We start from the raw sequence: 60,948 nt of genomic DNA on the forward strand, positions 1-60,948 counted from the left end.
TACTCCTTGAGGTATATGGATGAATGAATATCTCAAAAAAAAAAATAAAAAATAGTATATGAATGAATGACATTTCGCTCTTAAGGCTCGTATAAGAATATTTTTTTTAAAATGTAATATTCTATTGCATTTAGACACACCCCAAGGTAAATTGTCACTTTGTCAAATCTCAAGTGAGGTTTGTGTAGTTTACCCTATTATTAAGTAACTAGACTTATCACATGTGCTATGCACGTGTAATTAGGCTCTTTTTTATTTTAAATTTTTTTTAGGTTTAGTGAAATAATATTTAAAAATGAAATAGAGATAGTGTCTTAATTTTTAAGATTTTGATAAAAGTTTGAAAGCCTAAAAGTTAGGAACTCTTTTAAAAATAGTAAATTACTCTTTTAACTAGTTTGTGTTTTTAAATTTAAAATTAGTATTTAATTAAAAGATATGGGTATTTTAGGGAATTTAAGAATTTGGGTGAGAACATTGTAGTACGCAAAATGATGAAACCCAATCAGGAAATCTTGTTTTTCTTAATATTAGACTCATCACCTATGCTTTGCATGTGCAATAATGCTCTTTTTTATATATTTATTTTTTGGTTTAGTGTTATAATGTTTAAAAGTGATATATAAAATATAAATAACCTTTTTTTTATATTAAAGGGAGAGGTAAAGATAAGGATAGTGTTCTAAGTTTTAGACTGAAATGAGAAGATAAAGGAAAAAAGCCTAATGTTTAGTGTTATAATATTAAAAAGTGTTATATAAATAACTATGTATATATATTTTTTAAGAAAGAGATAAGGTAACGTGAAATAATGTTTAAAAATGAGATAGAGATAATGTCCTAAATTTTAGGTTAAATGGAGAAGATAAAGAAAAAAAAAAACTTAGGAATAGTAAATTTCTTTTTTAACCAAATTTTGTTTTTTAATTTAAAATTAGTTAACTAAAAGATGTACTAAATGGTTCTCTTCTCATGCCAGGTGAGTATTTTTCTCTCTAGGGAGAGACTTTTCTTCTCACACTCTGGGTAAAGACTAGTTAACTCTCAGTGTTTGTCTACAACAATTCGCTCAAGTTCCATGGGGTCTATTCAGTGTTTTCCTATTTATATGATGGATTCGGATTTTATAAACAAGTTACAAAGTATAACGTTGACGGAGGAGGAGGGAGACGTCATTAAGGTTGGGGTCTCACAGAGGGAAAGGATGTTGGAAGAATGTTCCCTTAGTTTGTTAGGGAGATGTCTCACTACACGAGCTTTCAACCAGCGTGCAGACAAGGATTTGCTAAGGTTTATGTGGAGGTTGGGCTCAAACTTATGCATTGTTGACGTGGGGGATGATCTTTTTCAATTCAAATTTACAATTGAGAGTCAATTGAAGTGGGTGCTAGCAAATGGTACGTGGAGTTTTGAGGACCACCCTCTGGCATTACGAAGATGGGAGAGAGGTATGACAGACTTTTCGGTTAGATTCACTTCAATGCCGATGTGGGTTCAGGTATAGGGTTTACCTTTTGATTTGTTATTGGAAGAGATGGGTAGGGAAATTGGCAGTGGTTTGGGAGAAGTACTGGATAAACCATTACGTGGAGGAAGAGTTGTCGCCAATCCTGAAGGAGATAAGGTTTGTATTGGTTTCAAGTATAAACATTTAGTTGGGCTTTGTTATCAGTGTGGTCAGATTGGTCATGAAGTTAAGGATTGCTCTGTTCAAAGGGATCGAAAATAGGGGTGTCTACCTTAAGGGGAGTGGTTGAAGGCAGGGTATCATAGAAATTATGGTAATACAAACAAAGCAAGACGTAGCCCAGGGCAGCAGGATGATGATGTCTAAACTAATCAGGGGTATAAATGAGCAGGTTTATCCAACAATTGGAAGTGGAAATGGAAGGATATCTTCAATGCAGGTGGGCAGTTTACCTGAAGATGATAGTTTCAATGGTGCTCCGACAGATGTTGGTATTTCAGTTGAGAAGGATGCAATCTTGCCTGTGAAGAATCACGTTCCGGTTCCTGAGGAGTTGATTACGGAAATTGATTGTGCCATCCAAACCGATTCAAAGTTTTCAAATTTAAAAACGACTCCAATTGACTGCGTGCCAGATAATAGCGTGATTTCCTCTGAATTGATTGAGGTGGTAGTCATGGATGAGGATACTGTCATCCTCAATTGTGACTTAATGGGGAAACAAGGCACATCAATTTTTAAGGGATCAGATATAGGTTTCAAGGTTGGTTGCAGTGAAGTGAGAGGAAACAAGACCACTGGTAAGGGCCAGCCCAAAAGAAGTGGTAATATAGATAAATGTGTGAGTCAATCCTTGCATAGCCCAAAAAGAGTTGAGTCAGTGGAGAAGTCTACAATTGGAAGCCTAAAAGAAATGATGAATTGGAAGAGGCTTGTCACAAGACCTCAGACTCTTATCAATTCTCCAATTGTTGACGTGGAACCTAGGCATAAAAGGAATCAAGCAAAAAATATGAATAAGGAGGCTACGAGTGTTAAGGGAGAAAAGAAACATAGAATTGTGGAGAATGAGCAAGGTGTTGTGTCAACTATGGGATCGATGGAGGTTGCAGGGCAACCATGCCAGGCATGAAGCCATTCCTAAAAAAAAAAAAAAAAAAAATAAATAAATAAATAAAAACCATAACGTTGATGTCCATGTAAATCAAGAAGGTGTCGTTTGACATTTCTTTTTTCAGGTTTTCTGGGCATCTAATTGAAGATTCGTTTTTCTTACTATTATTTGGATTTTGAAGTTTTTTTTTTTTTTTTTTTTTTCTTTTCTTTTCTTTCTTTGTTCTTTACAATGTAATCGAGCTTCTCTAGCGTATGCTAGTGATGCAAAAGAGAAAAATGGGGTCATATGTCCCTATTTCTCTTTCCCATTGTATATCTAGTTTCTTAATTAATAAAGTCTACTATCATTTCCTCTTCAAAAAAAAAAAAAAAAAAAAAAAAAACTAAAAGATAGGGGTATTTTGAAGAATTTAAGAATTTGTGTGAGGATATTTTAGTACACAAAATGTTGAAAACCAAATAGAGAATCCTCTTATTAATAGTATAAATAGATAGATAAAATAACATGTAACAAGATAGGAATGAGGCTAAAATATATTAAGGAAAAGGAAAACGACGGAAAAAAGTAGAAAAAAAAAAAAAAAAAGGAGAGTAGAGGGGAGAAGAAAGAGATAATCAATTATATATATATATATATATATATGTATATGAAAGCTTGAAATTGTGTGAAAACACAAGAGCTGTTTAGACCCCCAAATTAAAACTTACAACTCAGTTGATTTTACTCTAACTTAAACTAAGTGTGGAATAGAGTAAATGCAAGCGAACAAACAATAAAACTACTCTAAGCCTTATTCATCAAGTCACAATAGTAAAATGAAAACTAAAAGAGTAGGGAAGAAGAATGCAAATACAAAACAACACTCCAATGTGTTATTGAAGAGGAAACCAAAGTGCTCGGTGAAAAACCTCTCTACTGCCCTCCAAGCGGTAAATCGATTCACTAGAGAATAAGTTGGAGTATACGAATAACAAAAGACCCTCCAAGCCTAGTCTACCTCATGTACTCGAGTCCTCCAAGTCTCTGCTACCAACTGACTTTCCCAAGCCTTGTCTTCTCTAGCTCTTCGGATCACGCAATTTAGCCTGATTGTATCCACCAAACAAATGGCTTCTTTCAATACTTCCCAGTAGTACCAAAACCTCACTTTACACTCAGATTAGGTGTGGTAAGTGTCTGGGCTATTAACCTCTCAAGATTTGGAAATGGAGAGGTAGGAGTTGAGGAAAACTACAATGAATTGTGTGGAGGATTATGGGTATGACAATTTCTAACTCTCAAAAGTTTTGTGATTAGGGTTTTCTCTCTGAAAGCACTCCTCAACATATGTGGGTAATGATGGTATATATAGTGTGGGTGAGGATGTAGTGGAGCAAATATGACAAAATAGCAAAACAAAACATTTTGCGGTATCTCACAGGAAGGCCTTACTTGCGAGACACTCACAAAAACTAGTTGTCACCATCTGTCATGACTCTTCACATTCTAGTTATGTGCTAAGCACATGCTTCACTTCGCGAGAAGGCTACTCGCGAGCTACCCGCAAAAACATCTTTGGTCTTCAATTTTCCTTGAGTCTTCACACTCTCTCTCACACAGACAACCCTTACAAAGAAATTATGCATAAAATACAGGGTATATAAGATTGAACATAATTACAATTAAATTTGGCACGGAATTAAAGCCAACACAAAAATAGTTGTAAATCACAACTTTACAATATATATATATATATATATATATATATTAAGATGGGTTCAAGACTTCAAGTTACACCTAATATAATTTTTTTTTTTTTTATACAAGGTAAAAATTCTTGCAGACTTAAACCCTAATCCTTACCCCCCCACACTTAATATAACTTTTAAAGTTGTTGGTTTTCACATCCAAAAAAAGAAAGTGTGTATATATGTGAGTGTATAATAAAAAAAGTGCATGTGTGTGTATATATATGTGTGTGTGTGTGAGAGGTTGTCTTGATAAATATATTAGTATTGCAACTTAGCCCTCCCAAACAAAAATTTATGGCTTCCCCCCTGTTGGGCCCACCATTAACATCATTTTTTTCATTTACCAATAACCACATGTCACATTAGTAGTTTGTAATTTTTTTTTTTTTTTTTGGGGTAGAAAAGTATGTATCTCTAGCATTTTCCTTGTTGAAAAGGGTTTGGTGGTTTTCGCCAACGGTTCCTCCCAAATGGGAAGAGGAGAAAGTTCCTAGAAGAATATGAATTAGGTTTCTTCAAATAATAGTTGGTCAATTATTTGGGATTGAAAGATTACCCGTTGTTATGTATTGAGAATTTGTTATTTTGTGGGTGTGAGTTATTAGGTGTACTAGGGCTTTAGGATTATGAGTTTGTGTTTGTGAGAGGTTTTGTTTATGTTGGTGAGGCTTTGTGAGTATTTTTGTGTGAGTTGTGAGTATTAATTAATGTCGTTCTAATTCATATCATTGATAGTGAATATTTTAATTAGTGTTGCCTGTGAATGTAGGTATCACAATAATTGATATTAGAGATTTTGTTGTTGAACAACATGTGTGCTATTTGAAAAATATTTAATTATGAAAAAAAATGTAATTAATATAAGTTTTTTTTTTTTGAGAAAGTAATTAATATAAGATTTAGTTATTATAAGAAAGAAGAATTGTAACTAATGTTATATACTCTTAAAATATAAGGTTTTTTTTAAAAAAAAAAAAAAAAAAACTCTCTTTTATTATGATACATTTTATATCATTCATAGCTGATATTTTGGTTGGTGTTGCTTGTGGATGTATGCGTGAAATCGACCAACCACATTAAATATTGTTGTCTCTTGGGAATGTTTTATTTTTCTTGTTCAAGTGAATGTGCTTCCACTAACCCCAAATTACAGTAATCTATATCTAAATCTAAATCTATATAATAAGAAAGGTGCTACGTTCACAACATTTTTACAACAAATCGTAGGTGATTGGTTGTTATTTGTTCTAATTTGAACTTACTACTAAAATTACTTTTTTACCCCACTAATAACAACTTACCACATTGAATTTGTTGTAAAAATATTATGAAAATGTTATGAAGTTAACATTTCTCATATATAATAATATAAAAGCGAAATGTCAAGCTTTTCATCTACCTATTCACATAACTATACAAATTTATCTTGTGATTACTTTTAAAAACACCGAAAACACGTGCCTTTTCATTTTGTGGATTAAGGCTTTGTTTGGTTTGATGAAAGAGAAAGGAAACAAGAAGAAGAAGAAAGGAATGACTTTCCTTTGTTTGGTTAGAAAAGAAAACAAAAAGAAGGAAGAATGGGAGGGAAAAAGGATTTTGTAGATTCCATTTTTTTCCCCTTAAAATTACCCTTATACCCTTAAAAGGTCTTGTTTATTTTTGTGAAATGACATTTATACCTCACATCTTTCCTTTCTGTTTCTCTTCGTATCCAAACACACTAAAGGAAATACTTTCTTTCCCCCACTCTTTTTTCTTTTCCTTACTTTTTTTTTTCTCTTCTCTTCCTTTCCCTTCCCTTCTACTGAACCAAGTAGTCTAAGAGCATCTCTAACAACTTCTTTAAATTTTTATACTGTTTGGAGAGTGAACAGTTGCATTTACTTTTTACCTACTTACTTTTTTAAATATACATTCCAACAAACTCTCTATCCCATTTAAATATTATTTTTTAATTCTTTCTTTAATTTTCTTTTATTCTTTTTTTAGTATTTCTTTATGCATTCCCAATTATTATATTTTTCTAATTGCCAATAACTATATTTTTAAATCCCCCAATGGTAACATTTTAAAATTTTTCAACAATCATACTTTCCAATGGTTTTTTTTAGTGATCATATTTTTCATGCTTGCATTATTTTTCATTTATCAAATCTATATAAGTCTTGAAATTTATCAAATCTGTGTAATTTGGAATGAATTTATGCATTAACTTTTTTACAACTTATTTTTTAGATTATTATTATTATTATTATTATTATTATTATTTAATTATTAAATAACTTGCAATTAATTAATTAATTAATTATCTCTTTCTATTTTTTCTCAAAAAAAGAAACCTATCTAATATTAAATACCATATCACATGGTTACATACACAAAAAAAAAAAAAAAAAAAAAAAAAAAAAATCCAAAATTTTAAAGAACACACATTTTCACACCCAATTGATTACTCAACTCCAACCGTTCTTTTTATCAAAAAAAAGAAGAAAAAATTGAGACACGTTATTCTATTTACTTCACAGTTAGAGTTTGGTTGAGCTTTTTGATATTGTGCTTTTTGAAAAAGTGCGTTATGAAATTGGACTTTTTGAAAAAACTAAGTGTTTGGTAAAAGATGTTAAAAAGTGTTTTTTGAAAACGCTGAGTGTTTGGCTAACACTTATAAAAGTGATGGTTTGAGTAATAAATTACCAAAAAGAACAATATATATAAAGGAGTTTATTTTATACTTAAATCAACTATTTCATAATACTTACTAAAAAAAAACTTAATAATAATAACAATAATAATAATATAAAATATATTATTGATATTATTTTATAATATTATTTTGCAAGGAAGCTTCCTTTTTCACTCTTTAACAACCCCCCCCCCCCCCCCCACCACATATATCTGACCACATCTTGAAGCTTCCTTTCTTACTCTTTAAATACCCCACATCTTGAAGCTTCCTTTCCCTCATCGTTGTCTTTTCTCTTCATCTTCATCTTCATCTTCTTCTTTTTTAATCTTTTCCCTTGCCATGCTACTAGAGCTCTCAAGTTCTTGTTTCTCCCTTGTCATCTTCAAATCTTCTTAATCGTTTGTTTCATTCACCTCCTCAGTTTATCAATTTTCACAGAGGAGAGGAACCTGGGGTTGCACCCTTGTTTTGTGAATTTGTGATCTGCTCTGGTTCTCTGGGGCTGCTATTGCAATCTTTGATTTGTGTTGCTCACTTTCACCATGTAAAATTGTGTTATAAGCAAAGGGATAAAATTGGGTTTTTAAGAATATATAGTGGGCAATTTTGGGAAATTTGCGCAACCTCCAATGATAACCTGAAAAGCACTTTAGTACAATGATGCTATTTGCTGCTTTCTCGATTTGTGTTTTTCTTCCCAAATGAAAATGCAGCTTTTAACAAAAAAAAAGTTTTTTTTTTTTTCAAGAGGAAAAAGGAAAAAAGAAAAAAAAGAAAAGGAAGCAACTTTGAAATCCTTGCCAAACGCACGTGATATATTTTTTTTTTGTTTCAAAACGTGCGTTTCAGCTTCTAAAATGAAACAAACGGCACTTACACGTTTATCACATCAGAGAAAATAGAAGAGAGAGCGAGAAAGAACGCAGCACAAAGAGAGAGGGAGAAGGCCGGTGAAGATCAAAGTGTCGCCGGAAGGACAAAGCCGGCGGAGATCGGCGTTCACCAAGCGGCAGCGCCTCGTCCGCCTCCCCACTGCCAGAATGGGTTAGATCGGCTTAACCTTTTTTTTTTTCCTGTTTTGATTCAACCTTGCTGTTATAATAAGAAATAGATTTTGTTTTGTGTTTTGTGTTTTGATTATGTGAGACGTTTGAGTCTATGAGGGAGAAAGAATTGTTTTTTATTGAGTTGTTTGATTTTTTAAAGGAGAAAAATTCATTTGGAGTTGCTACAGTGCTCTCCAAGTCAAGAGAGCTACTGTAGCAACTCCAAAAAAAAAAAATTTTGGAAAAATATGAGGGCCTATACCACCGTCAGACCAGGTTTCCTCCGAAAACATGACCGGTAAATTTTTAATTTTGTTTTATAAATTTTCCCGTTAAATATGATTTAGGGTTATGTTTGGGAACGTTTTTCTTTTGAACGATCGGCATAGTCTGATGGGTTTGGAGCCTGTGGTGGGTTTTGTCAATTTCAATCAAAATTGTGTCTCCTAAGATAGTTTTAAATTTGTGGTTGAAATTTGGTGGTGGGTTTTTCTTTTTATTTATTTATTTATTTTTAATGTTAAGATAGTTTTCAATTTGTGGTTGAAATTTGGTTTTTATTTATTTATTTTTATCTTGGGTCTCATACTATTTTTCTCATTGTTCAATCAAAATGCAGAATTTCAGTTTCAGGGTCATCAAAGCTGTTGGCCAATATTCTGTACTCATGGGCTTATCTGTTGGGAACTTGATTGCTAGATGGGATGAAATGGTAAGTGCTTTTTCTGAATCATCATCTTTTTGGATTGCTTTGAATTAACTTATTCTATAGGTGTTCGTTTGGTGTTGCATGACATATGCTTGATGAAATTACTATTAAATTTGATGTGAGATCTTTTCACTCAACCTTTTTTCCCTCCTTATGTTGTGCTAAATCTGAGTAGCTATACTATGGTTGTAAAAAATTAATTTTTTAATGGAAATTATTAATTTGGTTATAACAGAAAATTTTCTGATTATATTTATTTAAATCTGAAATTACATGTTCTTTTGGTGTTGCATGATATATGTTCGATGAAATTCCTTTTAAATTTGATATATGATCATAAATCTGAGTAGTTATACTATGGCTATTTGAAATCAAATTTTTATGGAAATGAATAATTTGGTTATAAATATGGAGATTAACCCAAATACTCAAAAGAAAACCAATTCTAAACAGAATAGAAGAAGAAGACTAAGCCAAAACTACTCTACACTCCTCTATTCCCCCTCCATCCAAACTTAAGAAAGAAAATCTCAACCACAAATGAAAAACTACCTTAACTTAATAAAATAAAATAAGAGAGAGAGAGAGAGAGAGAGAGAGAGAGAACACTAATTTATGAGTTATTCTGGTTATATTCTTGCAAAAAAATACGGTTAGGAGATGTAGTTTTGATTGAATTATTGAAATACGAAAGAGAGAGCAATGCCCCCAATAATTAAAATTATCAAATTTTGGTGATACTTGCAAAATTAGTCTTCAATATGAATGAACTGATTGACATATTCTTGATGACTTAAATTAGTATATAATTTCATAATTATAGTCTATAGAGCATGATTCTTCCTTTACATATGGCATAATTAATTTATTCTGTGATTGTAGACAACTTAACTACTTGTATGACTCCATGAACTGACTAATATGTCATTTTCTTTGATATACAACAAATTTTGTGTGCATGTATTGTTTATAGGTTTAATTTCTTTCTTGCTTTCTTTGCACTTCCTACTCATGTTTTAATTTTTTTTTTTCCTTACTTGTTGTGTCTAATTTTGCTTATTGTTGACTTCTTCAAAGAGTAGTATTTACCAAGAAAATAAAGAAAAAAAGAGAAAGGGAGAATGAGGCTGTGGGTCATAAGCTTCTGCCACATCCATTAGAATTTGAAGTTGAATTATGCTTAAATGTTTTTTAGATCAAATAGCACTAAGTTATGTTTGAATTATTTGTAGGGACTTCCACTCTATCCAATTTTGGGGATGTTTGGAGTAGACAGATTTGATGCTATTCTTCTTCCAGGCTAGCTGAGTGATCAATAATAATAGGTAGGCTTTTTATTTGCATTCATGCCCATCATGGCTTTGAAATGATTGAAATATTTTGTTGGCAAAAGACCATGGAATTCATTGTGTGAGAGGTCTATGATTCGCAAATTAGGGAAAGAGAATTTGGTTTTGGGACTGGCTATGGCACCATGAAACTTGTTTGATCGCAAAACAAGAACCCGTAAATCTAGAAGACTCTCGAACCAATGAGGGAAGGTGCCACTTATCTTGTTGTTACCAAGATCTAGTACTTCCAACCTTCGGCAATTGATCAACGATCTTGGCAATGACCCTTCCAATTGATTGTCATTGAGGTTAAGACTTCTCAAGTAGTTTCCCTTTGCAGAAGTTGCTGGAATGGTGCCATTAAGTTTGTTACTTCTCAAATCTAAGACTGTGAGAACTTTAGTCATTCCCTCACAGTCTTAGATTTGAGAAGTAACAAACTTAATGGCACCATTCCAGCAACTTCTGCAAAGGGAAACTACTTGAGAAGTCTTAACCTCAATGACAATCAATTGGAAGGGTCATTGCCAAGATCGTTGATCAATTGCCGAAGGTTGGAAGTTCTAGATCTTGGTAACAACAAGATAAGTGGCACTCTCCCAGAGTTACGGGTTCTTGTTTTGCGATCAAACAAGTTTCGTGGTGCCATAGCCAGTCCCAAAACCAAATTATCTTTCCCTAATTTGCGAATCATAGACCTCTCACACAATGAATTCCATGGTCTTTTGCCAACAAAATATTTCAATCATTTCAAAGCCATGATGGGCATGAATGCAAATAATGGTAAATTGAAATATATGGGTGAAAGCTATTATCACGATTCTGTGATGGTCACCATGAAAGGATTTTATATTGAAATGGTGAAAATCCAAAATCTCTTTACAACCATTGATTTCTCAAACAATAGTTTCAAGGGGGAGATTCCAAAGTCAATTGGAATGCTTAAGTCACTCAAGGGGCTTAACTTTTCACACAATAACCTTATAGGTCATATGCCTCCAACATTGGGAAATTTGAGCAATCATGAATGGTTAGATCTCTCCTCAAACATGGTCATAGGAGAAATTCCAAGACAGCAGATATTACATATCTTGAAGTTTTAAATCTATCATAAAATCGTCTTGTGGGGCCAATACCTGTAGGTAATCAGTTCAATACATTTGCAAATGTTTCTTACTTTGGAAACTTGGGGTTGGGGTTACGTGGATTTCCATTAACAAGACTTTGTGACAATGTTGAGGGACAACAACCATGCCATCATTAACCATTCAAGACGATGATTTCAAGTTTGGGAATTGGTTTCATTGGAAAGTTGTATTGTTGTGGTACAGATGAGGGTTCATGTTCGGATTGACTATAGGTTACCTTCAATTCTCAAGTAAACATCCAAAATGGCTGGTAAATGTGGTTGGCAAAGAACAACACAAGGTACGAAGATCCAAGAAGAATGCTCACAAAGGAATTAGTCCAAGAAGAGTTTGGTGGAAACAAATAGTGATTTAAGGTATATTCTTTAGGACTTCAACACTAATATATTAGAAAATACTCTATTTCATAATATTGTTTCCTTAAAAAAATTTCTTTTTATATTGTCAAACAGATTGTTCATTTTTAATTTACTTTCCATTGGCCAAAAATGTTTGTACTTGTGTTAATGATGAAAAACCTTTGCTTACAGGTGGATAAGCTTTTATGCTAGCAATAGCTACACAACAAAGTAAACTCGCTCACTATTGCAGAACTGCACGTTTTGGTCTAGCCCTAGTTTATGCTATAGTATAAGAACACATTTCTCTACCCCAATACTGTCATGGTTGAACATTTTAAATGGGGTGGCTCTATTGTTTGCATGAAGTAGTAAATACTTTGGGCATATTGTAAGTTTACAATATTGTCATTTGTATTTGTATTTGTATTGTTGTTGTTGCTGTGATCCTTATGATTAGTAGTTAAACAATGTGAAATAAAGAATATACGAGATAGTGTTTGTTGGATTCATCGAATATCTGGAGTTAACATTCCTAAAGTTATTTTAGATGCTTCTAATAGTAGTCTAGTTAATAGCCCCATTGTTGTCTAACAATATCATTTTTTTTTTTGGCTAGTTAATAGCCCTAGAATTATACTTTTGTACTTTCATACTGGTTTAAAATGAAATTCTATTATTCATCCGCAAAAAATTTATTAAAGTAAACATGGTATTTTCAGCAGTAAATTTTCCAGAAATATTAATTTCAGACAAAAGTTAGAAATTAATATCCAAAGCCTTATGGAAGTTATCTGCTCTAGTGTATCACCTGGTTCTCCTCTTGTATAGTTTTTAAAAACTTACATTTATAGCTACAACTGTACGTTTTGAACATTTTCAACAATCAGCAAATAAGCGAAAAGTTAATCCAAACACAATTAATAGTAGAGCAATATAATCTAGGTATTTCCAAATCTCCAACAAGCCACTGGACCGTTAACCAAATTTGGTATGACTGGATACACTTTTGAAACAGTTCAGATTATGCACCTATTGCTTTACAGATGGTGTGACACTAATCTCTCATGTCAAGAGGAAAGGTGGTCATATGGTCAAAACACATACTGTTTACCTTCATCATTACATGGGTGGATGGAGCATCTATACTACAAATGTGGCATATATAATTGGAAAACCTTACCAAAAGTGGGCACGTTACTTATTTCTTGGACTCAATCAAATTACTATAAGGGGCTCTTCAAGGAGGACTATGTGAATTTGTCATTGATATTATTAATATTATTATTTTTTCGTTTTTCATGTGATTATGTATTAGACCCTGGGTAATAAACCTTGCCCATGATTAAATTTAAGTGATAGTATCAATATTCCTAAAATTAGGATAAATCAGAAAACTCTATGACAAAAATAAGGATCCCGTGGATAAATTATAAAAGAACGTTAGCACTCTTGACCAATATTGACGTGCTAGTGTATTTACTATTTACCAAAAAAGGACATGCTTGTGTGAAATAAATAAAATAAGTAAATAGTGTAATATTAAGAAATTCATTGTGCCTAAAAAATAATATACAGGTCTATCATAGTAAGAAAATTTGGTACATTTTTTTTGTTAAGACTACCATTACTTCTCTTTTACTCCAATGAAAATTTTGGATTCTAATGGCATGGGTTTCTTGTGTTCACAACTCTCTCTCTCTCTCTCTCTCATGCACATACATACACACAATTTTAGTAAAAAATAATTGGAGAGTATTTGATGGAGTTGTAGCTTGAAACTAAAATCTTTAACACCACTGTTAGTTTTATTTAAGACCTTCTCCTAAGTATTTGAGGTAGTGGAATACTAAGTATTTGAGGTAGGAGGATGTAATTTGGAGTTTAAACTTAAATAGATATGTTTTATATAAATAAAAAAAATTTCTAATCACTACATAGGATGTGGATGAGTAGATAACCAGATATGTAATTATAGTCCATTTTTATTTTTATTTTATTTTAGGAAAAAGTAAAGAATGGCGTAGAATTGATCCAGATATCATGATTGCAACATGTTTGATAATTGCCACAAACTTAGTCTGCAATTATGCAATCTGCATCAAACAATTATTATATAGTTCAAAATTTAAAGATTATAACTTTCCAAGTCTTTGAAGTTTCAAACAATGACCAAAAAACTTTGGAAGTTTTGAACAATGACCAAAGACGTAGAATTGACCCAGATATCATGATTGTAACATGTTTGATAATTGCCACAAACTTAGTCTGCAATTATGCAATCTGCATCAAACAATTATTATATAGTTCATAATTTAAAGATTATAACTTTCCAAGTCTTTGAAGTTTCAAACAATGACCAAAAAACTTTGGAAGTTTTGAACAATGACTAAAGACTCAGTGACAGTGAGACATTAACAAGAATAAAGACTTCTAATGGTGTCACTCGTTTTCATGATTAAAAGTATCTGGCATATCAATGACTTAAAAAAAGTCATGATTATTTTCTCCCACACAAATCTTAGGAGATAAAGCTACTAATTAAACTTTTCTTAACTGCTATTTTGGAAGACTTTGTTTTCCCCATAAGTACACTACCCCCCCCCCCCCCCCCCCAAAAATATTATAAAATGTATGTACACATATTTTGGAAGGCTCATACAGGCTTACAGCTGCTTAACTCTAGTAACAAAGTTCAAGTAGAGATAGGCTATATGTTAGATAAGTTTTCAATGGACGCTGCATTCAGATTTATCTTTCTTTTATTCTGAGAACTCATGAAGGCTTTAGGTGTGACTAACAGTCGATTTTGGTTCTTCCATTAGCTACGGAGATGATAGGCAAATTAAATAAAAAGAACATAAGGAGGAAGCTGTAAAGAAAATCTAACCAACGAGTTCCTTTTGCTCCAAAATGCTAAAATTAAATCTGAAGAGTTTTTTCTTTTGCTGAAATTTTAAACCTTAAATATGTTTGTGTTTTAATTCTCGTAAAGTTATAGGTTTTTTGGTAATATTTTTCAAAAAATTCCATGTGGCAACTTTTTTGACATAAAAATAACATTTTAATATTATCGTTAAATAAAATAACTGATTTTTACTTAAGCACATGCCAATAAGTAAATTAAAACAATACTGGTTTTGGAATACACAAGTCTCACCAATAATTCCTTAGCACAATGGATGAAAAATAACATCAAAATTGAATTTGACGCTGTGTTTTTTGTATACTCTCAACACAATATAAGTTCACAACTATGCAAAACCAAATCATTTTGCATTTTTTCCATAACAAAAGGAACGAGGAAAAAGAAAACAGGGAATTTTTTTTATTTTATTCTAGTTTATATTTCTTTTCTTTTTTTAATTCTTTTTTAATTGTATTTCATTGAATCATATTGAAAATAGTCAGTCATAAGTAATCCCCCCTCCCCTTTTTTTCTACCAAAAAGAAATTGAGTATGATGTTGGCTCCGCCATTGTATACATGAAATTGAAAATGCAACACCAAATTGGACCTTCCAGATTTTTTTTGATGAACAGAAAGACTACTAAAATTTAAAACACAAACAGCAAGATTACAAGGCATTAGACAGAATCGTTATCTTGACTGTCCAGCAAGATAGTATCAGAGATGGTGTTTTGATCCTCCAATGGGTTTGTTTCTCAAAAAAAAAAAAAAAAAAAAAAAAGATTCTCCAATGGGTGTTTTCCGAAGTGCTTATATTTCAGCCAACTTATACCTCAAATTCATACCTTAAGAGGATGTCTTATTTCTTATTTGTTGGGTGGATCCCTAACAATGTGCTAAATGTCTAGCATTTTTTGCCCAAAAAAAAAAAAAAAAAAGTCTAGCGTAAATGTCATAGGTTAATTATTTTTATAAGCTGATGGTCCTAAATAGACAATGACAAATATATCTACTATAGGTACCAATATGAGTGAATCTAGATCTAAGGGATATGGGATTATTATGATACTTGTTTATAAGGAGTTTTTAGTTTTTAAAACCTAAGCCGGATAATCTGATTTTTTTCACTTTCAAAACTAGTTCTTATAAATAAATAAAAATAGAGTAACCCATTTAGTAAAAAAAAGAAAAATAATAGTACTGTAACCCACAGGAGATTAAATTTTCCATGCCTTTAACAAGTGACAACAGTTCCACAAACCACAATTCACGATAGTTAATAGAGTGATCCACAACAAGACCTTAATTTTGTCTTTTTGAAGTGACATGAGACCTTAATTTTCCATGTCATGGGCCAAAGACTTTTTGAAACATTTTATTGGCTTAAAGTCTTTTCTAAAAGATAATGAGAGCTGAGAAAGTAAAGAAAAGCCCAACCAATAAAATACGCTAACTTTAGGGATTAGAATTGTGTGGCTGATAATCGTGGTTTTGGACCTTATGGTCTCCCGCTGGGTGCCTGTAGGCCACAAACCTCTAAAGCTTAGGTTACCAACCCATAGCCACAAAATTCACTTTCCTTTTTTATATATTTTCATCACCCTTTCACAGGGTACATAAACCGCTTAAGTCTGTATATATAGGAATCATTCATAGACACCAACCCAAGTAATTTTAGGATTTATTACATCCATCAACACCATCATTAGTGCGAAAATTAGTGATACTTTCCTCTCTTCTAAGAAAGTATAGGGTCTGACATGACTTGGTGAAAGAACAAAAGATATATTAAAAATTATAGGATGCCTTAACCAATCATATATATATATATATAGATATATAGAAAGATAGATATATATATATATATATAGAGAGAGAGAGAGAGAGAGAGAGAGAGAGAGAGAGAGAATTTAATTGTAAATTTAATATTAAATAATATCGTTATAAATGAATAATTTTGTTGAACTTTCTCGATCATTTTAAGCATACCAATTTTTTTTAATAATAAAATATTTGAGGAAGAAGAAACAAATGACATAAAAGTAAAATTAACCCAAAAACTTGATTGCTACACTCTCAATCTAGCATGAATAATAGAGCGACCCGGATAACATAATATCTACGCATTATCTCCGCAACTTCGCAATCATTATCAAACAATTCTTATACAGTCCAAAATTCCACAACTACAGCTTTCCAAAGTCTTTGCGAGTTCCAAATAATGACCAAAAACTTGAGAAGAATTAACTGGAAATCTAACCTATACCACATGTTTTCAATGGCTTTTAGTAAAAATAATTGTATTTTATTTTCTCCCACACAAATTGATGACAAATATCTTTCATTATGCCTTATAGTAAGAATAGTTGTATTTTGTTTTCTGGCATACAAATTGACAGATACCTTTCATTTAACCAGCGTGCATTTTACCTAGTCTTTGTCTAACCAGCACGAGCTCGTCCAATTCAACATCCCCTCTCAAACGAATGGCGAAAAGGAGATTCTAATGGCTATGTTTCTAACGGTCATATTCCAATGCAACCACAAAACAGTAATGTTTTGGTTCAATGAGGATTCATTTAAGTTGAGTGACATTGTTTGATAAGTCTGTTAACCTTATTTTGATCTTGCTTGTCTTCCTCCCAAAGCTTTAGCTTCCAAGTACCATTTGTAATTAAATGTACTATGTTAAAATGAATTTTCTTGATTATTACACAGGAAAAATGAGTATATCTAATCATAAATTTTCATTTTTAATTAATTTGAGCAAAAAGAAAAGGATGACATAAAACTTATTCGGATAACATGATTGCAACATGTTTAACTGGTTGTCACACGTTTTGTCTATAACTTTGCAAGTTGCATCAAACAATTCTAATATAGTCCAAAATTTCAAAACTATAGCAATCAAAGTAAAATATTCCAAGACTTGAATTTTCAAAGTCTTTCGAAGTTCCAAAGAATGATCAAAGACTTGTTAAAACGCTAATAGGATTTAAGTTTTCTAATGGTATTTCCCTAAAATAAAAAAATAAAAAAATAAAACTTTTGATGGTGTCAAACATTTTCAAAGTTGAAGGAATTTGGGGTATCAATCACTTAAAAAATGAATGATATCATTTTGTTTCAAAAAACTTTTAAGAGATAAAGCAACTAATTAAACTTCTCTTAGTTGTTACCCCTAAGCCAACTCCCCCCAATTAGTTGTTATTAAAATATTACATACGGATGTATACATATTTAGAAGAAGGCTGTCCATTATATAACAAATAGTAATAACTTAAGGGTCTTTATGAAAGAAAATTATTTGCACTTTAACCAAAATTATCAAAAGATGGTCAAAAAGATTATAATAATACTAATTTATCTCTTCATAGTATTTATCAAATAACAAGAAATATGAGTTTTACATAATGAAAAAAAATAAATTAAAAAAAAAAAAACAAAAGATTTTGAGCACGGTAGAGGTCCCCTCCTTGCTTTCTTCCCCACATCAGAGATGTACAGAGTAGGCAATGGGCATATGCCTCATGGTTTGATGCATTGAACAATTTTGTTACAGTCTAAAAAAAGATTATATGTTGACCAAGGGCTTTATAGTTGAATTGGCATTTCTCCATGTACAATGTGCTTAGTAGCATATTATAATTTTCTCTAGAGTGTGTATATATATAAAGATGAAGTACTAAGTATAAAGTATAAAAGGAAACAAAACATATTTATCAATATAAATGCCATCCTATTTGAAAGTAGCTCTTGTAATTTAGCATGAAACAAAATAAAAGTGACAACAATTAAATTTTTGTCAATAGCTGATCTAGATTTGACTTACTAAAAAAGCTTTAGAAATGTTTCATTGACCAAGGATGAGAATGCAACTGGAATACACAAGAATTGTATTGGCGTATATATAATTTCCTTAGTAAAAGGAATGGAAAATATCTTCAAAATTGAATCTGACGTTATGTTTTTTGAATACTCTCAAAAGAATGTAAGTTTATAGCTATAATAAATCAAACGCCAATTATGAAAATTTTTTTCCATAACAAAAGGAAAGAAAGAAAAAAAGAAATGTTCATCTATTATTATTCTATTTTAGTTTTTATTAATCTATGAATCCGCATCAAAGAATTCTGCCATATAGTCCATAGTATTTGCTAGTTCCTTCCATCCAATTCTTCCTTAAGTTCACTAAAATAATGTCATTTAGGAATATGAAAAAAAATTAAACTAGTGGCAAGATTGGACGCTATTGGGAAGACTAAATTGAAAACATATTTAAAGTTAAAGACTGAAATCAAAGAAATAAAAAACTTAAACGACTAATTTGAAAATAAGCTTAAGTTGGAGGATGTAATTTGTAGCTTAAACTTGAATAAATATGTGTTATATAAAAATATTTTTTTCTTGAATTTTATTGATCATTGCATGGGATACTAAAGATTATATAACCAGATATGAAATTATAGTCAATTTTATTTTTATTTTTTAATTTATTTGAGGAAAAAGTAATGGATGACATAAAACTAATCATGATAACATGATTGCTACAAGTTTGATTATTGTCTTTACATCAAACAATTTTTATATAGTCCAAAATTTCAAGACTATAGCTTTCCAAGTCTTTGAAAGCTTCAACAATGACCAAAGACTTGGTGAGACGTTAACAAGATTAAAGTCTTCTAATGGTGTTACTCGTTTTCACGGTTGAAGGGATTTGGTATATTAATGACTTAAAAAAGTTGTGATTATTTTTTTCCAAACATACAAATTTTAAGAGATAAAACTACTGATTAAACGTTTCTTAAATGTTAATTTGGAAGATTCCTAAATCCCACCACCCCCACAACAAAAAACAAGTATTTATAAATAATTAGAAATGAGAAGTGAGCAATGATTAGAAATTCCAAAACCCTCTGATCTTGAGTTCTTGACTGCCTTTATTTACTTTTTCTTTTGGCAAGTGCCCAAATTACAATGATTTAATTAATTAAATATAATTTTGCCAAGAGGATGTCTTTGTTTTATTTGCTGCTGGGTCCTTGAGAATGTGCTAAATGTCTAGCATTATTGTCATAAGTTAATTATTTCCGTACACTGACGGTCCTAAAGAGGCAGAGACAAAACTTAAAAGTTTGAGCGAATTGAAATCAATAGTTGATATAATTATAATTATTATTAATAAACAGTAGAGAGTCTTCTCAAAAAAATAAATAAATAATGAACAGTAGGTAGGATTATTATCATAAACAGCAGGTAGATATAATTATTATTTTTATAACAATTCTATAGTCCAAAAACTCCAGTGTACTGTACGCTACTGAATAGAGTGACCCACAACCACAAGACCATAATTTTAGCCCACAATACCTTAAAGATATAAATGTAATAGTGACCCACAATACCTTTAATTTTCCAAGTCATTGGTCCAACCCATAAAATAAGCTAACGCGACACGAGGGTTTAATTGTCTTGCCATCTCAATTCCTATCTCTTCCTAAAACACCTATATATATTTCTTATTTGCTGGGTGGGTCCCTTAAAATGTGCTAAATGTCTAGCATTTTTTACCAAAAAATATATATATCTAGTGGAAATGTCATAGGTTAATTATTTTTATAAGTCGATGGTCCTAAATAGACAGTGACATATATACACTCCAAATTTCATTTTTCTTCCACTGCCTCAAAATATATATATAAGTAGGAGAATGTAATTTGGAGTTTAAACTTAAATAGATATGTTTTATTTAAATAAAAAAATTTCTGATCACTACATAGGATGTGGATGAGTAGATAACTAGATATGTAATTATAGTCCATTTTTATTTTTGTTTTATTTCAGGAAAAAGTAATGAATGATGTAAAATTGACCAAGATATCATGATTGCTACACGTTTGATAATTGCCATACACTTAGTCTGCAATTATGTAATCTGCATCAAACAATTATTATATAGTTCAAAATTTAAAGATTATAACTTTCCAAGTCTTTGAAGTTTCAAACAATGAACAAAAGACTTTGGAAGTTTTGAACAATGACCAAAGACTTAGTGAGACGTTAACAAGATTAAAGACTTCTAATAGTGTCACTTGTTTTCATGATTAAAGGTATCTGGCATATTAATGACTTAAAAAGAGTCGCGATTATTTTCTCCCACACAAATTTTAGGAGATAAAGCTACTAACTAAACTTTTCTTAACTGCTATTTTGGAAGACTCGGTTTTCCTCATAAGTCAACTCCTCCCCTCCACCCCCCCCCCCCCACCCGGTTCCATTAACCTTATTAAAATATTACAAAATGTATGTACACATATTTTGGAAGGCTCATACAGGCGTAAAGCTGCTTAACTCTAGTAACAAAGTTCAAGTAGAGATAGGCTATATGTTAGATGAGTTTTCAATGGACGTTGCATTCAAATTTATCTTTCTTTTATTCTGTGAACTCATGAAGGCTTTAGGTGTGACTACCAGTTCATTTTGATTCTTCCATTAGCTACGGAGATGATAGGCGAATTAGATAAAAAGAACTTAAGGAGGAAGCTGCAAAGAAAATCTAACCAAAGATTTCCTTTAGCTCCAAAATGCTAAAATTAAATCTGAAGAGTTTTTTCTTTTGCTGAAATTTTAAACCTTAAATATGTTTGTGTTTTAATTCTCGTAAAGTTATAGGTTTTTTGGTAATATTTTTCAAAAAATTCCATGTGGCAACTTATTTGACATAAAAATAACATTTTAATATTATCGTTAAATAAAATAACTGATTTTTACTAAGCACATGCCAATATAAGTAAATTCAAACAATACTGGTTTCGGAATACACAAGTCTCACCAATTTCCTTAGCACAATGGATGAAAAATAACATCAAAATTGAATTTGACGCTGTGTTTTTTGTATACTCTCAACACAATATAAGTTCACAACTATGCAAAACCAAATCATTTTGCATTTTTTCCATAACAAAAGGAAAGAGGAAAAAGAAAACAGTGAAATTATTATTTTTTATTCTAGTTTATCTTTTTTTTTTTTTTTTTTAATTCTTTTTTAAGTGTATTTCATTGAATCATATTGAAAATCGTCAGTCATAAGTAATCCCCCCTCCCCTTTTTTTCTACCAAAAAGAAATTGAGTATGATGTTGGCTCCGCCATTGTATACATGAAATTGAAAATGCAACACCAAATTGGACCTTCCAGATTTTTTTTGATGAACAGAAAGACTACTAAAATTTAAAACACAAACAGCAAGATTACAAGGCATTAGACAGAATCGTTATCTTGACTGTCCAGCAGGATAGTATCAGAGATGGTGTTTTGATCCTCCAATGGGTGTGCTTCTCAAAAAAAAAAAAAAAGATTCTCCAATGGGTGTTTTCCGAAGTGCTTATATTTCAGCCAATTTATACCTCAAATTCATACCTTAAGAGATAAGAGGACATCTTATTTCTTATTTGCTGGGTGGGTCCCTTACAATGTGCTAAATGTCTAGCATTTTTTACCCAAAAAAAAAAAAAAGAGTCTAGCGTAAATGTCATAGCCTAAATAGGCAATGACAAATATATCTACTATAGGTACCAATATGAGTGAATCTTGGTCTAAGGGATATGGGATTATTATGATACTTGTTTATAAGGAGTTTTTAGTTTTTAAAATCTAAGCCGGATAATCTGATTTTTTTCACTTTCAAAACTAGTTCTTATAAATAAATAAAAAATAGAGTAACCCATCCAGTAAAAAAAAGAAAAATAATATTACTTTAACCCACAAGAGATTAAATTTTTCATGCCTTTGACAAGTGACAACAGTTCTACAGACCACAATTCACGGTAGTTAATAGAGTGACCCACAACAAGACCTTAATTTTGTCTTTTTGAGGTGACACAAGACCTTAATTTTCCATGTCATGGGTCAAAGACTTTTTGAAACATTTTATTGGCTTAAAGTCTTTTCTAAAAGATAATGAGAGTTGAGAGGGTAAAGAAAAGCCCAACCCATAAAATACGCTAACACTAGGGATTAGAATTGTGTTGTGGCTGATAATCGTGGTTTTGGACCTTATGGTCTCCCGCTGGGTGCCTATAGGCCACAAACCTCTAAAATTTAGGTTACCAACCCATAGCCACAAAATTCACTTTTTTTTTTAATATATTTTCATCACCCTTTCACAAAGTACACAAACTGCTTAAGTCTGTATATATAGGAATCATTCATAGACTCCAACCCAAGTAGTTTTATGATTTATTACATCCATCAACACCATCATTAGTGCAAAGATTAGTGATACTTTCCTCTTGTAGGGTTAAGGGCCTAAAGTGTATATTGGGCCTTGGGCCTGGTCCGAGGACACGAACGGTCCAAGAAGGAATAAATAGCTATGGGTAATTTCAGTCTAAAGCCTCATAAGTAGGGAATGAGTGGAAGGTGGTTCGAGGAGGAACATCTCCTCGGATAAACTGGGAACAGCTCTAGTATGTATCTTGATAATTAAGGTGACCTTCCAAGAAACTCCAGTGACAGGGCATGCATCATAAACGTACCAGGGTGATGGAAACTCAAAAATATCTAAGGGAAGTTGTTACCACCGCATTAAATGCATTACAACTACTCTTCTGGCCGCATTTATATGGAGAAAACCCCTGAATAGTACTGTCTTGGCAATTACAACTCATAGAAAGCTAAAGAGGATGTCTGATGGGAAAAGTACTTAAATAAGGGCTCAAATGATCAACAAGTGTAGGATTAAGATGGTCCAGAGGGGGCTATATAATGTAAGAGACCTCCCATGAGGAAAGGATCTGAAAAGTAGAGAATGAATACTGTAGCAATCAAAATTATACTTGTACCCAACTGTTATTAATTTGTATGACAATATACCTCCTCGAACAGTGAATTCATTCAGCTTTATTTTCTTTGTTCTTACTTGATCATCTTTTAAATCTATACTAGTCATTGTCAAATTCATTAGGGCCTAGTTCTTTGACCCATTCTCTACAAATTTATTGTACTAGGCTCATTGGGTCAAGATCCCATACATCTTGGGCTTAGGCTGCAAATCGTGTCCCTACAATTGGTGCCGTCTGTGGGAAGAACTTGTGTAATAGTGAGTACGACATTTAATTTTGGTAGGATCAAGTCCCCATCAAGAAGAATCCATGGGTTCCAGGCGACAAGATAACTTCCTTAACCTTGAACGCAAGTGAGATCGAGAAGGTAGCATACACACCACACATACTGGTAAAAGTCATTCTCGAGTTGGGAGTCACATCTCTCAGGAGCAGAACAATAGAGCCATGCAAAGGGAGATTGACAATTTAAAGAAGAAGCTGGGCCATACACAAAGGAAACAAACTCCTTCTAGTTCTGACATCTCCTCCAATGATGAAGAGGATGCTAGTTATAAGCAAAGGTCAAGAACTCCACCAAGCGAGTCTTTCTCCTACGATGAAGAGCACCACCACAAGAGAAGATACAAGAGCCCGCCTTGTAAAGGCTTGAGAAACGAAACTATGAGCAAGGCATTAAATCAAATCTCCAAATCACCTTTCATGCGCAAGATAGAGGGGGCAAAACTTCCTCGGCAATTCCATCAGCCCACGTTCACCATTTACAATGGTCGAACAGACCTTGTAGAACATGTGAGCCAGTTCAACCAGAGAATGACTGTCCACTCTAAGGACGAGGCTTTGATGTGTAGAGTATTTCCCTCCAGTTTGGTACTTGTGGTGATGAGATAGTTCGATGGTCTAAGGGCCAATTCCATAGATTCCTTTAAGGAGCTTACCCAGGCCTTTGGCTCTCGTTTTATCACGTGTAGTAGGGTACGTCGGCCCTTGGACTCACTACTGCCCTTATCCATGCAAGAGGGGGAGATCCTGAAAACGTACTCGGACAGATACTAGGAGATTTACAATGAGATAGATGGTGACTTTGATGACGTGACCATCAATACTTTTAAGGTCGGCCTCCCTACCGAGCACGGTTTAAGGAAGTCTCTGACTGGCAAACCTATTACCAGTGTGCGCCAACTCATGGACTGGATTGATAAATACAAGAGGGTTGAGAAAGACCTACAGCAAAGGAAAGGTAAAGTGAAGGTTATCCCTCAGGACAGGAGGAATTTTAGGTCAGACCGATTCAATAATAACCAATCTCGAAGAGATTTCGTTGGACAATCAGGGTCTGCCAACACCCAGGCGATTAATGCTGTGTTCTGAGAGCCAATGCACTAGGTACTAGAAAAGATTAAGAGTGAACCGTTCTTCAAATGGCAAAATAAGATGGCAAGAAATCCCATGAGACACAACCAGAGTCTTTATTGCCACTACCACCAAGACCAGGGACACACCACCCAGGATTGCAGAAATTTGTGGAACCATTTGGGCCAGCTAGTCTGAGAAAGAAAGTTGAACCAGCTCTTGTATCATTCCAATGGCCAAGGGAGCTAGGCAGGTTCGGAACCCCAGAGAGATGCTTCTTTAAGACCTCCTCTAGGAATGATCAATGTCATCTTTACTGCTCCAGGGAGAACCGGCTCCTGCCTCTTTAGAGTGATGTCCATGGCTTGGCTACCTGCTGAGGGCGCTAATTCAAGGCCAAAGAGGGCTAAGATGGATATCCCACCGGCATTGAGTTTCTCAGACAAGGAAAAAATTAGGACCATCCAGCCACATGATGATGCTTTAGTGATTATGCTTAGGATTGAGGGGTATGACATGAAGAGGGTAATGGTGGACCAGGGCTGTACAGCCAAGATTATGTACCCTGAGTTATACAAGGGGCTAAACTTAAGGCCTGATGACTTGACAGCCTACAACTCTCCTTTGGTAAGCTTCGATGGGAAGATTATCATCCCAAGGGGTCAGACCAGACTACCCGTGCAAGTGGATTTAGAAGTGGTGGAAGTAAACTTCATCGTGGTGGATGCTTATCCCCCCTACACGACCATTGTAGCCAGACCCTATCTTCATGCCCTGGAGGCCGTCTCTTCCACTCTACACCAAAAGGTGAAATATCCATTAGGGGGTCGCATTTAAGAAATCGTGGGGAGTCAATCCACAGCTAGGCAATGCCTAGTGGCTGCCATCTTACATCAACCCAAAGCAGAGTCCTTGGCTTTTAATTAAAGGGGCTTATAGCAATTAAAAGCTCCAGAGTTGCCTATCAATGGATCAGCCGAGGAGGCCAAGTGTGAAGATTTAGAAAAGGTTGTTATAGGTGGTGATTCGGAGAAGTTCTTTCAGGTTAGGGCTCAGCTGCCTCCTGAAGAGAAAGAAGAGCTGGTAGAATTTCTTAGTAGAAACGTTGATGTGTTTGCATGGGACGCTTATGAAGCCCCGGGGGTGGATCCAAACTTCATCTGTCATCATTTAAATGTTAATCCATCCATCATTCCCAAAAAGCAGTCACCTCGGCATCCGTTTAAGGAACATGCAGATGCTGTTAGAGATAAGGTGATGAAGCTCAAGTAGGCAGGGGCTATCAAGGAAGTTTTCTACCCTGAATGGTTGGCCAATACTGTGGTGGTGAAAAAAAAAGGAATGGGAAGTGGCGAGTGTGTGTAGACTTCACAGATCTGAATAAGGCTTGCCCAAAAGATTCATTCCCTATGCCTCAAATAGATCAGTTGGTGGATGCAACGGTAGGCCATCCTCAGATGAGCTTCTTAGACGCCTTTAAAGGGTATCATCAGATACCACTTGCCTTGGACGATTAAGAAAAGACAATTTTTGTCACTCTCATTGGAAACTACAACTACAAGGTGATGTCCTTTGGCTTAAAAAACTCAGGGTCTACCTATCAAAGGATGATTGCGAGAATGTTTGAATCACAGTTGGACAAAAGTATTGAAGTATATATAGACAACATGGTGGTGAAGAGCAAGGTGGTGTTCGAGCACGTTGGAGACCTCGGAAACATCTTTGAAATTCTGAGGAAACACAAGTTGTGCCTAAACACTTCCAAGTCCTCATTTGGTGTAGGATCAGGCAAGTTCTTGGGATACATGGTAACTCACAAGGGAATTGAGGTCAACCCCGATCAAATCAAAGCCATTAACAGTTTACAACCACCTCGAAATCCCAAAGAGGTCCAAAAGCTTACCGGAATGACTGCTGCCTTGAACCGATTTATTTCTCAGTCAGCAGATAGGTGCAGACCCTTCTTCCTCTTGATGAATAAGTAGAAGGGACTTGAATGGACAAAGGAATGTGCTTTGGCTTTCCAGCAACTTAAAGAATATCTATCTCGGCCACCTATCATGTCTAGTCCTGAGGTGGATGAGGTCTTGTTTGCTTATATCGCTGTGGCCCCTTATGCTGTGAGTTTGGTGTTGATACGAGTTGACAGTGGCGTACAATGGCCAGTCTACTATGTGAGCAAGTCACTACATGAGGCCGAGAATTGTTATCTACCACTGGAGAAAGCCATCTTGGCAATAGTGCATGGTACACGAAAGTTTTCCCGTTACTTCCAAGCACATACGATTGTCATCCTGACTCAACTTCCACTCAAGGCTATACTTCGAAGTGCTGACTACACAGGGAGGATTGCTAAATGGGGCACAGTTCTAGGGGTTTTTGACATCAAGTACATGCCTCGTACCTCTATCAAAGGCCAGGTCTTGGCGGACCTGATGGCCGAGTTTGCTGAACCCCCATTAGAAGAAATGGCAGCGACACAAAACATGGATGAAAAATTAGTTGGCACAATCTCCCTGCAAGAACCTTTATTCTGGAAGGTATATGTTGATGGTACAACAAATCAAAGGGGCTCCGGAGTAGGGCTAATTTTGGTTTCTCCTGAACAAATCACTATTGAAAAGGCATTAAAACTAGGTTTCTCGGCAACAAATAATGAGACTGAATATGAAGCTTTGCTCGAAGGAATGTCCATGGTTCAAAGAATGGGAGGAAGGGCAGTAAAGATGTTCTCAGACTCAAGACTAGTTGTCGACCAGGTGAAGGGCGTACTAGAAGCAAGAGATGAGAGAATGCAAGGGTACTTAAGTCAAGTTAGGCATTTGCAATCAGGATTTGAATCATTCAGCCTACTACACGTCCCTAGAAATGGAAACACATATGCTGATTCCCTAGCCACGCTTGCAACCTCCTCGATGCAAAACTTACGTCGGGTTATTCTTATAGAAGACTTGTGCAAATCCACAGGAGAAAAGGGAAAGGTGGTCCATGTTCACCAGTCAGAGTAGGGCCTAGCTGGATGGATCCCATAGTACTATTCCTGAGAGAGGACATCTTGCTAGAGGATAAATCAGAGGCTGACAAAGTACAGAGAAAGGCGCCTTGTTTTTGGCTATCCGAGTACCAAAAACTGTACAAGCGTTCTTTTTCTGGGCCATACCTACTCTGCATTCACCTTGAGGCATCAGAGCTACTCCTTGAGGAGTTACATGAAAGGATTTATGGAAGCCATACAGGAGGAAGATCTTTGTCTCATAGAGCCATCACTGAAGGCTATTGGTGACCAAATATGCAGAAAGAAGCGTAAGAATATGTGAAGAAATGTGATCAGTGTCAAAGGTTTGCACCAAATATACATCAACCAGGAAGAGTCCTTAACCCCCTATCCAGCCCTTGGCCATTTGCTCAATAGGGCTTGGACATCGTTGGCCCTTTCCCTAAAGCAGCAAGAAACAAGAGATATTTGCTAGTCAACACAAACTACTTCACCAAGTGGGTTGAAGCTGAGCCTTTGCCAAATATCAGGGACGTGGATGCTAAGAAATTTGTTTGGAAAAACATTATCACATGATTCGAGGTCCCTCGTACCCTCATCTCAGACAATGGCCTTCAATTCGACAACAAATCTTTCAGAAGATACTGTTGTGATCTTGGAATTACAAACAGGTATTCCACTCCAGCTTATCCCCAAGGAAATGGACAAGCCGAGGCTGTTAATAAGGTCATAGTAAATGGACTCAAGAAAAGGCTGGATGACGCGAAGGGTGTCACATGTCCTTTAGACGTATAGAACTACACCTTACAGGTCAACAGGAGAGACCCCCTTTTCAATGACTTATGGAGCTGAGGCTGTCATTCCATTAGAAGCTGACTTCCCAACATTAAGGACCAGCTCGTTCATTCCGAGCAGTAACAATGAGTTGCTAGAGAAGAGCCTAGACTTTATTGAAGAAAGAAGAGAAAGTGCAAATGTTCAATTGGCATACTACTAACACAAACTCAAGCAAGGTTATGATGCCAACGTAAAGATGAGACCATTAGTGCCTGGTGACTTAGTGTTGAGAAAAGTCCTGGGTACTGCAAAGAATCCAGCGTGGGGAAAGTTAGGGCCCAATTAGGAAGGACCATATCACATCACCTCGGTGGCTGGTATAGGAGCATATTTTCTGGAAGGCTTAGATGAGCATGTAATACCGCATCCTTGTAATGTAAACAACCTAAAAATATATTATTATTAATAAAAGTTTCTTTTGTCAATATGTTCATTTGTTGTATAAATGCATTGTACTTCCCTTTATCCATTCTTTATAAGTGTTAAACAAAATCTTAGTTATGCCTAGTCTCTCGGACCACATACTTTGGCAAAATTAACACTCAATAGCATCTTTATAAGTGTTAAACAGAACCTTAGCTATGCCTAGTCCCTCAGACCACATACTTTGGCAAAATTAACACTCAATAGCATCTTTATAAGTGTTAAACAAAACCTTAGTTATGCTTAGTCCCTCGGACCACATACTTTAGCAAAATTAACACTCAATGACATCTTTATAAGTGTTAAACAGAATCTTAACTATGTCTGGTCCCTCAGACCACATACTTTGGCAAAACTAACACTCAATGGCATCTTTATAAGCGTTAAACAAAACCTTAGCTATGCCTAGTCCCTCGGACCACATACTTTGGCAAAATTAACACTAAATGACATCTTTATAAGTGTTAAACAGAACCTTAGCTATGCTTGGTCCCTCGGACCACATAATTTGGCAAAATTAACACTTAATGATATCTTTATAAATGTTAAACAAAATTTTAGTCATGCCTAGGTCCTCGTACCAGATGTTTTGGGGATATTAACACTTAATGGCATCTTTGTAAGTTTTAAACAGAAACTTAGTTATGCTTGGTCCCTCGGATCACATACTTTGGCAAAATTAACACTCAATGGCATCTTTATAAGTGTTAAACAGAACCTTAGCTATGCTTGGTCCCTCGAACCACATACTTTGGCAAAATTAACACTCAAGGGCATCTTTATAAGTGTTAAATAGAACCTTAACTATGCCTGGTCCCTCGGACCATATACTTTGGCAAAATTAACACTCAATGGCATCTTTATAAGTGTTAATCAAAACCTAAGTTATGTCAGGCTCTTCGAACCACATACTTTGGGGAAATTAACACTTTCTGACACCTATTCATTTTTTTTAAGTGTTAAATAGAACCTTAGTTATGTCAGGCTCTTCGAACCACATACTTTGGGGAAATTAACACTCTCTGACACTTATTCACTTTTTCTAACTGTTAGACAGAACCTAAGTTCTGTATATCGAAATGATGAGCAGGAGGATAATTATCTATCCCTTTTTATTTTTTATAGGGTAGATTATGTATGTGCATTATGTTCAACTTTCATCACGAAGGGTTCCATTTTCAATACAAATATATGGCAAACCTTTTTATTGCTGGTACTTAGTCAAATTATTTAAGCTGATAGCAGGGTGTTGTTGTTAGTTTTTGTTAATCAAATCATAAAGTGAAAACACTTAGAGTAAAAAAGAAAAGAAAAAGTCAATTCATTGATTAAAAGGAAAGTACATAACAAATAATGGCAAAGACCACAACAAGAAGGAAATAACATTAAAATAAAAAAATAAAAAAAATCCTACAACTACTTCTTTGCTGATTGAAGGCCCTCCTTGGAGCCAGCTGCCTTAAGCTTAGCACTCTCAGTCTTGGACTTAGATTTAGCTTCTTTAGGTTGGGAGACAACATCCTTGATTGTAAGGGCATCCTCGGGTGAAGTGTCTTTGGCTGAGGGTAGGGTCTCCTTACCCTTATCTGCCCTTATGGAGGCCCTAGCATCAAGAGTAGGGTCTTGGATACTGGGGACCTACTCAGGAGGAGGAAGGGGTAGAGCAGTGGGAGAGAGGTCCGCTGGAATTTCTCGGATATGCTCAAGAAAAAATATCTTCTCAACTTTCCTTAGCTCAGAGTCAACAAGGACCCCTGCACTATTGAGCGCCTCCATCCAGGTCTCAACACAGTACTCCCTACACATTCCAGCCACCTCCTTAGCCAACCTATTTTTTGTATCCTCCACCCCACATTCGTAGGATGCTATCTCCACAGCTGTAGTAGCTTCTTTGGCCACCCGAGTTGCCTCTTTAGCTTCATCTTTTACTTTCTGCAGCTCGGCCTTAAGATCCATAACGAGTTGTTTCTGAGTGACCAACTCAATCTCTATTGTGTAGAGCAATTTGCGCTGGTCCTCGGCTTGGGCCTCAACATTTTTTAGGCCAGCCAAGGCACTTAGGTGCTCCTTGTCTGCCTCCTTCAGCTTGTTGGTCAGCTCTTGGTGCTCCTCCTTAAGAGCTCCAAGAACCTTCTCAGCATTAGCTCGGGAGTGGGCCTCAGCATTAACTTCATCGCGAGCATTCCTGACCTACTCCTCAGCTACAAAAACTTGTTGAGTGACCTGCATGATAATAGCAAAATGGTCAAATATATAAATATGAATAAGTATGCATCCTAACGTTGAACTCAGAAGGGTATTGACTGATTTACCATGGCTAGGTCCCTCTTCAGGGACATGAAGAGGTCGTGTTGCCTTGTATGCCTAAGGCCCTCCATGTCTCTGGGGAAGAGAAGAGGTTGCTCTAAAGCCTCGGCGAGGAAGGTGGTGTGCCCCCTTTGGGACTCCCAAATCGTGGCATCCCAAGGAATGGGAGCACCCCCCAACTCTAGCCGAAGAGCCCATGTGCGCGACCCTCGGCACGCTTCAGCACCAATCTCCTCCCTGCTCTCCACAGAGGGAGGCCGTTTGTCCCTAACATTCTTGGGCTGTTTCGCCCCTTTTAGAGGAATAATCTCCACCTCCTCCCCTTCCTATGCCTTTCTTTTTCTTTTTCTTTTTAAACGAGGACAAGGGAGCAGTCCCTCTGCGGTCACATGGGGAGGAAGAGAGGGAAGATTATGAGGAACTTGGGTTTTGAGGACTTCTTTTGAAGTTGACCCCTTATTCCGGTTGGCCAACAACCCTTTAAGCTGGACCTTTGCTTCAAATCCATACCTTCTTCTTCCTCCGAGTTGGTATCAACTCGAGCAACTATCAACCCTTGAGAATGAGCAGCAGAAAACCTATCCAAATTGGCCTCAGAGTCCGAGAGCTCTACCAGCCTTTTTGGCACTTCGCCTTCCTCCTCAAGGTGAAATAGGTCGATCTTGGCCTCAAGAGATAAATGTGTGGAGGCTGTCTCCTCTCTCGGAGTGGCTACCTCTTGAGGGGCACGTTGAATGGGCAACTCAATGGGTGGGAGGTCTCTCCGAGCCAAAAACCCCGACTTAGAGACGTCTATGCGGTTCAGCCTAGAGTCACCAGCCCTTATTGCCTAGCCTGTGTCCTGGAATTGGCGAGACAGAGGCTTGTAATCTTGGATTAAATGAGAAGCTCTTAACTATCCATCTTCACTTATAAATATCTCAGATCTCAGCAACTTGTTGAGACCTGGTACGTTGACCAAACTAAGTCTCAGAGCGACGTGATTTTTATCTACAAAAAGTATCCGAGGAGGAAATTACGGTTAGATGAGACTATAATCCGAGAAGACGAAATGTTAAGGTAGAGTTTTAAAAAAAAATTGTTAAAAAAATTGAGAATGCTAAAATCCTCTGCCAAAGGGGCTAATCCTACGGTACCCCACCTGGCTCTCTTGCCCGAGTTAGGCAGTAAAGACCGTCGTTCCACTCCCCGGAGACAATTAGGTAGTCATCCTTCATGCCCTTGTTAGATTTAGGGAGGCACGATATTAGTCTGACAATGTTGGACCGGGACTTGAGATAGTATCTCGTGCCGACAAGCTTGTGGCACTCTTACATATGAACTACATCATGCCACGTGAGCCTCAAGCGCATCTACTCGTTGAGAGCATCTAAGCAACCCAAGACTCTAAATAGGTTAGAGGCGCACTAATAGGGAGTCAGTCTGTGGTTAATCAGGTAATCCGGTTATCTTACCCATGGGAAGCGTCATCCCTCCCTCTATGAAAGCGATCATAGGAATGACGACTTCACCCACTTCTCTATTGGTAAGAATTTGGTCTGCAGGGCTACTCCTTATGGGATATGGTATTTGGCCCTAAAACCCTCCATACAGGCCGAAGAGTCCACTAAGTGCTTGAACTTATCCATCTAAACAGACGTAGATGACACAAAGGAAGTTTTCTAAAGAAGGAAGAGGGCCAAGGAGGTTGGCCGAGGAGAAAAAGAATGTTTAAAGAGACAGATACTTATGAAAGCAAGTGAGTGTATTTAACCCTGAACCTTTAGAAAAGTCTCTTGGAAATTTTTCAAGGAAATGAATTAGGGAGACTTAGGAGTGTAGGGAGCTTTGAGAGTTGGAGTGCTTGAGATCTCTGGAGAACTTGAAGATTCATAAAGTAAAGGGAAAATGATTTCCCTCGAGGCCTTATATGGAGAGTGGAAATGAATGAAAGTAATCCCGTTCAAAATTCCTAGAAAAATATCAACCGTTGGAACTGCGCGTCACCGTTGGATGTTAGGGACAAAATGGCGCCTGGAGCAATTAATGATGCTTCGCGGGCTTCGAAACGTCAGTAACAATTATGACGCATGTAAAACGGCACTCTTACACGTGTGAATCAAGGAATCAGTTGGTATTAACCCTTAAAAATCAAAACCCCATTTTTCTCCTCGAATGAGAGGGAAAAAATTGAGTTTTTAGGGGCTATTGTAGGGTTAAAGGCCTAAAGTATATATTGGGCCTTGGGCTTGGTCCGAGGAGAAATAAATAGCTATGGGTAATTCCAGTCTAAAGCCTCATAAGTAGGGAATGAGTGGAAGGTGGTTTAAGGAGGAACATCTCCTTGGATAAACTGGGAACAGCTCCAGTATGTATCCTGATAATTAAGGTGACCTTCCAAGAAGCTCTAGTGATAGAGACGTACATCATAAACGTACCAGGGTGATAGGAACTCAAAAATATCTAAGGGAAGTTGTTACCACCACATTAAATGCACTACAACTACTCTTCTAGCTGTATTTATGTGGAGAAGACCCCTGAACAGTGCTGCCTTAGCAATCACAACTCACAGAAAGCCAAAGAGGGTGTTTGAGGGGATAAGTACTCAAATAAGGGCTCAAATGATCAACAAGTGTAGGATCAAGATGGTCCAGAGGGAGCTATATCATGTAAGAGACCTCCTATGAGGAAAGGATAAGAAAAGTAGAGAAAGAATACTGTAGCAATCAAAATTATACTTGTACCCAACTATTATTGATTTGTATGACAATATACCTCATTGGATAGTGAATTCATTCAGCTTTATTTTCTTTGTTCTTACTTGATCATCTTTTAAATTCATACTAGCCGTTGTCAAATTCATTAGCGCCTAGTTTTTTGATCCACTCTCTACAAATTTATTATACTGGGCTCATTGGGCCAAGATTCCATACATCTTGAGCTTGGGTTGCAAATCATGTCCCTACACCTCTCTTTTTAATAAAGTATAGTGTCTAACATGACTTGGTGAAAGAACAAAAGATATATTAAAAATTATAGGATGCCTTAACCAATCATATATATATAGAGAGAGAGAGAGAGAGAGAATTTAATTGTAAATTTAATATTAAATAATATCGTTATAAATAAATAATTTTGTTGAATTTTTTCTATCATTGTAAGCATACTAATTTTTTTTAATAATAAAATATTTGAGGAAAGAGAAACAAATGACATAAAAATAAAACTGACCCAAAAACTTGATTGCTACACTCTCAATCTAGTATGAATAACAGAGGGACCTGGATAACATAATATCTACGCATTATCTCTGCAACTCCGCAATCAGTATCAAACAATTCTTATACAGTCCAAAATTCCACAACTACAACTTTCCAAAGTCTTTGCGAGGTCCAAACAATGATCAAAAACTGGAGAAGCATTAACTGGAAATCTAACCTATACCACATGTTTTCAATGGCTTTTAGTAAAATAATTGTATTTTATTTTCTCCCATAGAAATTGATGACAAATATCTTTCATTATGCCTTATAGTAAGAATAGTTGTATTTTGTTTTCTGGCATACAAATTGACAGATATCTTTCATTTAACCAGCGTGCATTTCACCTAGTCTTTGTCTAACCAGCATGAGCTCGTCTAATTCAACGTCCCCTCTCAAACGAATGGGGAAAAGGAGATTCTAAAGGCTATGTTTCTAACTATCATATTCCAGCCCAACTACAAAACGGTAATGTTTTGGTTCAATGAGGATTCATTTAAGTTGAGTGACGTTGTTTGATAAGTCTGTTAACCTTATTTTGATCTTGCTTGTCTTCCTCCCAAAGCTTCAGCTTCCAAGTACCATTTGTAATTAAATGTATTATGTTAAAATGAATTTTATTGATTATTACACAGGAAAAATGAGTATATCTAATCATAAATTATTATTTTTAATTAATTTGAGCAAAAAGAAAGGGACAACATAAAACTTATTCGGATAACATGATTGCTACATGTTTGATTGGTTGTCACATGTTTTGTCTATAACTTTGCAAGTTGCATCAAACAATTCTAATATAGTCCAAAATTTCAAAACTATAGCGATCAAAGAAAAATATTCCAAGACTTGAATTTTCAAAGTCTTTTGAAGTTCCAAAGAATGATCAAAGACTTTGTTAAAATGCTAACTGGATTTAAGTTTTCTAATGGTATTACCTAAAAAAAAAAAAAAAACTTTCGATGGTGTCACACATTTTCAAAGTTGAAGGAATTTGGTGTATCAATCACTTAAAAAATGAATGATATCATTTTCTTTCAAAAAAATTTTAGGAGATAAAGCAACTAATTAAACTTTTCTTAGTTGTTACCCGTAAGCCAACTCCCCCTAATTAGTTGTTATTAATAGAAGAAGGTTGTCCATTATATAACAAACAGTAATAACTTAAGGGTATTTATGAAAGAAAATTATTTGCACTCTAACCAAAATTATCAAAAGATGGTCAAATAAATTAAAACAATACTAATTATCTCTTCATAGTATTTATCAAATAACAAGAAATATGAGTTTTACATAATGAAAATAAAAAATAAAAAACAAAAACAAAAGATTTGAGCACTGTAGAGGTCCCCTCCTTGCTTTCTTCCCCACATCAGAGATGTACAGAGTAGGCAACGAGCATATGCCTCATGGTTTGATGCATTGAACAATTTTGTTACGGTCTAAAAAAAGATTATATGCTGACCAAGGGCTTTATAGTTGAATTGACATTTCTCCATGTACAATGTACTTCGCTGCATATTATAATTTTCTCTAGAGTGTGTATATATATATATAAAAAGATGAAGTACTAAGTATAAAGTATAAAAGGAAACAAAACATATTTATCAATATAAATGCCATCCTATTTGAAAGTAGCTCTTGTAATTTAGCATGAAACAAAATAAAAGTGACAACAATTAAATTTTTGTCAATAGCTGATCTAGATTTGACTTACTAAAAAGGCTTTAGAAATGTTTCATTAGCCAGGGATGAGAATGCAACTGGAATACACAAGAATTTTATTGGTATATATAATTTCCTTAGTAAAATGAATGGAAAATATCTTCAAAATTGAATCTGACGTTATGTTTTTTGAATACTCTCAAAAGAATGTGAGTTTATAGCTATAATAAATCAGACGTCGATTATGAAATTTTTTTTTTTCATAACAAAAGGAAAGAAAGAAAAAAAAGAAAAAGAAATGTTCGTCTATTATTATTCTATTTTAGTTTTTATTAATCTATGAATCTGCATCAAAGAATTCTGCCATATAGTCCACAGTATATGCTAGTTCCTTCCATCCAATTCTTCCTTAAGTTCACTAAAATAATGTCATTTTGGAATATGAAAAAAAAAATTAAACTAGTGGCAAGATTGGATGCTATTGGGAAGACTAAATTGAAAACATATTTAAAGTTAAAGACTGAAATGAAAGAAAGGAAAAACTTAAATGATTGATTTGAAAATAAGTTTAAGTTGGAGGATGTAATTTGGAGCTTAAACTTGAATAAATATGTGTTATATAAAAATATTTTTTTTCTTGAATTTTCTTGATCATTGCATGGGATACTAAAGATTAGATAACCAGATATGTAATTATAGTCAATTTTATTTTTATTTTTTAATTTATTTGAGGAAAAAGTAATGGATGACATAAAACTAATCATGATAACATGATTGCTACAAGTTTGATTATTGTCTTTACATCAAACAATTTTTATATAGTCCAAAATTTCAAGACTATAGCTTTCCAAGTCTTTGAAAGCTTCAACAATGACCAAAGACTTGGTGAGACGTTAACAAGATTAAAGTCTTCTAATGGTGTTACTCGTTTTCACGGTTGAAGGGATTTGGTATATTAATGACTTAAAAAAGTTGTGATTATTTTTTTCCAAACATACAAATTTTAAGAGACGATTCTCAAAAAAAAAAAAAAGAGATAAAACTACTAATTAAACGTTTCTTAAATGTTAATTTGGAAGATTCCTAAATCCCACCACCCCCAGAACAAAAAACATGTATTTATAAATAATTAGAAATTAGAAGTGAGCAATGATTAGAAATTCCAAAACCCTCTGATCCTGAGTTCTTGACTGCCTTTTTTAACTTTTTCTTTTGGCATGTGCCCAAATTACAATGATTTAATTAATTAAATATAATTTTGCCAAGAGGATGTCTTTGTCTTATTTGCTGCTGGGTCCTTGAGAATGTGCTAAATGTCTAGCATTATTGTCATAAGTTAATTATTTCCATACACTGACGGTCCTAAAGAGGCAGAGACAAAACTAAAAAGTATGAGCGAATTGAAATCAATAGTTGATATAATTATAATTATTATTAATAAACAGTAGAGAGTCTTCTCAAAAAAATAAATAAATAATGAACAATAGGTAGGATTATTATGATAAACAGTAGGTAGATATAGTTATTATTTTTATAACAATTCTATAGTCCAAAAACTCCAGTGTACTGTGCGCTACTGAATAGAGTGACCCACAACCACAAGACCATAATTTTAGCCCACAATAGCTTAAAGATATAAATGTAATAGTGTGACCCACAAGACCTTTAATTTTCCAAGTCATTGGCCCAACCCATAAAATAAGCTAACGCGACACGAGGGTTTAATTGTCTTGCCATCTCAATTCCTATCTCTTCCTAAAACACCTATATATATATATATATATATATATATTCTCATATCTCAAAATGGAGAGAGTATTTATAATTTTGTATTACAGCCAAGTCGGCTACTCTTACTCATTTGCTTCCTTTTTCTTTCCCTCTCTTCTTTTTCATTTAATTCATCAACGTCTTTGTGTCATTCCCACCTATAAAGTTGTTATTTATAACTATTTTGTGTTGACTTTAATTCTATGCCAAATTTTATTGTAATTTTGTTCAATCTTATGTACCCAGTATTTTATGTGGGATTTCATTGTATGGGTTGTGTGTGAGAAAGAGTGTGAAGACTCAAGACAACATTGAAGATCAAAGGAGTTTTCGCAAGTAGCTCGCAAGAAGACTTCCTACGAAGTGATGCCATGTGCACAGCACATGACTGGAATGCGTCATGACAACTGGTTTTCGTGAATATTTCACAGGTAAGGCCTTCCCCCGAGATACCCGCGAAACATTTTGTTTTGCTATTTTGGCATATCTGCTCCACTATGTCTTCACCCACACTATATATACCATCATTACCCACATATTGAAAGTAGTGCTTTTCAGAAAGAAAGCCCTAGCCATAATCCTTGAGAGTTAGAGATTGTTATACCCACAATCCTCTATACAATCTTGTGTGGTTTTCCTCAACTCCTACCTCTCCATATCCAAATCCTTGAGAGATTGATAGCCCAAACACTTACCACACTCATCTTGAGTGTAAAATGAGATTTTGGTGCTACTGGGAAGCATTGGAAGAAGCCATTTGTTTGGTGGATGCAATCGGACTGAATTATGTGATCCAAAAAGCTAGAGAAGATAAGGCTTTGTCAAGTCAGTTGGTAGCAGGAGCTTGGAGGGCTCAAGTACATGGGGTAGATTAGGCTTGGAGGGTCTTTTGTTATTTGTGTACTTCAACTTATTTTATAGTAGATCGATTTACCGCTTGGAAGGCGGCAAAGTAGTTTTTCACCAAGTTCTTTGGTTTCCTCTTCAATAACACATCGTGGTGTTATCTTGTGTTTGCATCATTCTTCCCTACTCTTTTAGCTTTCATTTATTGTTGATATTTGATTACTATGGCTTAGAGTAGTTATATTGTTTGTTCACTCGCATTTACTCTATTCCGCACTTAGTTTAAGGTAGAGTAAAATCAACCGAGCCGTAATTTTTAATTTGGGGGTCTAAACAACTCTTGTGTTTTCACACACATTCGAGCTTTCAATTGGTATCAGAGCGAGTGCACTTGCTGTGGTTTCATTACCTAAGTGTGATCCTAGACCCTTTTTGAGATGGATCGATCTCAATCGCTTAATTCATACTTTGATGGGAGTATTATGCATTTTGGAAAGTCCATATGAGGGCATTTCTATGTTCTATTGATGATAGTGCTTGGGACGCTGTTGAGATAGGATGGACTAGGCAGGAGGCCGCCAAATCCACATAGGATAAGGCAGCCTTTGCAGCAGCTAACGCCAATAGCAAGGCTTTAAATGCTATTTTCTGTGGTGTTTCTCCTGACGAATTTCACAGGATCTCTCATGTTACAATTGCCAAAGAGGCATGGCAAATCTTGGAGACTACCTATGAAGGCATAAAAAAGGTGAAGGACACCAAGTTGCAAATGCTTACCACACACTTCGAGGATTTGAAGATGAGTGAAGATGTTAAGAACTGAATTACGAAAAGAAGGAATGGAAGAAACAGAGAAATGGGAAGAAGAAATATGGGTCACTTCGAGGGGACCACCTCCAACAGAGTAAGAAGAAGAAAGGAAAAGTAAAGAGTCAGAACAAAAAAGAATAGTATTGAGTAATTCCAAGCCCTCTTCATTATTCCCAAAATTGGCCTTGTATACAATTACAACACTAACCAACTCAATAACTACCGATTGTAACTATATTGTAACTATCTAACAGTTTCCTAACTAACTGACACTAACAACTCACTCAACTGCACATGCCTCTGTTTAGCACCACTGCACACACGCCTCATCATAACAGTAGGCATAGCTCATCACACTATTAGGCACCTCCCACACACACCAGCTACGGAGCCAGCTATTGGCATATCAAACACACTATTAGCATAACACTACACAGCTAGCACAACACTACACAACCAGCACACCTAATCCAACAACCCAACATCTTAACAACTCCTCCCTCCTTAAAACAACTTGCCCACAAGATTAGGGAATTGTTGTTGAAGGATAAGCAAATCCTCCCAAGTAGCATCATCTGCATTTTCTCCTTGCCACTGAATCAGGCGTTGAGTTATAAGCCTATTTATAAGCTTGTGGGACCTGGTTTATAGAACAACAACTGGTTCAGGTGCAAGAATGCGATTAGAGTTCACTGATGGAAGCAAGGCAACAGCCACATGATTGTGTCCAAGCTTAGCCTTCAAGCAAGAGACATGGAATACTGGATGTATGGCAACATTAGATGGTAAGTCCAGCCTATAAGCAACCTCTCCAATTTTCTCCAACACCTGGTAAGGACCAAAGAACCTAGGGGAGAGCTTATGAGAAGCTCTGTGAGCCACTGATTATTGCTTGTAAGGCTGTAGCCTTAAGTAAACCCAGTCACCAACATTGAAAGCTCTCTCAGATCTGTAAAGGTCACTTTGTTGCTTCATACGAGCTTGGGCATCTACCAAGTTTTGTCTGAGTAGGGTTAAGATCTGCTGCCTGGATTGAAGGAGAGAATCCACAGGTGCCACTTGAGTTGTTCCAGGAATGTAATCCATCAAACGAGGAGGGGGAAATCCATACACAGCCTCATATGGAGTTATTTTTGTAGCTGAATGATAATTGGTGTTAAACCAATACTTAGCTAAGTAAAGCCACTCAGACCACTCAGTAAGCCTATCTGCAGAAAAAGATCTCAAGTATTGCTCTAGGCATTTATTCACTACTTCTGTTTGGCCATCAGTTTGTGGATGATATGCTGAGGACATGGCAAGTTCAACCCCTTGTAATTTAAATAGCTCAGTCCAAAATTTAGCAGTGAACACTGGGCCCCTATAAGAAACAATGGAGGTTGGCATACCATGCAATTTAAGGAAATTTTGAGCAAACAAGCCAGCCACCTTAGCAGCAGAAAAAGGATGAGACAATCCAATGAAATGGACATATTTAGTAAGCCTATCCACAATCACCATTATTGTATCCAACCTCTAAGAAATAGGTAAGCCACTTACAAAATCCATACTAACAGCAGTCCAAGGCTTATGAGGAATGGGAAGAGGCTGTAACAACCCAGCTGGCTTACAAGTTTCATACTTCATTTGCTGACAAACCCCACACTCTCTGATATGGAGCTTCAAGTCTGATTTCATCCCCACCTAAAAAAAAATCTTGTTTTAATCTATGAAAGGATTTGAGAAAGCCATAATGGCCACCCAAAGGACTGTCATAGACCAAGTGAATCACCTTGGACTTCAAACTACTTTGTGGATCTAAATAAACCCTCCCTTTGTACAAAATCAACCTATTGTGCAAAGAAAAGAACTTAAGGCAGGTTGAACCAGATTGTAGCTGTTGTAGCAGCTGCTGCATCACAGGGGAGGACTGATAGGTAGCCTTCAACTCTTTAATCTAGGAAGGGCTGGGAAAAGAAATTAGACACAAACATGGAGAGACCATAGTAGAGTTAGAAACAGCTGAATCCTCACACCTCCTAGACAAGGCATCAGCTACCTTGTTCTCACACCCTTGCTTATACTCTACCACAAACAAATACCCTAGCAATTTAGTTATCCATTTTTGTTGGGTAGGAGTAGCAATTCTCTGCTCTAGGATGTATTTCAAACTTTGTTGGTCAGTTTTTATAATGAAGGGCCTGCTTAAGAGATAAGTTCTCCATTTATGTACTGCTGTGACTAGTGCCAAAAATTCTTTTTCATAGGTAGACAATTGTAGTGCTTTGCCCTTAAGAACTTGACTATGAAAAGCAATTGACTTATGATTTCGCATCAAAATAGCCCCTAAATCACTACCTGATGCATCACACTCAATAATGAAAGTTTGATTAAAATCAGGTAGAGCTAGGACAAGAGGTTTACTTACAGTTGCTTTGAATTGGTTAAAAGTTGTTTCAGCTTCAACAGACCAATTAAAGGCATTCTTTCTAAGCAAAGCAGTCAGGGGAGCTGCAATCTGTCTATAGTTCTTGATAAATTTCCTATAATATCCAGTCAAGCCCAAAAACCCCTTCAAAGCCTTGACAGAAGTAGGAATTGGCCAAGCCTCCATTGCTGCAGTCTTCCTTGGATCTGTGCTCACGCCCTGGCCAAATATGATATGCCTAAGATATTCCACTTCTGAGCACCCAAATGCATATCTACTCTTCTTAGCATACAACTGATATTGCGGCAACAATTCCAAAACTGATCTAAGATGCTGAAGGTGAAGCTCCAAGATAGGACTGAAAACAAGAATATCATCAAAGAATACTAGCACAAACCTTCTCAAATAAGGCCTAAAAACATCATTCATAAGGGATTGAAAGGTAGATGGGGCATTAGTTAAACCAAATGGCATAACCAAGAACTCATAATACCTATCACGGGTCCTAAGGCAGTCTTCGAAATATCCTCCTCCCTCATACGAATTTGATGGTACCCTGATCTCAGATCCAACTTGGAAAAAATGGTAGCACCAGCAAGCTCATCCAATAACTCATCAATTACAGGTATGGGGAAATTATCCTTGATGGTAGCTTAATTCAAAGCCCTATAGTCAATGCACATCCTCCAAGATCCATCTACCTTCTTTACCAACAAAACTGGAGAAGAGAATGGACTGTGGCTAGGCCTAATAGAACCAGCTTCCAACAAGTCAGCAATGATCTTCTCAATTTCAGTTTTTTGAAAGTGTGGGTACCTATAAGGCCTTTGACAGATTGGAGTAGTACCATCCTTTAAAAGGATTTGGTGTTCATGCCCTCTAGAAGGAGGCAATCCAGTAGGTGTACCAGAACCCAAAGAAACTATCTGCAAAAAAATTCCCTTACTGACAAGCTTCCTAAAGAAGTGATCACCTTCTTGGAGAGTGGAATTAGTAGGATGCAACCCAAACAATGTAACAGGTCTGCCAAGATGCATGAATTGCATTGACAATGCCAAAAAATCCCACTGTATCATACCTAAAGATCTTAGCCATTGAGTCCCTAAGACCAACTCACAGTCTCCTAAGGGTAAAACATTCAAATCCAAAAAGAAGACATGACCTTGCATAACCACCTTAACATCTACACAAACACCCTTAGTCTTGATTGTTTCCCCATTAGCCACCTTAACCTCAAATGAAACAGTAGGGTCCAATTGTAGTTGTAATTTGGAAAGAATGGCAGCATTAAAAAAATCATGAGTGCTGCCAGTGTCAATCAAAATGACAACCCAATGACCATTAATTGTGCCCCTAATTCTCATGGTACTAGGTGAAGGACTACCTAGAAGCGCATATAGTGTAATCTTTGGTTCAAGCACATTATGTTCAGACTCCACAGATGCAAGATGAGGCACATCAAAATTATAAGCCAATGCACTATCACCCTCATTAAGCTCTACCAATTGTACACTAGAGCTAGGCCCTTGAAAGGGATAAAGACCTTCCAATAGAAAGAGTTTAGCAGACTTACAATGGTATCCAGGTTGAAATTTCTCATCACAATTAAAGTAGAGTCTTTTCTTCCTTCTCTCTTCCATCTGTGCTAGTGATAACTTCTGTAGAGGCAACTTGAACTTGGAATCCAGCCTAATCTCCGGTCTTAGTCCAAGAATTGAAGGCTTAGTCACTTCTTGTGAAGATGATTTTAGAAATTTCTTGCTACTCATCACATATTCCTCTTGAATCTTAGCCAAACCAAAAGCCTCATTGAGAGTTTTTGGATTAAGCATTTTTACAGGCAATCTAATTTCATCTCTAAGGCCATTGAGAAAACAGCTCAATTTGTGACTTTCAGACAAATCCCTAATTCTGTTTGAGAGGGCTTCAAATTGGCCTTTGTAATTAATCACATTACTGGTCTATCTCAACTTTGTCAAAGCCTTCATAGGATCTTCAGAGGCAGACGAACCAAACTTGATTAACAAGGCCTACACAAAACTCTCCTAAGCCATAAATACCCCTGATGCTTCATAATCTTGGAATTATACTAGAGCCTCACCATCCATATGAAAAGAAGCCATCAGAAGCCTCTCACTCAGTGGGGTGTGATAGATATTGAAGTACTGATTAGCCTTGTATACCCAAGTTACTGGATCATCTCCTTTGAATCTTGGAAATTCAAGTCTCACACTTTTAGCCAAACTTTGTAATGGCAGAGACATAGCTTGGGATGATGGTGTACTAGGAGATGATGGTTGTTGTCTCTTATCTTCAGCCTTTATTAACTTCTGCAATGCAACATTGATGGCATTCAACTGCTGCGTGATTTCTTGAAGAGAATGGGCATGGTGGTCTGTGATAGTACGTAAGGATGCAATGGATTCATTGATGTAGGTTGTAGATCAAGTTTCAGCCATGGTCGCAGGAAAGAGGGCTCTGATACCAATTGTTAAGAACTGAATTACAAAAAGAAGGAATGGAAGAAACAGAGAAATGGGAAGAAGAAATATGGGTCACTTCGAGGGGACCACCTCTAACAGAGTAAGAAAAAGAAAGGAAAAGTAAAGAGTCAGAACAGAAAGAATAGTATTGAGTAATTCCAAGCCCTCTTCATTATTCCCAAAATTGGCCTTATATACAATTACAACACTAACCAGCTCAGTAACTACCAATTGTAACTATATTGTAACTATATGTAACTATCTAACAATTTCCTAACTAACACTAATAACTCACTCAACTACACATGCCTCTGTCTAGCACCACTACACACACGCCTCATCATCACAGTAGGCACAGCTCATCACACTATTAGGAACCTCCCACATACACCAGCTACGGAGCCAGTTGTTGGCACATCAGACACACTATTAGCACAACATTGCACAGCCAGCACACCTAAGCCAACATACCCAGCATCTTAACAGAAGACGAGTCATTCAACTCATTTTATGGGAAGCTAAATGAAGTGGTGATTGGTAAAATTACTCCAATTCTGATTCAGAAGAAAGTTGTGATGGAGAAGGAAATTACTTCGCATTTATGGCCATTGCACCTGTGGACTCATTGGGAAGATTTGAGCCTTCTAATGGAAAAACTCGGTGAGCACACCAAAGTAGAGTTTATGGGAATTGGGGAAGAATCCGATGATGAAGATGAAGGAACCAAGGGATTGCAAGAATCCTATAATTCTCTTCTTGAGAAGACCGGAGAGTATGCTAGAGTGGCTAAGGCAGCCATCAGAAAAATGAAGAAAGCTGAACAAGACTACAAGAACATACTCGTGAGGTATAAAGAAACAAAGTGTGAAGTTGAGGCACTAAATGAAGAACTAACCAAAGCCTACTCCAAGATCAAGTTTCTTGAGCTTGAAGTGATTCAAGCTAATGCTAAAGTGGAGTGGGTTGCCTCCAAGAAGCTTGATGAAGTGCTTGCTCATCAAAAGCCTTTTTATGACAAAAGCGACTTAGGATATACCGGAGAGAATAGTTCAAGTGCCAATGTGTCCAAGGAGATGAAGTTTATTAAGGTTAAGGAACCAATGGTAGCAACTCCAAGTATTGAGAATGTGAAGGTGGAGAAGAAGTCAAATGGAACTGCTCAAAAGGTCTTGACAAAGCATCAAAATCCACTTATGGCCAAACCTAAGGCAAAAGGAAAGTCTCTCCCAAAGTCTCAAAGAGGTCCTCAAGTTCAACATTTTTGCCACCATTGCAGAGTCTCAAAGGCTATGAGGACAACGAAATGGGAATTGGAACGCCAAGCAATCAAAAGGGCGAGAACCTGATTCTGGTTTTAATGATGTGATGTAGATAATAGATACCATCACTTCTTGTTTAGCAAGCTTCAGCCAAAGGTTTGAGAATCACAACTCCAATATCCAATCCTCTAGGGATATCAACCCAAACACACGTGCCGTATGGGTGAAGAAGGGTACACATGCATAAGCATTTGACTATGTCCATGCATCAATTCTTCCTATATGTTGTGACTTTGGTTGGTTGTTTGCTTTTTTTTTTTTTTCATTTTAGTATGTTTCTTTTCAAGGTTGTTTTGCGCTTGTTTTTTCTGATCTTACTTTTCATATTCTGTTTTTTAGTGTGTTTGAAAAATTCAAAACCCATAAAAATTGAAAAATCTCCAAAAAGTTTGATCACTTGTTGTAAGGTTGAATTTATTCAATCATGTGTTGGCTTTATTCTATGCCAAATTTGCTTGTAATTTAGCAATTAGATACCCTATATTTAGGTGGGAATTATGTAAAGGTAATGTGTGAGAGAGTGTGAAAAAAACTCAAGATGTGTGCAATTCAAAGGAGTCTCGCGACTGGATCTCGCGACTGGCTCGCAATTGGCTCGCGACTAGCAAGTCGCCAGAATGGTACACATGTGAAGCATGTAGAGGGAGTTGAAAGGTCACGCCAGTTGGAGCACTACAGGACAAAACTTCCAGTCTAGCCAGGCAATTAGCTCGCACTCAAACTCGCGACTCGTTCCAGTTGCGAGGTTGAGTCGCCAGAATGCCCTATTTGGTTGAAACATGACTTTTCACATACCTCATACACACCGCTATAAATACCCTTATTCCCACGAAATGTAAAGAGCTTCTAGAGAGAATTTTGAGAGAGAAACCCTAGAGAAAAACAAGATTGACTTATCCACAATCTTCATCATTTGATTCTCCAAATTCCTCTACTCTCACCTTCTCCATTGACATATCCTTGAGAGGTACATTTAGCCAAATACTTATCTCACCATACCCATATCAATGAGGAGGTATTTTGGTGTTTGGGAAGCAGTTTAGAAAGGACCAATTCATTTGGTTGATGCAATGGGCTATTGCGGGATCCGGTAAGCTAGAGAAGACAAGGTTCGGCGTAACCTAGGGCTTAGGTGCACTGGGTAGATTAGGCTTGGAGGGTCTTCTGCTATTCATGTATCCCAACTTTATTCTCTAGTGGATTATTGACCGCTTGGAGGGCGGCGGAGAGGTTTTTCGCTGAGTACTTCGGTTTCCTCTTCGATAACACATCACTGTGTTATCTTTGTGTTTGCATCTCTCTTCCCTTACTCTTTACCTTTTAATTACTGCTGTGGTTGTGATTAATTTTGGTTTGGAGTGTTTTACCAATTTGGATTTAGCTTATATTCATCTTTCCACACATATATTGTTTGTGTATAAGCTTGTGTTGGTAATTTTTAATTTGGGGGTCTAAACGTTCATTGGTGTTTTATAGACTAATTGAACTTTCACTTGTGTTGTGTATTTCACATATGAGTTTGGCCTAGTACCTTCGTACTAATGGCGTAGTACATTTACGAGCTTAGCTTGTCTTATATGCATATCTATCTTTGTAGGAAAATTCTTGACATCTATGTGTGATTGCTGTAAATCGATCTTCAAGCTTATCATAAATGATTAGTCAATAGTCTTGATGGTTTTGATACATGCATTGACTTGTGCTTATATATCTTCCCACACCTTTATATTTTGGCTTTATAGCTCAGCCAATGTCAAATCTCGAAAAGAGATAATGAGTTGCAAAAGTCATCACACATACTAGTATTTGACTAGGAAAAAAGGAAAGTGACTTGTATTGAAATGTAGGTGCCTGAAAGCCAAAGGCTTACTCACAAATTTGAAATATCCAAAAATTTCAAGCATTGATCTCAAAATGAGACGTATTGTTCCTAAATGATCAAAAGTTACGAGTTGAAAAAAGCCAAAAGTAAAGCTTCCAAGATATGTGCTCTCCCAATGGAACAGATCCTCTCCATTTTATGTTCTGAAGCAAATTATTATGGGGCTTTTCAAGGACACTCATTAACATTTACTAACTTATCAAAGGAGGAAAAGAGATTATGACCTCCTTACCACTTACCAGAGCACTTTGAAGATTTCTTATTATCTTTTCTAGAAAAATTAGGCCTTTCTTTTTCCTCTTTTCCGTGCAGGAGCTTTCTTTTTTAAAATCTTTCTTAAAATGAAAGGTTTACGAAGTAAACATCACACTTCAACCAAATAAAATAAATAAATAAATATTTAAATCCCAAGATATGAAGAAACTTTTGCAAAGATCAATACACTTATGTTTGTTATAGAAATTCACCTGTTAAAACTCTTGAAGATCAATGTTCTTTTCAAATTCAATAATATTTTGAGCATTAAATAGGTTAAGCTCATTATGAATTTGGTAAGTTGCTGTGCACTTAAGCACAAATCGCTGTAGGCAAAGACAACAAGCATGTAGGAAAAAAAAAAAAAAAACTTTGTTACATGACCACAAACATGGAAAAATGAAGGAAAGGATAACGTGGTTTTCAAATCCACTAGTTTCATGTCTAAATTTTATTTTGAGAATGTTTAATGTCTAACTTACTAATAACAAAACACACACAAAAGATGGAAAAGGCATAAAGGATGTTTTACCAAAAATGAACAAAAGAATGATTAGTTTGATTAATCACATGAAAATTTGAAATAGGTGGATAAGGCATATCTTTCCTCTCCATAGAGTAGTAAACTTTAGCTAAAAGAAACTAAGAGCTGGGTTTATATATGCAAATTCAAAAAGGCATTCCCAAACGTGGCATGAATCCCAACAAAACTACTACAGGCAAGATGTAATAGAGTTCTTTCTTTTAGATTGAGCTGATTTGAAATGTGGACAGTATATGACAATTCAGCATCTCCTTCAACATCTCCTGATAGCCTGCAACTTAACACAATCAGAATCAAGTCACTCCATAAACCGTTATTATGAGAAATCTTCAAGACAGGTTCATTAGAAAATGAACTTCAACGTTTGTAATGTTGACTACTAGCAAGCCATGCATCAAACTCCTGAGCCTCTAACCTTTTTTCCCTCAACTTTTGAAGCATCCTTTCGGATACACACATTGGTGCTTGCCTGGTGCTATAACCAATGTCAGCTTATTATGCCCTTCACACCTTATGTCTTGCATCACAAAATGAAAGATAGCCAGGATTATATACGAAGAAAAAAAAGACATGAGTCTAAACAAAGTAGGAGCACCAAGAATTGAACAAGCTGCTATTTGTTGAAGAAGAAGACCAGCAACAGAGGTATCAGGAAAACGACACCGTAAGAGATAACACCTGCTGTCAATAACACGTGTGATCACTTACTCAAACGGTGCGTTTATCAAACTTGAGAATTCATAATGCTGTCAAACGGTGCGTTGCATCTCCAGTAGCAAGGCAACGGTTAAATGGATTGAAAATCAGTTATGGCACGTGTAGAGAGCAGTTATGCCACGAACTTAATTAGAGCATCTGCGCGGGAATTTCTGTTGAAGCTATTAGAATCTTCTAGAGATTATTTATGTGTAAATCCTGTGACCAATGAGAATTAGAGAACTATTATTAACTAGGGTTGTATGATATATTTTTCATAGTTAGGAGGACTTGGAGACTAAAACTACAACTTTGTTGGAAAGAACTAGCTTTTATTATTATTATTATTATTTTTATTATTATTTTATAATCCATAGTTACACTAAGGAATGAAGAATTTGTACCCTAGACTTTTCAATCATTTGAAATATTAAGAAATGATAGTTGAGCTACAAGACATTTTTGACTTGTAAAGAACTTAATGGAGTGAAGCACATAATATATGAAGAACCAATAAGAAAAAACAATTTCATATATAAGTATATTTTTGTACTCATAGAAAAGTTTCCTTATTGTAATTATTTGTAATCAGTCTATTAATATTTGTGAAGTATTTTTTAATGAAACAATACATATAATAATCCACTAGGATTTAGGGCCAACCCAAATTATTGGGATTAAGGCTTTATTAATTGTTGTTGTACGTATAATACTCCACTAAACTCACTCAATTAACAACAACTTCCTCATAGAACTTTTTAATGAACCCAGCATCAAAGCAAGAAGAACAATTAGTCAATTGGGATCACCTTCTCTCTTTGTCTTTACTATTTTGGCTTTTTATTATTCATTTTTCAGTAAAGTACGCTAAGAATTGTTGAACTTTTATGATCTTGTAGTAAGACTCCTTTAACTTTTTTTTTTTTTTTTTTGCCCAATTTAGTACATAAATCTTGATACTGTAGTAAATAGATCCCTTCTCTCAAATTCTCAACTGTCCATCTATTTCACCTCTTTCTTTCTTTTCTTTTTTTCTTTTTTTCATCCAAGTTATTAATAAATCAAATGATGGAAGGGGTCCATTTGCTGCACATTAAGGCCCGTTTAGTACAAGATTTCTAATAACATTGTTGTTGTTTTGTAGAGATACGTGTGAGTGAAAAAGTGTGTGAAAATACGTGTAATATTGTTTAAACACTGAAAACTGTAGATTGAACAACAGTACCAAACACCCCCTAGGTGATTCAGTGCAAAAAATGTTAAAATAAACGAAAAATGGAAAGAAGGTTCCATCTATTATTCTACTATAGTCTGCAATTACACAAAAGTTTTGGAGGTCATAGTTCATTTTATCCCCTTTTTTTTTTCTCCTCCTATTTGTGTGAGTGCTTGGGAGAGGTCTTAGCTCACAAACAGGGTAAGTTCGCCCCCACCCCCCCCCACCCCCCTCCCCAAATATTTGAATTAGTCCAATGATACTATTAAAAAAAATAATTGGTCTAATAGTTATAAAGACATAACTTTCTTATTCTTAATTTTATTTTTTATTGTAAAATATGCTCTTATATTTGTTAAATATTTGATAAAGTTTGGCACCGAACATGTTTAAATCTATCTTTTTCAACCCATTATATGGTGATTAAAAAGTTGTTGACTCATTAAAAAAATATTGTCATTAAAACTACACATGAAATGTCTTTTTAGTTATCACATAATAGGTTAGAGCAAAATAACTTCAAATATGTTTGGAGATTAACTTATTCCTCTAAGTTTTGAATTATTCATGTTTATTAAAATTTCATTAGTTCAATTGAAAGATTTTTGACTTACTTTAGCATAAAATTTGATAATTTGTATTGAAAATGAAAATTTTAAAGATTTCACTATGAAAATGGTAAAAATGAATTTATTTTATGAAAGATTACCATCAAACATAATTTTGATAGAAAATATTGAGCTTTTTTTTTTTTTTTTTTTTTTTGTTGGGTATGAGTTTATATATAACTTATCAAATTAAAAAGTGTGTGTATATATGTGAGTGTATAATAAAAAAAATGTGTGTGTGTGTGTGTGTGAGAGAGAGGTTGTCTTGATAAATATATTAATATCACAACTTAGCCCCCCACCCCCCCCCCCCAAACAAAAATTTATGGCTCCACCTCTGTTGGGCCCACTATTAACATCATTTTTTTCATTTACCAATAATCACGTGTCACATTAATAGTTTGTAATTTTTTTTTTTTTTTTTTTTGTAAAAAAGTATGTATCTCTAGCATTTTCCTTGTTGAAAAGGGTTTGGTAGTTTTTGCCCACGGTTCCACCCACATGGAAAGAGGAGAAAGTTCCTAGAAGAATATGAATTAGGTTTCTTCAAATAATAGTTGGTCAATTATTTGGGATTGAAAGATTACCCATTGTTATGTATTGAGAATTTGTTGTTTTGTGGGCGTGAGAGAGTTATTGGGTGTACTCGGGCTTTAGGATTGTGAGTTTGTGTTTGTGAGAGGTTTTGTTTATGTTGGTGAGGCTTTGTGAGTATTTTCATGTGAGTTGTGAGTATTAATTAATGTCGTTCTAATTCATATCATTGGTAGTGAATATTTTAATTAGTGTTGCCCGTGAATGTAGGTATCACAATAATTGATATTAGAGATTTTGTTGTTGAACAATATGTGTGCTATTTCTTTTCTCAAAAAAAAAAAAAAGTGTGCTATTTGAAAATTATTTAATTTATGAAAAAAAAATGTAATTAGTGATATTTCCTTGGAAATCAGTAGGCTGATGAGTCCCGGATGCTGATGATCTTTGGGCTTGAACCTGAAATAGAATACTGAGTCAGAGGGGACCGGCCAAAAGTCCTCCGATGATGAAGTTAGTAAACTTGAAATTCTCTGTAAAAGGAAGTGTTTTCTCAAGTAAAAAATGTCTGAATGAATCACCTTTCGGTAGAAAAAACCTTATATAGTACCTGTCAAAGGTAGTTATCTTCCCAATCGTTGTAAGGTTCGAAAGATTCACATATAACTTCCATAACTAACAAGGAAGTCATACCTTTTGGGGTTTGTCCTTGAAAACCGTTCATTGAGTGAGGAATTTGTAGCCTTGACAGGAAAACGAGTCCAAGTATGTTTAAGACATCGTAATCTTGTCCAACCAATTTTCTGGATGGACGAGATTATTCTGGATGAATAACCTGCATGCCTTCCTTGATCTTCTTAGGACGAGCCATATGGACAAGATTGGGAGTTGCGCATTTTATAACACCATCAATTAGTATAAGATTTTTTTTTGAGAAAGTAATTAATATAAGATTTAGTTTTTATAAGAAAGAATAATTGTAACTAATGTTACATACTCTTAAAATATGAGGTTTTTAAAAAAAAAAAAAAAAAAAAACTCTCTTTTTATTATGATACATTCCATATCAATCATAGTGGATATTTTGGTTGGTGTTCCTCATGGACGTATGCTAGAAATCAACCAACCACATTAAATATTGTTGTCTCTTTGGGAATGTTTTATTTTTCTTGTTCAAATGAATGCACTTCCACTAACCCCAAATTACAGTAATCTATATTTATATCTAAATCTAAATCAATATAATAAGAGAGGTGCTACGTACACAACATTTTCACAACAAATCATAGGTGGTTAGTTGTTATTTGTTCTAATTTAAACCTACCACTGAAATTACTTTTCTACCCCACCAATAACAACTTGTCACATAGAATTTGTTGTGAAAATATTATGAAAATGTTGTGAACTTAACATTTCTCATATATAATAATATAAAAGCGAAATGTCATGCTTTTCGTTTACTAATTCACTTAACTATACAAATTTATCTTGTGATTACTTTTGAAAACATTGAAAACACGTGTCTTTTCATTTTGTGGATTAAGCCTTTGTTTGGTTTGATGGAAGAGGAAGGAAAAAAAAAAAAAGGATTGACTTTCCTTTGTTTGGTTAGAAAAGAAAACAAAAAGAAGGAAGAATGGGAGGGAAAAATGCTTTTGTAGAATCCATTATTTTTTTCCCTTAAAATGATCCTTATACTCTCAAAAGGTCTTGTCTATTTTTGTGAAATGACATTTATACCTCACATCTTTCCTTTGTGTTTCTCTTCGTATCCAAACACACTAGAGGAAATACTTTCTTTCCCCCACTTTTTTAATGATCATATTTTTCATGCTTGCATTATTTTTCATTTATCAAATCTATATTAATCTTGAAATTTATCAAATCTATGTAATTTGAAATGAATTTATGCATTAAATTTTTCACAACTTATTATGTTTAGATTACCATTATTATTATTGTTATTTAATAATTAAATAACTTATAATTAATTAATTAATTAATTATCTCTTTCTATTTTTTCTCAAAAAAAGAAACCTATCTAATATTAAATACCATATCACATGATTACATTCCAAAAAAAATAAAAAAACAAAGGGATTAACTCAATTTTATTTCAACCTACTAATTTTAAAGTCCACACATTTTCACACCCAATTGATTACTCAACTTCAACCGTTCTTCTTATCAAAAACAATAAAAAAAAAAAAAAATTTGAGACACGTTATTCTATTTACTTACTTCACAGTTACACATTTGTCACATCAGAGAAAATAGAAGAGAGAGAGAGAGAGAGGGAGAAAGAACGCAGCAGAGAGAGAGAGAGAGGGAGAAGGCCGGTGGAGATCAAGTCAAGAGAGCCTATACCACCGTCAGACCAGTTTTCCTCCGAAAACATTACCGGTAATTTTTTAATTTTGTTTTATAAATTTTGCCCCTTAAATGTGATTTAGGGTTATGTTTGGGAGTGTTTTTCTTTTGAACGATCAGCATAGTCTGATGGGTTTGGAGCCTGTGGTGGGTTTTTTCAATTTCAATCAAAACTCTATCTTCTAACTATATCCTGTGGTGGGTTTTTCTTTATTTATTTATAATGTTAAGATAGTTTTAAATTTGTGGTTGAAATTTGGTTTTTATTTATTTATTTTTATCTTGGGTCTCATACTATTTTTCTCATTGTTCAATCAAAATGCAGAATTTCAGTTTCAGGGTCATCAAAGCTGTTAGCTAATATTCTGTACTCATGGGTCTATCTGTTGGGAACTTAATTGCTAGATGGGATGAAATGGTAAGTGCATTTTTCTGAATCATCATCTTTTTGGGTTGCTTGGAATTAACTTATTCTATAGGTGTTCTTTTGGTGTTGCATGACATATGCTTGATGAAATTCCTATTAAATTTGATGTGAGATCTTTTCACTCAACCTTTTTCCCCCCTTATGTTGTGATAAATCTGAGTAGCTATACTATGGTTGTAAAAAATTAATTTTTTAATGGAAATTATTAATTTGGTTATAGCAGAAAATTTTCTGATAATATTTATTTAAATCTAAAATTACATGTTCTTTTGGTGTTGCATGATATATGTTCAATGAAATTCCTTTTAAATTTGATATATGATCATAAATCTGAGTAGTTATACTATGGCTATTTAAAATCAAATTCTTATCATATGGAGATTAACCCAAATACTCAAAAGAAAGCCAATTCTAAGCAGAACAGAAGAAGAAGAAGTCTAAGCCAAAACTACTCGACTCTCCTCTATTCCCCCCTCCTTCTCCCTCCATCCAAACTTAAGAAAGAAAATCTCAACCAGAAATGAAAAACTACCTTAATAAAATAAAATAAAAGAGAGAGAGAGAGAGAGAGAGAGAGAGAGAGAGAGACAACAGTAATTTATGAGTTATTCTGGTTATATTCTTGCAAGCAAAAAAATGCGGTTAGGAGATGTAGTTTTGATTGATTTATTGAAATACGAAATAGAGAGCAATGCCCCCAATAATTGAAATTGTCAAATTCTGGTGATACTTGCACAATTAGTCTTCAATATGAACGAACTGATTGACATATTCTTGATGACTTAAATTAGTATATAATTTCATAATTATAGTCTATAGAGCATGATTCTTCCTTTACATAAGACATATATAAATTATTTTGTGATTGTAGACAACTTAACTACTTGTATGACTCCATGAACTGACTAGTATGTTATTTTCTTTGATATACAACAAATTTTGTGTGCGTGTATTGTTTATAGGTTTAATTTTCTTTCTTGCTTTCTTTGCACTGCCTACTCATTTTTAATTTTTTTTTTTCCTTGCTTGTTGTGTCTAATTTTGCTTATTGTTGACTTCTTCAAAGAGCAGTATTTACCAAGAAAATAAAGAAAAAAAGAGAAAGGGAGAATGAGGCTGTGGGTCATAAGCTTCAGCCACATCCATTAGAATTTGAAGTTGATTTATGCTTAAATGTTTTTTAGAACAAATAGCACTAAGTTATGTTTGAATTATTTTCAGGGACTTCCAATCTATCCAATTTTGGGGATGTTTGGAGCAGACAGATTTGATGCTATTCTTCTTCCAGGCTAGATGAGTGATCAATAATAATAGGTAGGCTTTTTATTTCTTTAATTTTTATTTTTTAATTTATTGTTGTGACTTGATGAGATTGTTCTGCCTTTTTGTAAATAGTTAGCCATTTGCTCTAACCTCTAAATTTGGAATGATGTCTGGGGCTATATAATGGTTGTTGGAGCATCAAAGCCAACTATAGTGGCTGGTGTAGATAGGTTTTCCAGTATGAAAAAGTAGAATATTGGTGAGTTTTAATTAATTTCAATTTATTTATAATGCATAAATTTTGTGCTACACATTCTCGAGCTTATGAAGTGTTGGGTAGTGCTTATGAACTATTAGTTAAGTGTTAGCTAATAGCTAGAAATTTGCTAAGTAACTCACACTTGGACTATATTGTTTAGTTTAGTCATTAGTGTTAAAATCAAATTCGCCATAAAACTTTGTGTTAAGGGTTCTAAATACTGTGCTAGGGTGTATTTAGCATATTTCAGTTTCAACTTAATCACTAAATCTCTCCTCAAATGATCTTAGGTGTAAATGGCTGGAGGAATTTAGTTTTGTTTTTTGGGGGGTCTCAACTAATAAGATTTGTTCATTTATAATTTTTTTTTTTCCTGCTATGAATAATTACATTTTTTTTTTTTTTTTTTTTTTGCCGGTAAAATGTACATAGGTTTGACTTGCCTGCACAAACCATCACCCTAGATTTTGAGAAAGATCTGCATTTACTGAAGGTGTGGTGAACTCTATTTTTGTCTATGTAATTTGTTTATGTGGCATTGCTTTTCAATTATACTCAAATTATTCTCTATGTAACATTTTAATTGCTTCAAATTTGTTTCATTTTTGTGAATTTTCTTATTATTTCAATTTTCAAACTTATGTGGTTAGGGAATATGCCATTACGCAACTTGGGTCACAGTCATGCAGCAATGGAACTAGGGAAATATTTAAATGCCTGTCTCTTTGTAATTAAAATTATAGCTTAAAGTTTAATTAGATCTTACGCTTCTACTTAAGAGATTGTTTGGATTTAGATAATTCACAATCTAGAAAATTATAAATGAAGTAGAACGTAGGGTATTTCCTATTAATGCATTTGATATATTCAATAATGTATGTGTAGCCATCAGCCTTTGGTTGGATCCATGTTGAGCATTCGAAAATTATTTCCTGTGTATGGAATGTAAAAAGCTTTTACTTACCAAAAAATAATGTTTGTGTATAATTTGACTCTAAGTGGGTAGAATAACAAACTGAAACTGAAAGCTGGTTGATTTTCCACGAACTGGAATTGATATACAACAGTATGGCACTAGTAATTGTTTTTCCACCAATGACTTTGACTGGGTTGCTGATTCATGCCTTTCTGTAACTTTTAGGCAACATTCTTGGTGAGAAGGGTTTACCCTACACTCTAAAAATATGATTTTCCAGGGATATAAGTGATATCTTTTAGTCATATACTGCCAACTACGTTTCTTGTAAAATGGCATCGGCATGGTCAAGTGTAAAACTTGGGCTGGACTTGAAGTAATCATGATGGTAGTATCTTGGAATCTTTGATTTGTTGCTCTATCTAGGATGTTTATAGATTCAATTTCAAAAAGATGATTCAGAAACTCAACTTCACTCAAAAAGCTTTGTTTGCATTATATTACTTGAATGCACATGATTCTATTTTCTTACATGAAATTCACATCAAGAATTGATTGAACATATCTTAATTTAAGATGTGCTTTTCAATTATGATGTGCTCTTACTTTGACCAAAGTGAGCGTTATCTTATGATAACATGTTCCATATATAAGATTAGACTTTGATGGGAATCAATTAAGGTCAAGTCATCAATGACTTGAACGCATCCAAAGTACTTCAGCAGGAGAAAAGCCTAAGAATGACAGTATACATGAATAGTATCCATCCATTAATAATAAGATGTTTTGGTTGGAGGAAAATCCTCCATGGACGACCAAGTGGATGGATGACCAAATTTTACTTGGTAAATCCTACAAGAAATTCTCCAAAGGTTCCACATAATCAGACCATGACACAATGCTCCTAAAACGTGGAGGGAACTCCTCAGATTCCGCTCCACAAATCCCATTTTCTCCATTAACCGCTCACATCACCTATGATGGTGGTGGATCCAAACAAGTAGACCCACTTCTAACTCTCTATAAACGGGACAAGTCCCATCCACCCAAGGTAAGTTCGGCAATTGAGAGTTTCCCATCCTTGTGTTCTAGAGAGAAAACTGACTTAACCATCGGAGGGTCCTTGGCCGGGTAACACCGGTCACCCTTGACATTCTTTTCTTTCTTTTTAGGTCCTAAAGCCATTACCATAGCCCAAAGCATTCTAGCCTACTGTTTTCTTTGCATTCATCAGACTTAATTCATCTTAGGATTTCTTTGGAGTTGAATAAGTTTGACTCAAACAATCTCCCATTTACTCTTGAATTATGCTAGAGCTCATTTAGATTTTTAGTCATTTTATATCTATCTAAATAATGGAAAGTTATACAATACTTTTTGAGCAATGCTCTCTCCTCTCACATGAATGACAAGACCTACCATGAATTTAATTAGTGAGACTTATTGTTATGTGAGGGGAAGAAACATGGCTCTTGTGAAGCTTATTGTGAAGCTTCATTTTGTTTTTTTGGGATTTGGATTTGGATTTTGAGGGTTGGGGGGGATAAGTTGTTGTGAAGCTTGGATATACATGTAGTGGTTTATGGCTTTATCAAGTTAATAGGACACTTTATTGACTCTGATGGTTCATTTGCTTGGTAGGAGTTTAGATTCTGTAACTTAATTATATTCTAAATTCTTTTAAAAGAAAGCTCCATCTTGATTTCTGAATTTCTTCTTGTGTTCATGATTACAGTTGAGAATTGCCATTGATTTGTAGAGGCACTACAAGAAGGGAGATTCAAAATCCAAAACTTTGCCCATGTATGGGATAAGTTGTTGTGAAGCTTGGATATGCATGTAGTGGTTTATGGCTTTATAAAGTTAATAGGACACTTTTTATTGACTTTGATGGTCCATCTGCTTGCTAGGAGTTTAGATTCTGTAACTTAATTATATTCTAAATTCTTTTAGAAGAAAGTTCCATCTTGATTTCTGAATTTCTTCCTGTGTTCATGATTATAGTTGAGAAGTGCCATTGATCTGTAGAGGCACTACAAGAAGGGTGATTCAAAATCCAAAACTTTGCCCATGTATATCCAGGTAAGTCTATTTGTAATTTCTAGAATAATAGTATAGTATGTGATATCTTGGAGCTGTAAGTGGGACTCTTGCTTATTCTCCTTTGGGTGGTATACATTTTGTTATTTAGGCTTGGCTAATTCATACACCTTTTGGTCTTTTGACATTTAGACCAGGATGGTGATAGAGTCAGCATCAGACTTCTTCACAGGTAGACTAACAAAAAAGGGGAGAAAGGGAACAATTGCATCTGAGGTGTTATCTGATCCCTTCCCTTGCTGACTACAGGTGAGATATGCAACTCTATTGAAAACCATATGACCATATCATGACATGATGTGTTGAGTTCAAAGGGTGAAAGGAATGTGGTGTTGCCATTTGTAAAAATATGTTATTTTGCCTATATATAATGGTTGATTAAGATGAATTCAGCAAAGGGAGATCTAAATTCTATATGAGCTTGCTTATCTTAGTTGTAGCCTTCAAATGGACTTACAAAAAAAAAAAAAATTCAGACAGACATAATTTGTGAAGAAAATGTGAAGCATGGTCATCATATATAACACAGTAATAAAAACTTGAGAGAGCATATAGCATTAGATTTTGTTTGGGTGGGGGGGGGGGGGGGGCACCAGAAAGTTGACCTTGTTATTTTGTCTTTGTATTTCTGGAAATTATTTCCCACAGAAACTTCCATCTTCACTCACCCCCTCATATTAAAAATTTGGAGTCCTCTTTTGTGCAGCTTAACATTTCCATTGCTACAGTGAATGATCTGATAAACTGTGATACTCTTACCAAGTGACATGAGAAACAGAATCCTCTCAGCTGATTTATGATTCATAGCTATATTCACATGTGCTGTTTCTCTTTGATGTGTGCTCCTTCCCATAGTTTTCATTATAGAATTGATTGTGATTGTTGTGATGATAAATGCATACTCCAGGAAATAATAGTTATTGAATGAGTAAAGTAAACTTACAGACAAAAGGCTGCACGTACGAGAAGAAAATAAATTATTAAGTTTTATTGAATGAAACAGTATGCTTTGAGGTATAGAAGGGAAAAATGATAGAAGAGCTTAACGAAAGACAAAAAAGTTTAGGGGAGAAAACTTTTTGAAATGTTCTGTACCTAATGGATCTGTCTGGATGGATCCTGAGAAGCCTTTCAGACAAATTTATTAAGCCAAGAACATTCAAGTCCTGCATCAAACTGCTGAGTCACTGTACCACAGATATCAAAGTAGTAACAGAGCATAATGAAACCCATTAGATTCTATCAAGATTTTCAAAAAGAGTTGAGAAGATAAAACCATATACAAGCAAACAAACCAAATCTCCACTTCACTTGCTCTCCAAGCAGTCAAAATCGTTTAAAAAGACTAAGAAGATACACCAGGTTAGGCATAATACTGAAGAAATTAAAATACATCACAGAACGAAAAGCATATATAAACCACAAATTTGTATTAGATTTCTCTATCTGCACTATCCTTATTTTTCAAAGGAAGTAAATTACTTTCAAATGATAATGAATATTAAAATTTAGTTGCCTTGATAAAACATTATATAATTTTCTGTTGAATGGCATGGAAAAATCAGAGCAACTGACCCAATTACTAAAATGACAATCCTTCTAATGTGTCTTTCATACATAAAGGCGCATGCACCTTCTTCCAGATTATTTTATCCTATAAATCTTCCTCTATTTTAATCTCTATGTACAGTAAGAAGAAAAAAATTCTATCCCAATGTGTCCCATATGGATTCATTCATCTACATATGGGGATTGCAGTTGCAGAGGAATGTTTCTTAGAGTACTGAAACAGCCACAGTTGGGTTTTAGCTGATTCTTCTTGCGTCTTCTGCTTATATTTCTTCAACTTATTTTTCTTCATCCGTGAACTTGCCTTTAATTCTATCGGTTTTGTCTATTTGGAGGTAGGAATAGAGTGAAATTGAATAACATGGACAGTGAACGTAGAAGTAGAAATTGGGAAACTAAACTGACTGGATTAACTAGGCCAATCCCAGTGGGTTGAGCGAGTCACAAGTTTTTTTCCCTTCTGTGTAATACCTTAAAATTATTTAACAACATCAAATTAATTATTTTCCATATGTAATTTGCTATCTAGT

The 60,948-nt window shown here is 34.9% G+C and overlaps 2 long non-coding RNA genes across 4 annotated transcripts; both read left to right on the forward strand.

The window, feature by feature from the left end:
* The first annotated feature begins 7,837 nt into the window (after positions 1-7,837).
* On the forward strand, positions 7,838-59,387 carry LOC126720630 (uncharacterized). Of its 3 annotated transcripts, XR_007653557.1 has the most exons (7): positions 7,838-8,048; positions 8,670-8,762; positions 55,533-55,625; positions 56,266-56,326; positions 58,485-58,552; positions 58,754-58,831; positions 58,982-59,387. It is a non-coding gene; the product is annotated as an uncharacterized LOC126720630 (long non-coding RNA). The 3 variants fall into 3 exon arrangements; XR_007653556.1 differs by lacking the exon at positions 58,485-58,552 and having other exon boundaries at positions 7,839-8,048; XR_007653558.1 differs by lacking the exons at positions 58,485-58,552; positions 58,754-58,831; positions 58,982-59,387 and adding an exon at positions 56,484-58,478 and having other exon boundaries at positions 7,839-8,048.
* On the forward strand, positions 8,822-10,221 carry LOC126720631 (uncharacterized). The gene is made up of 2 exons (XR_007653559.1): positions 8,822-8,877; positions 9,992-10,221. It is a non-coding gene; the product is annotated as an uncharacterized LOC126720631 (long non-coding RNA).
* Positions 59,388-60,948: the final 1,561 nt, after the last annotated feature.

Source organism: Quercus robur, chromosome 4 (genome assembly GCF_932294415.1).
Source record: "Quercus robur chromosome 4, dhQueRobu3.1, whole genome shotgun sequence".
In the NCBI taxonomy this organism is placed as follows: domain Eukaryota; kingdom Viridiplantae; phylum Streptophyta; class Magnoliopsida; order Fagales; family Fagaceae; genus Quercus; species Quercus robur.